The 72,089-nt window shown below is 33.8% G+C and overlaps 2 protein-coding genes across 2 annotated transcripts; one reads left to right on the top strand and one right to left on the bottom strand.

Moving 5' to 3' along the window:
* Nucleotides 1-16,275: 16,275 nt before the first annotated feature.
* LOC107961923 (protein ILITYHIA) lies at nucleotides 16,276-37,311 on the bottom strand. The gene is made up of 60 exons (XM_016898096.2): nucleotides 36,962-37,311; nucleotides 35,845-36,221; nucleotides 35,619-35,750; nucleotides 35,098-35,479; nucleotides 34,829-34,975; nucleotides 34,529-34,713; nucleotides 34,287-34,413; nucleotides 34,092-34,165; nucleotides 33,939-34,015; nucleotides 33,210-33,246; nucleotides 32,916-33,082; nucleotides 32,497-32,680; nucleotides 32,316-32,393; nucleotides 32,070-32,189; nucleotides 31,926-31,985; nucleotides 31,583-31,672; nucleotides 31,387-31,486; nucleotides 31,128-31,297; nucleotides 29,808-30,107; nucleotides 29,581-29,697; nucleotides 29,367-29,468; nucleotides 29,137-29,286; nucleotides 28,878-29,042; nucleotides 28,631-28,807; nucleotides 28,337-28,459; nucleotides 28,108-28,188; nucleotides 27,906-28,022; nucleotides 27,577-27,749; nucleotides 27,251-27,328; nucleotides 27,002-27,149; nucleotides 26,590-26,712; nucleotides 26,428-26,484; nucleotides 26,238-26,348; nucleotides 25,972-26,163; nucleotides 25,718-25,891; nucleotides 25,176-25,286; nucleotides 25,013-25,082; nucleotides 24,816-24,894; nucleotides 24,505-24,607; nucleotides 24,200-24,370; nucleotides 23,968-24,090; nucleotides 23,777-23,890; nucleotides 22,010-22,116; nucleotides 21,874-21,925; nucleotides 21,683-21,789; nucleotides 21,526-21,585; nucleotides 21,296-21,410; nucleotides 21,041-21,151; nucleotides 20,745-20,882; nucleotides 20,546-20,668; nucleotides 20,375-20,446; nucleotides 19,729-19,841; nucleotides 18,522-18,680; nucleotides 18,247-18,343; nucleotides 17,987-18,169; nucleotides 17,543-17,737; nucleotides 17,291-17,470; nucleotides 17,053-17,185; nucleotides 16,815-16,893; nucleotides 16,276-16,670 (listed from the first exon to the last, which is right to left on the bottom strand). Exons 1-60 carry the CDS (start codon nucleotides 37,080-37,082, stop codon nucleotides 16,628-16,630), a joined length of 7,854 nt encoding a protein of 2,617 aa, XP_016753585.1. The 5' UTR covers nucleotides 37,083-37,311; the 3' UTR covers nucleotides 16,276-16,627.
* A 23,579-nt stretch (nucleotides 37,312-60,890) lies between these two features.
* Nucleotides 60,891-62,491, top strand: LOC107963432 (dehydration-responsive element-binding protein 2D). Its single transcript, XM_016899952.2, has one exon. It carries the CDS (start codon nucleotides 61,628-61,630, stop codon nucleotides 62,273-62,275), a length of 648 nt encoding a protein of 215 aa, XP_016755441.1. The 5' UTR covers nucleotides 60,891-61,627; the 3' UTR covers nucleotides 62,276-62,491.
* Nucleotides 62,492-72,089: the final 9,598 nt, after the last annotated feature.

The following is a 72,089-nucleotide window of genomic DNA, read 5'->3' as shown; positions in this document are numbered from 1 at the left end:
GGAGGCGGGCACTAAATTAATCCTCACCTAAGTTTAAATAGAACTAATTAGTACATTAAATAAATTATATTACGACTAAACATAAAAATGGAGTTTTTAATTACTAAATAAATAAAATAATATAAATAGAATAACATGGAATATTTTCTATAGAAACTTAGTCAGAACTGAGCATGGGTGATTGGCTTGCTTCAGTAATCTTAATTAACTGTATCTTCGAGTTCCTTGTTCAATCAACTAGTCGATATCCCTGCAGGATCTTTCGATCTTTCACCAGAATAACAAGTCATCAAGAACTACTTATCCCTCGACCTCACAGTCTAGACCAGTTCGAGGCTAAGGTGTTCACGGATAAGTCATAACAATTTTGGGTTAATTCTCACCTGAATTAATTCCTAGGGTCTTCAAGCCTAGATTTTATGTTCTCCCTCTCCCAAACAGCTAATCCATTAAGAGAACCCTACAAAACAGTTAATTAATCATACCTCCACTTCCTAATCCCCCATAAAAGGATTAGTTTCTTATGGATCTCATAAACGTGATAAACTTGATATATAAAATAAACATCAATATCAAATCAAGAGAATAAGGTTTAAAAGAAGCCTGAATTGTACTAAAGACAATGTTGAATCCACACAGAGTTTAATTAAGTTCCATAGATCAGATCTGCCAATGAAAGCAAATAACAAAACTGGAAATAAACCTAAAGCCTAAGAAAAGATAAAACTAAAGACTAAAAACTAAAAAAATATGAAAAAAATTATATAATATAAGATTTGGCCATAATATGTGTTAAATAAGCCTAGTTATAAACTTAGAGTGGTCGTCATTGTTAACACTGGGTTAATTGTCGCTCTCGTGCTTAATGTTTATTGTTCGAACCAAAACACCCCTAGCTTGTGATTACTTCTTATACAGAGTCGATGTAGTGACACACCAGGTCTTGTGTAGTGACATCGAAGGAAGTATGCTCATTCTTCAAGGTATCTTCAGGAGTGTGTCGCGACACCGAAGGTAGTCTTGAAGTTATTCTATTCTGCTCCTTATGTTGCGACATCCAACTCTCCATTTTGTAACACAATGACCAGTAATGAGTTAGCACACCTTCTAATAGCCTCCTTCACAGCCACAAAGCATATTAGCTCACCCTTAGGCCTCATTCGGCCTCTAAGGTCAATAAAAGACTCCAATTAAACAATTATTGAATTTAAATAAAGTAATAAAAACTTCACTAAAGTCTAACTAAGTTCTTGTACTCAAGCTCCTTAAATGCGAAAAGTAATTTAATCTGCTACAGCAAATTATGGCAGATCAAACTCCTCCACAATTAAGTCATTTCTTATCGTCAAGCAAGGCAAACAAAAGTAGTAAATGAAACAACGACCCTTGAGCAAGTATGGTACAACTGTTAGCTTTGGAGCACATGAATAAGCGTTTCATATTCACACATAGTCCTGGCATTATATATTGCTGACTTACCACTTTTGATATCAAACACCTAAGTTCAATATATTACAAAGCATACAAGCATAAAGGGTTTCAGATGTAAGGACCCATCAATAAGTTATACATGTAATTTGATTATCCTAGTAGAATACAAACAGTTATAAATGTATTTTTCCCTATTCCTCCCCCTTAGTGACCCTTACCCGCTCACCGCCTTATTTCTCCTTCTCTCACCTTCCTTATTTCTCCATAGGAAATCACAGCATAATACAACTATGGCTAGCTGCGAGTTTGTGTGCACTAATGAACGAGTCTTTTTTATTTTTTGTGACTTTTTCACTTTTATTTCTTTTTCTATACATTTCTCATTCACAAATGCTTTTACTTTCACGAACTTTTTTTACTCGTTTTTTATTTTATTTTCAATTTTTTTCTTTTGCTGCACAAATTGGCTAACTTATAATTATTTTATCACACTGATCCTTCCTATTTCACTTTGTTTTTACAAAATTCTACCATAATTTATCTACTTAACCCTCAATGCGTAAGGCCAGACATCTATAGCATGCAATTCAGGACCAAAGAAAAAGGGAAAATACAAATTAACGTGTTTGGCTTGGATTTTGCATGAAGGTTCATCAAGAAGTGTTTTTTGGCTCAAATGTAGATACTAAGGATGCATAAATAGGGCTACCTTTTTGGCTCTGGGTGTATAGCAAACAATGCCTTAGGTCATCCCTAGTTATCTCAATTTTCACAAATTTAATCAACTAAATAATCACAAATTCAACAATTTATCATACATACTAGCAAGCTCATTTCTCTGTATTATAACAAAGATTTCGGTAAACTATATTTATTTAAATTTATATACGAACCAAATTCATATATTAATAGAACTGTGTTCTCATTATGTGTACAACATCTTGTACATATAATATGTTCGATATTTGATTGCCCAATTAAATTAATTCTATAATTAATTTAATTCATGTGACAACCAAACACAATACCAACTATGTTTTATTCCGTTCATTTCAACCATGAGGTGTGACCCTGTAGGTTCTTGTAACGTTAGCAGTAATACTAGAACCATTCTAATGTTACAAACAATGAGTGGCATCTAGCAATGCATCATTGCTACCTAAGTTACAAGAAGCCATGATTCGACATAACCTTTTTTGTGATTAACCTTTCATGCATTAATCGTTAAGTCCTTTTATCTCTGGAATGGACACAAGTCATGGAATAGTCACACTTGCATAGTCCATCCCATGTTCCTTGATATCTTGAGTAGACTATGAAATACAAACAAGTAAGACATCTCATATCAACTTATTTGAGCATGGCCATGCATTTCTAATCTCACTCAATCAAATGGTCTAGGATATTACTCCCATTATGTAGGAGGGACTTATCCTATATTGATCAACAATATCCCTCTACATAGATTATGGTATATCCAACATCAGCCTTTATAGAACAACCAATTACGGTGTACGTTTGACTGTATCAAAATATACAACTCACGATGTTGGAATAATGATGATCTCAAGTCTGAGGATCATATACATATTAATCACTATGAGTAATGTTGTGACAATTACATAATAATCCAAGAAACATACTCATAGCGGTTCAGTCCAATATGTTGTCCTCAAACACACATATTCATGCATTGATTTTGACACTCCATATCAATGACAACTCTTTATCATCTATCAACTACATGTTAGCCTTAATGCATTATTATTGTCCTAGCCAACAATAATACTTGACTAAGGACCTTTTAAGAATAATCATATTATTCTCAGAACATTATTATAAAACAGTTTATTTATACACACAGAAAAGAAATTGAAATAATAATGGTAACGCCTTATATTAATAAACATGATAAATCAAGTATGTTATTACAACCATCTTATGATTGATCTTTGAGCATACTCTTACAGGAAGTACGTCCCTTGATTCAGGGTAGTTAGGTTTAAGGATAGATATTTCATTACAATACTCCTTTAACTTCTTCCTATTTTTCTCACTCTATTGATGACCACATTTAAAAATTTTTGTTTCACAATTGATCTTCATGGTTAATTCATTCTTTTCTAGATCAATGGTGGACCTTGATGTAGCTAGAAAAGGTTTGCCTAACAAAATGGGTATCTGACGATCTTCCTCAAAGTCAAGGATCACAAAGTCTACCAGGAATTATGAAATTACGCACCTTAACCAATACATCTTCCAATACTCTCTTAGGTTGTACTGATGATCTATCGGCTAATTGTAATGTAATTGGAATATTTTTGAGGTCCTCTAACCCAAGTTTTCCATGCATTGACAGAGGCATTAGGGCTATGCTAGCTCCTAAATCATATAGAGCTTTGATGAAATGCATATCCTCTATCTCTATAGGTATTGTGAAACTCCCATAGTCTTTTTATTTCGGGGGAACCTTACAAGATATTAGCACACTACATGTTGCACCTATATTAATTTCCATTCCAATTTTAATTTTTCTACGCCTTGACATAATTTCTTTAAGGTACTTGGCATACCTCAGAACTTTTTCAATCAAGTCTATCAACTGCAGGTTAACATTTAATGATTTAAATAAATTTAGAAAATTCACAATATCATCTTCATCTCGTCTTTGCCTCTCCTTCAACCGTAAAGAGAATGGTACCTTTGCGATTGTAAGATCCTTTGTTAGTTCTTCCTCTAGCTGAACTGTCAATTTATCTACTTCTTCCAGCCCTGGTTTATTATCAGCTTCTAAAGGTTCTTCATGAAGATCATCAGTATTCCCCTTATTTGTCTCCTGAGTTGGGTTCTCTAAGCTACTCATCTCTTTACTCGATAGAAGCGCGACTGCTTTCACATGCTCCTTCCTCTCTCGGCAAGGATAATCTTTAGTATTACTAGGGATATCGATGCCAATTTGTCTCTTGATATCTCCCACCATACTCATTAATTTCCTCATATGATTTTTAAGCTTAGACAATGTTTTTTGCTGAATTTGTGCACTTAGATTGTACCTGTTTTACATCCATCCTCATTGATTGCATTTCCCCTCTATTCGATCCAAGCATTGACCACATACAATATGGTCATTTGGGTTATCCCTCTCCTGAGGTTTCTGCAAATAAGGAGATTGATATTTAGCATTTTTAACTTGGTTTGAACTATTACCTCCTTCTTCATTTCCTCCCCATCTCAGGTTTGGGTGATCTCTTCATTCGGGATTGTATGTATTTGAATAAGGGTTTTCACCCTTATTCCCGATGTAATTCACATCCTCGATGGGATTGTTAATATAGTGAAAGAGTGGTTTATCCCCTCCATATATAGATGGTGCATTATTCGCAGTCACTATGCGGTTAAGTCTGTCCACTAACTGTTGATATTTGTCATCCTCTTGGACAGCCTTCACCGTAGATGATCTTTAGCCATATGTATAGCGTTCAGTTGGCCACTAGTAGGAGTTCAACGCCATATTCTCTATTAGTTCATATGCATCATTGTATGTCATGTTCATTAGGGCTCATCTTACGGCTCCATCTAATCCTGATCGTGCATATGCGTCTAACCCATTATAAAACATCTGTAATTGTAGCCACTCAAGTAATCCGTAATACGGTTATTTTTAAATCATCGTTTTAAAGCGCTCTGAAGCTTCATAGAAATTCTCTCCTTCCAATTGCCTAAATGTAGCGTTATCTCTCCTTAGTTGGACCATCTTGCTTATTGGGAAAAAATTTTGTAAGAATTTTCCTGTGAGTTTGTCCCATGATGTAATGGATCCTAGTGGCTATGAATCTAACCAAGAGAAAGCATTATGTATTAAGGAGAAAGGGAACAATGGAAGATTAATAGCGTCATCGATGACCCCATTGTATTTAAATGTCTCACAAAGCTAAAGAAACCATTTTAAATGATAGTTTAGATCCTTTGTCATTGTGCCCCTAAACTGTAGATTATTTTAGACCATCTAGACCATTGCAGGTTTGATCTCAATTTTTTTTGCCATTATAGCCCTCATTATACTCGACTGAACCATAGTTAGATTTGGCAACGCATATTCTCTTAAAGTTCTTTCATTATGTGCCATAATTGTAGGTAGTGGTGGTGGTGATGGATCTTCTAAGTTATTATTGTTAACCAAGTCGAATAGTGGATTGTTTCATGGTGGTAAATTACCTACAGCAAGTGGTTGTTCTACATTTGTTGTTGCTACTATTTTTCTTGTTGTCGACGATTCTTATGAATTATTCTTCCTAGATCTGTGACTAGCTTTATAGGTTTTCCTCTACTACGAGTCATACACTAAACCTAACGAGAATAAAGAAGTTCGTAAAATAAGAAAATAAAATCATAGGTATAATTTATAAATTTCTTAATTATTTTATTAAAATGCGAAAGTTAAAATGAAATTAATGATGCTGCCTCCTAGCAATGGCCAACAACTTGACCACCTCCGGACGTACCAACGTCCAAAGTAGAAATCCTGTACAAAATATGTTAAGAAGGCGGTACACGTAAGTATACGGATCAGGTTGTAATATAGTTACAACGGAGTAGGTGAGTACTCCAAGGATCATACTCAAGGGAGGCAAGCACTAAATTAATCTTAACCTAAGCACAAATAGAACGAAATAGTACATTAAATAAATTATATTACGACTAAACATAAAAATAGAGTTTTCATCACTAAAGAAATAAAATAATATAATTACACAAACATGGAATATTTTCTATAAAAACCTAGTCAGATCTGAGCATGAGTGATTATCTCACTTTAGTAAACTTAATTAACTATATCTTCAGGTTCCTTGTTCAATCAACTAGTCGATATCCTAGCAGGATCTTTCGATCTTTCACCAGACTAACAAGTCAGAATGAACTACTTATCTCTCGACCTCACAGTCCAAACCAGTTCGGGGATAAGGTGTTCACGGATAGGCCATACCAATTTTGGGTTAATTCTCACCTGAATGAATTCCTATGGTCGTCAAGCTTAGGGTTTATGTTTTCCCTTTCCCAAATAGCTGATCCATTAGGAGAACCCTAAAAATAGTTAATTATACCTCCACTCGCTAATCCCCCATAAAAGGATTAGTTCCTCATGGATCTCATAAACATGATAAACTTGATATATAAAATAGAGATGAATAACGAATCAAGAGAATAAGGTTTAAGAGAAGCCTAAACTATATTAAAGATAATGTTGAATCCATAAAGTTTGATTGAGTTCCACCAATCAGATCCCCATTGGAAATAAATAACAAAACTAGAAATAAACTTAAAGTCTAAAAAACGAGAAAACAAAAGACTAAAAACTATGAAGAAAATTATACAATATAAAAACTGGCTATAACATGTGTTAAATGAGCCTATTTATAGACTTAGAGTGGCTATCATCGTTAACCCTAGGTCAGCTGTCGCTCTATTCCTTAATATTTGATCATGATGACCAAAACGCCCCTAGCTCGTGACTATTTCTCGTACAGAGTTAATGTCACAACACACCAGGTCCTGTGTCACGACATCAAATGCAATATATTCATTTTTTAAGGTAGCTTTAGGGGTGTGCCACGACACCGAAGGTAGTCTTGAAATTCTTCTATTTTGCTCACTATGTTCTGTCATCCAACTCTCCTTATTGTAACACAACGACCAGTATTGAGTTAGCCCACCTTCTAATGGTATCATGCACACTCAGAAAGCATATTAGCTCACCCTTAGGCCTCATTTGGCCCCTAAGATCAATAAAAGACACAAATTACACAATTTATTAAATTTAAATAAATTAGTAAAAACTTCACTAAAATCTAACTTAAGTGTTTGTATTCAAGCTCCTTAAATACGAAAACTAGTTTAATTTTCTACATCGAATTATGGCAAATCAGTCAAAATTTGATCGTTGAGTTGTGAGCTATGTTTTCACAGTTGAGTTTTACCGCAAATGGTGCTTTTTTGGCCGAACTTCAATTAAAGACGACTCTATCGCATTGTATTAAGGAGAGACAATTGACTGATCAGTCCTTTGCGGGGAAGATCCGACAAGTTGATGAACCTACTAGTGGGGATTTTGAGCTAAATCCCAATGGTATTCTAAGCTTCTGAAGGGGACTGTGCGTACCTAGTGAGGAGGAACATAGGCATGCGATTCTTACCGAGGCACATATGTAATCTTGTTTCTGAAAGTGTACATAGTTGTTCAAGTAATAAGTAAGTAAAATGAGTTATTGTCTCCACAGGAACTGTGTATGTTAATCGATTATTTCTAAAATTATAAATTCACAATTTGGTATAAAAACAAAATAATTTAGATAGTGATGATTAAACTAAGTGAGATTAATTAGATGCAAAAAATGATCTCTATGCAATTTTAATCTAAATGCAAATTACCTAAATGTATGAATGAATGGCTTTAGCAACAAAAACTATCAACATTAAATAGGTTAGGATAATTATATTAATCAATTCAATTTACTTTATCATGCTTAACAATGTTCGGAAATACTTCCATGGCAACTCGATCTTTCATGAGTTTGGGTACCAAATTATGTCCTCTCAAATCTTTTACTTAGTGAAATATGCATTTTATTGATCATACTAGACTAAGGGTTTCTCAGCATTTATGTAAGGTCACAGGGACATTTACATTTGCAACAGTTTAATTACATAAACCTAAAAACTATGCAAGGTAATAGAGCTAACTAAAGATATTACGAACCTCAACTTAGTTGGGTTTAAGGATCTAAACTTAGCATTGCACTTTTCAATTATTTGTCTACTAGCCATCGTCTGGTTTGGATCACTTAGCTAATCTGAGTGCACCCAATCACGTACAAATGAAATGCATTATGATATTAATTGAAAACATGATTGACTGAGGCCTAAACATGTTAAACATGAATAAAATAAATCTTATTGAATTAACATAACCATCCTAGCAAATAGGATTTAAAATATCATTGTTGATGTCAAAAACAATAAACTCAAAGTAAACATAATTAAAATAAATAACAAGAGGAAAGAGTAAACTCTATTTAGTTCAACAACCTTTTGGATTTATTCCGATTGATGTGCTCCTCTGTTCTATTTGATGCTTCTTTTGCTAAGGAGTTCGTAAGGTGGCTAGCCAAAAAATGCTTTTGACAAAGATTTTATTCCTAAAGGATGGGAAGGAGATGGGTGGCTATGTAAGGGAAGGAAAAGGAAAATGGAATATAGAGAAAATGCTAATGAGAGAAATGAAATGAGTTGTGAGAGATGAGGGATAAAGGGATTGATGCATGGTATTTATAAGTGAAGGTAAGGAGTGGATTTTTCTAAAAATAGAATTTGAATTCCTTATTTTTCTATCACACATGGCCGACCATATTTCGAGAAGGGGATGACTCAGTCTCCTTATTTTGAATTCAAACCAAGGCTATTAATAGCCATAGGGTGGACGGTTTCAACAGTAAGTTGTTGGGCTGTAAGAACCTTCAATTAAATATCCCAAGGCTTCCTTTTGGGTAGCCATCTGCTTGTACCAAAATTAGGCTTTAGTTCTCCCTTGTTGGACTATTTCTTAGTCCAATAATTTTGTAGACATGTTCATCTTTTAGCACATCTTCTACTGGATCAAATTATCAACCTCATGACCCAATTTGCATGGTCTAGTCGTCCACATGAATTGATTTGGGCATGTCCATCATTCACATTAATCACATATTCAATGGTCCTTCTACATAGTAAAAAATCACATATTAATAAATTAACATGAAATAATATAAAATATGTACAAAAATCATAGAAGGTTTTTAAACTTACCTTGAAGTTTTGTTAAAGATTTATAACATTTTAATGAATTTTGTGAAAATGACCTAAAAGATGTCGAAAAATGTTGATACCATGAATTGAGTAGATTTGTCAAGTTTAAAGGTTGTGGATTAGGCATAGATGGTTAATTAGGTGAACAGAAATGATTTTAAGCAAAAAAATTGAGTATAGACCGAGATATTAGAATTAAAATTTTCTTATGTTAATAGTTTAAGTTACATGGGAACTTAGGTTAAGCTTGTGTTTTAGTGGGTTTGAGTAAATCCATGGCTGAATATTTGACTGTGTTTATTGTATGAATGATGTGCGTGAAGCCCTGGATTCATTAGAGCTTACTACGAGTGAAGGGAGTGATTAGTTGAGCTTTCCACTTTTCGACAAAAGCATAAAGTGGTAAGTGTATGAAATTGCTAGTCGTAAACACGAGTCATGTTTTATTTGGGAATTTAGATATAGCCTAAACCCTTAATTTAAGTTTCGAGTGCAAGCTTTTTTGAAACTATACTTGTCTTGTGGTTATGTGGTTATATAATGTGCATGAAACATGATATTTACATATGACGATTACTGTGTAAAGTGCAATTATATACATGAATAAATGTGTAATCTATATGTTATATGACTACGCTAGTGTTTTGCAAAAGATGCTAATATACAGTGTTAGTGCACGGATCATCGGTAAGTAATTTGTTATTTTCAGATATTTTGGCCTTGGGATCTTGGAATCATTGGATATAGTTGGCATGCTATAGGATTGTGAGCACTCAGTTATATGTATAGTGGTTTTGGGCGTTGAGGCCCTAGGACATATTGGGAGGGATAAGGGAATGAGAGATAAGCTCCATTCAATGGGACATGTAAAGGGAAATAAGGAGAGTGTTAGCTGTATGCTTCACTTTTGCAACATGATTGACTCTATGAGTCTATGTGGTGTTATGGAGATCCATGTATCTGATGTGTGATGATAGTTCTCACTATATGTTTCATATCCCAAGTGTCATCTTATCATATTTAATGTAATCATGTGGAATATGTTCTATGCTTGAATGAGTATGTATGCATTTTGAGAATGAACTATTAGATTATGCATGATTTAATATTATATGGTGTTAGACTTAAGATAAGGTTCTTGTGAGTAAATGATTGGTTGTGTTGCATGATATTATGTTTGCATTGTGGAAATTCTTTGCATTACTGAGCTTGTTGAAGCTCACCCACTCATTTCAACCTATGTAGAGTAGAGACGTCATGGTGTGGGCATTGTGGTTACCAAGGGAGTGATCCAAGGAAGACTGGTTATTTATCGTAGGTGTTCTAATATTTATATTCGTACTGGGAAAATACGTAATGTGGTAGAACTATTTTGGGTTATTGACCTTTAAACATTTTGATTTGGCTTATAAGAATTTCATGTTATTTTTATGTTAGAATTTTTATACATCGATGTTGGCCTAAGGATTCTTGCATGGAAGATTGGACACTTTGGACTGATAAACTTAGCCATAGCATGATGAAATAAACAAAGTACTTGATGCATGATGCTTAAGAACTATTTGAAATGAGTTATTTACTCTCTTATGCTGCATTTTTAGCTCCAGCAGTAGAGGTATTGATAGTTGGCTTTAAAAATCAATACCTCTTTGAATTAAAATGTAACACACCAAACCCGGCCTAGACATTATGGTTGAATCTGGCGATGTCACATGGAAAGGGATTTGAAGACAAGATTGTCGAGTTTAAAAACCATTACAGTAAGTTAGCTTTTATTTAATTCAAAAAAAGAAAACTAGTTGATTTGCTTTAAAACTTGTCTCTTAGCGGAAACTTTTGTAACCTTACTTTTTAGAAAAAAAACTGTGTTTTGTAGAGTTGTAGTTTTAAAAAAAAAATCCATAAAAAATAGTATAAAGTCTCAAATTTAAAGCCAACCAGTCCATAGTCCAGAAGATACATCAAAAACCCTAAATAAGTAATAAATTCTAGGCATTAACGGAAAACAGTCTGAAATTTACGTGTGGCCACCGTCGAGTCCTCAGTTGTACCAACCCATCAAGTCTGGGGATTATCTGTACAGATTAAACAGAGAAAGGGTGAGTTTTCGCAAACTTAGTATGTAATCCCCACAAAAAACATGTATACAGATAATCAATAGAATTCAGTTAGATACAATCTGGGCCCTGGGCCCATCACAGAATCAGTTTGGGCCTTAGCCCGTTCAAATACAGTCTCAAAAATACATTAGGGCCTTGGCCCATATCAGATATAGAATGCAGATACAGTAAATCAGAATCCTACCCACCAGCCTCTACACACCATCTCCGTCCAACCCTACACACCATGTGGGGATTAAATCAACCCACCCATCCCTACAAACCATGCTGTACCGAAATGTGGCAAATAATCAGAAGATTGCAACTGAGCCGCCAGGTAATAGGCTTAATAGCCTTTCAGACACTTCCTCCAAATATCATCAACCCACCCTGATGCAATGCAACATACAAAATATGTCATGCCATTATGCAATTAATAGTACATACATTCAGATATCATAAGTCATGCTCGGTATAGAAATCAGACAGACATATCATACATATAAGGGTCTAAGTAAAGTTTACCGACCCTACAGTAGGTCCACAGTCGACTTGGGCAAGCCGTGCAACCTTACAGAACTTTTCAAAAAAATGGGCTCACACGCCCATGTGGCCCACTCAGCCCAAATTGGCCTTGGCCGCGTGATCCATTTTTAATGTAACCCGTGCTAGTTAATTATTCATATATGTTTTCATTATTTACTTATATGTTTCTTCAAAGTTGTCTACTTGAGTCACTGTTACTAAATTATTTATATCTTCAGCTACAGAATTTCTAATTAAGATCTGCTTGATGTCCTTAAAACTAGACTCCAATGCCTTTCTACCATAAAATTTTAAAAATTTTTGGTTTAGTCAATATGTACAGTAAAATTTTCAAACTTACACCTGTTCTGTTGTCTTACACCTTTGACCCTTTTTTGCTAAAAATTAATTATCTCTTAGTAAAAATTTTGGATGAAGATTCCATTTGTTTCTATTGAAAATGGACTCATTAATAATTTAAACATGTAATTTTTAACTCCTAACTATTTTTCTTCAATTTTTGATGATTTTCCAAAGTCAGAACAGCGGAACCCAAATTCATTCTGACCTTGTCTTGCAAAGTTTGTTATATCTCATGATTTACAATTTCATTACTTACATCATTTCTTCTATGAGAAAATAGACTCAATAATTTTTAATTCCATATTTTATTCATCCTCTAATTCGATTTCCACAATTTATGGCGATTTTTCAAAATTAGCCTACTACTGCTGTCCAAACAGCAAGCGATTTCGACTTTTCGCCGAATGCCTTTTTTTTGCGTTTCGGGTACACACCTAGTTTTGTTTTATGCTAAAACAGTCCCCGAGCACTCCAAATCCTATAATCAAGATACTCAACATCAATTTAACAAATTTACAAGCGAATTGATAACCAAGAACGAACAAGAACCCAACTTACCACCAACGATAACCCTCCGTGTAACTATTATTAAGACAAGAACACTGAATTCACCAGTCCGAGCCTCCCCCTACGCCCAAATCGCAGAGAAAAAACATTACCACTTCAATCGCTAAGAGATTCATGAAAGAAACGAAGATAAACACTTACGGAAACTAAGCGAGCATTAACCGCGTGCGAAAACAAAGGAAAATAAATGGATTAGGGAAAAATCAAAAAGAAGAAAAAGAAGAGAAAGATGGAAAAACTCAGAGAATTTTGGCAAGAGGAGAGAGAGAAGAATAGATGGCAGAATTTTTTTTGGAAAAGAGAGTCAAAATTCAGTTATGGGAATAAAATAAAATAAAATCCCGATAACCCCCAAAATCCCTTAATCTTCTCCCCTAATTCCCACTACACATCCACTACTCAGAATTCCCCTATTACACAACTCTATCCCGAAATATGAGCAAAAAAAATAATACCTTTGCCTGCATAGGAATTTGAACACAAGACCTCTACCATAATAACACACCATTTAACCACCAGACCAGCAGTCTCATTCTAATGTAATTTACACAACAATCAAATAACAGCCTACTAAACAAGAGTAAGGCCTAATTCATTCAAAATACCAAAATTTTCCCAAGCGAAGGCTTGAGCCTGGGACCTCCCAAGCACTCCCAAAACACATAACCACAGCTGACAGATATTTGTGTCATATTTTCACAATAACGAAATTAGAAATTTTGAGGCGTTACATATAACATACAGGAAAATAGAACAAGTATTTGGTATTGATACCTTATCTCGAGTATCGATAGTCAGGACCAAAGTATTGATAATTTATAGCAAGTATCGATAATTTTTTATAATTGGGATTTTTGGGCGAGAAACAGTAAGCTATTTTGGTATCGTTTTTTCTAAATGGTATCGATACCACATGAAGGAAATATTGATACCTTAAATGTCAGTATTGATACCTACAAACAGTTTTATGAATTTTTTCTAAATAGCCCTTATGCATGATTCTAACTGTACGTAAGACCAATTAATGATTGATTTGAATGTAATATTGTTAATTAACTAATTGGTTGACTTAAAACTTATACGTGTTAACAAAAGAATAACGGTTTGCTTGGATCTAGTTTCCTATTTGATGTACATGAGACGAGACACTGGTGTGGCATCCCGTATTTGAGCTTGGCGACCAGGCCGAGTATAGGGTGTTACACAAGCTCATCAACAAAGATCAATCCAGTTGTAGAAACATATCTTAAGGATTGGATTGAATCATATCAATCTTAGTGAATCCTTTGGATCAAGGATGTTGGATTAAAACTAATCTTAAATACTTATCTTCCAACAACCCACCTTACTTTGATTGTTATTACTATATTCTATTTAGCTATTTTAGTTGTTGTTTAGAAGGGATTATAATTTATCTTTAGTATCTTAACAAGTCTTGAAACTTCAAACTTGTATAAGTTTATATATTGAGTATTGAGAGCACTTATTAATTCATTGAGGAACATTACTGTGAAAGTGCATTTGAGATAGTAAAACATTTTTTGTGGTTTTACAACCAAATTCTTGGGAGGGGGGAATTTAGTGGTGAGAGACCCAATCTTTGAATACAAAAGTGAGTACTTGGATGTGGTAGAACTAGAATCACTAGGTGTAGTGATTTCAAAGATAGTGGATTCATCTCACTGAATTAAGCTCCATAGTTAAAAGAAAACCAAGTTGTGTAAACAATCTCGTGCTCCTATTTTCTATTGCTTAACACAATGCCATCAAAAGTGCCCACTTCCATTGTTCATACTCTATTTCTTGCACATTAACAACTGGTTCAAGTCAACAATCAGCAAGAAAGAAGTCCAAAATGTATAGTTTTGCATTTGATTTTTAATTATTAGAATAATAAAAAAATCAAATTTTTAAGAATTAATTCAAAACATCATCTTACAATATGTTAAAAAAAGCTTAATACACACTTTAGTCCCTCAAGTATATTGTTTTCCCCATTTTGGTCCTTAAAATTTTTTTGTCCACTTCAATCCCAAACGTTATTAGTGTTCCCATTTTAGTCCCTAACGTTATCATACGTTCCCTATTTAGTCCTTTGGACGTTTAAAAATGTTGTTGGAATATCTATTCAATCATAAATTGTCACATGGCATACGCTAATGTCATGATGACATCATCTATAAAAACCTAAAATATCTCTAAATTCTTAAAAACCTAAAAATATGTATAAATAAAATTATAAGTATATTTAATTGTTTAAAAATTAAAAAATGTTAGAATCTTTTAAAATTGTAAAATTTATTAAAAACTATAAAAAATTTATAAAAATCATTAGACACGGTACAAAATTATAAAAATTATTAGAAATCATAAAATATTGTAAAAATTAAAATTTTTAAAAACTTGTAAATTTTCTTGCATCTTGGAAAAAAGTATACATTCGCTAATCACATTTAAAATATTAAAATTTGATATAAAAGTTGTATATCACAAATACAATCATTTTTCATAAAAATTATATTTTAAAAATATTTTAATAAAATTTGAATAAATTTCTATATCGAATTTTTAATATTCAAAATACATTAATATTTAATACTTTTCCAGTGTTACTAATAGCATGTTTATTATCACTGCTCTCTATTTAATGTATAGAGTAAACTTTCTTCATCCATCATCATGCACATGTCCTTTTTATTTTATACCAAAGTTCTTTTGAGAGGTAAAACATTTGACAATAATTCTTGAGACATTGTTCTATAGATAAATAATTTTTCTTCAGATTGTAAAAAAACATTTGGAATAATTAAATTTATTATTTGTTTAAAATAACATTATTTTTTATTATTTAAATAATTTGAAAAAGTATCTTACACAAGTTTATCACTAAAAAATTCTATCGATTAAAAATTTTGATTAATTGGATTATAAAATGATTCACTTCAAAAAATCTATCTATTACAAATTCAGATTGATTAAATTGTAAAACGATCATTGTAAGTAGCATTCTTTCAAAAAATAATAATCTCATATTCGTAAACATAATTTATAAAATTTTAAAAATATTAAAATATCTATATGTTTTCAACTTAGTAAAAGGTTTAGTAATTTTTCTTATTATTTTGTGATTTTATAATTTTTTGCAACTTTTTCTATTTTTAACAATTTTTAAAAGTTTTTCAAATAATAGTATTATATGACACATAGTAGCATATGGCAGGTTGGATGTCACTATCATTAGTTTTTAACATAAAAAATAAACCAAGGACAACGAAGTGAGCCAAAAATAAAATAAAATACTTTTAAAAACCAAATAATTGGATGTCACTATCATTAGTTTTCATTGATATTTTCTTTATGCAAAAACAATTGAGAATTGTAATCACAACAAAGAAAACTATTAAGCCAATATGTTCTTAAGGTGCACAGACTAGAAAAAAACAAAGAAAAAAGAGCCAAAATTTGGTACATATAAAAGCCTTATTTCAATGTGACAATTTGACCTCGATTGTGAACAACAAAATTCGGTACAATAAAGTTGAAGGAAGCAACGAGGCCAGAGATTTCTGGATTCTATATCATGTTCATAGCTAAGGAGTGGCAACTACATTGATATTATAAAAACAGCCATATGGGAAAAAAAATCGGGCTCTTGTTCTTGTATAAATCTATATTTCCTATGAACAAACACCGACGTACACCTTGGAAAATTTTAGGCAGGAGCGCTTCAAATGATTAGAAGTTTCAGTCACTTCCATTCGAGTCTCGAGCCTTGATGAAACATATGATCAAGGAAAATATTTTTAGCTGCTTGCTTGTTCATCTTCACTTTCATCACTATCATCGCTGCATTTTCAAATTCAGCAGACAGTTTAAGATAACAATGAACAAAACTTCAAGATGTAGAAATAAACATGAATCACTGCTGCAACGGAAAGAATGAGAGACCAACAAGATCTAATTTTTTGCAAATTTGGGGGGGTTTAGTACCTGTGCTCGGGAAACTTTGCTATGCGCCTAGCATCCAAGCCTGTGATGTATTTTTGTGCAGCTTGAACATTTTCAGTACCTAGAAAAAAATGAACCGTTTAGTGCAACAGTGTATTATTTCTTATACCAACTCTAGTGGGAGAGAAAAGAAGAAAATTTTGCACTTCATTTATTGCAAAGCTGGTCTGTAGAGGAGAAGCAACTAGTTCAAAAACATGGAATTACACATGAAAAATACCTTTTGTCAACTGGAAGCTGTGGAGGGCACATCTTTCTGCGGCAAGTCTAACTGGGGTGCTGCTGTCCTTTAAACATTCAGCAAGGGCAGGGCCAATTAATGACAGATGAGTCATGATAACAGATGGATTTGCCTGTAACAACAGTAGAAATATTTTTAGTGCGAAATATGCTCTTATGGAAATAAAGCGATAGGCCAGTTATGCTTTCAACATGGAGTTAAAGCAAGGTGCACGTACTTTGGAAGCTCCTTTTATAGCAGATAATGCCCTTCTCCTTACTTCACTGGAGTCATCACGCAATGCCGACAGCACAGATGAAAGAACATCCAAAAGGGCAGCGGAATTAAGGGGGTCACTTTGAACTTGATAGAGTAAAAGCCTCCCCAGTGCCTTGGTTGATGTTTCACGTAGTGGGAACTATATACAAGGGTCAGAAATTGGTAAAAAAGAAAAACCAAAACAGAATTAAATCTGTTAGAATTGCAATACCTTCTCATCTTTCAAGGAGCTTTTGAGACGGAGTAAAATAGAGGGGCACTCTGGAGACATAAATATGGTGGAAGGGTTATGCCTGAGCAAGGAGGACAGTGTCAGAACTGCACCATGACGGTCAGCCCAGTTCGAAGAAGAGGACAAATCTAAAAGCTCCTGAAGGAGGTCTGACAGCTCAGATTTTTCCATGTACTGCAGTACCATTATTAGAAGAAAACCCAAAAGACAATCAAGAGAAAATCAAATGGATTGAGAATAAGCAAACTGATCTATAGCATGGAAATTATTGTGCATATCATTTAGCAGGTACCATTAATCACCAGTACAACTGATGAATTTATCACCAGATAGGCCAAAAGGATGCAAATATGCCACTGTTAGAATAAATAGCAGCAAAACCAAAAGGATAGTAATGGTTCTTAAGAAATATCTGCCAAGTACCTGCGATATGACACCCAGTATGCTTGAAGCAAACATTCGAACTTGGTCATCATCATGATGAATTAAATCCTTAAGAAGAGTGTAGATACGAGTTCTGGTAGCTGGACTCACACTCTTACCAGCATGCTTTACCACACCTTTTAAAGCAGTCAATATGGCCTCCCTTACTCCAGAATCAGATGCCTGAACATAAAAATTTAGTAACTAGTATCCAACTATAAGAAAAATGAGCCATATAGAGGCCAAATGCTAAAAATCACCTGCAAACTAGATAGGAGATCACTGACTAATGGGTCAACCCTGCTACTTAGTGCACTAAGCTTTCCCAGTGCGAGGGCAGCACTTGAGCGCACAGTCCTGCATTCAGACACTTGAGAAATCAAAAGCAACAAACAAGATAATAAATATGGCAACACGCTAACATCACATAGAAATAAAGGAAATAATTAAGTTCCAGGCAGAAACAGCTGAACACTGTAAAATTATAATAAATAACTATGACTACTGTTGAGACAGCTACAGATTTCGAAACGACCTTGTATTATCTTGCAGGCACTTGATAAATGTTGTTTGCAGCTGAGGAAGAAAAGGTTTCAGTCCAATTCCACCCTTTCGGATCATGATACTCAATGTAGATAAAATTGCACTCTTGACTTGCCAAGGAAAACGATCACCTATGATTCGAATAAGAGGCCTGAAGTTAAGAAAAAAGAAATACATCAGACTATAAAACAGTAAAACACCAAACAGCAGTCAGCAAAAGAAATAATAGGAATTTATCTCAGAGAAAAATGAGACTTTATTTAAGAACTTTACAGGTCTTTAAGATTAACCTAAAATGTGCAAAATATTAAATTACACTTGCTCAACAGAGGTCAAGATTTAGCAGTAGAAGCTATGAATTGTTTTTTTCTTTTATTTGAAATAGCAATCAACTTACTAATGTAGGCTTTCACAGAATCCATTTTTACACAACTTTTCAGACAACATAAAGGATATGATTGACAGGCAACATAAAGGATACTGAAAATTGCAAATATAAGAAAACATGGATGTGATTGACAGGCAGATAAGAAAAGCTTGACACAAAAACAGAAAGATATCTTTCAAAAAGAAACTTGAGATTGCATTTAAAGATATCAAACTATAAGCATGGATGAGTGCATATAATATCTGTAAGAGTTAATTAAGTGATCCTGAAACAAGTATTTGATCTTTTAACAAGTTCGGATCGCTAGGATTAGATTGGGCTCATCTCTGTCCAAGGATTAGGATTAAACTCATTAAAGAATGTGAAACCCTAGTACAAAAGTCTTCCAGAAAACTTATCAGCTTAGATAAATTGTGGTCACTGTCTTTCAGTTTCATATCAATTTCATTTTTTGTTCTTTCTATTGATGCTTCGACTTCCATACCGCATAAAAATGAACTTGCCACCTTATCAGATTAGACATATTGTGGCCACTGTAAAAACAAAATAAAATTTTAATTTACTTCTCTGGAAATTAGAGATATATATTAGCTACTCCAACAGAGGCATCAGCACCCTGGGGACCACCTCAGACTCAAGAGTATTAACACTTCAAAACCAGGCTTTTGTGCACCATCACGAAACCAAGCCAGGCAGAACAGCAGTTGACCAAACATTGTTTACCCACAAGTTTGCCAGGCAGTTTGTTCTAGCCTCTAATTGTGACATCATTTTTAGTTATTTCAACCTGTTAGTTTCCAACAGTACATACCCAGTTATTGGGATGACAAACTGCTTCAGTGATTGTTCACTAGTCACTTCAATAAGCTCCCCAAGACCTAGGGCTGCCTGCTCTCTGAGTTCAGCTGACCCACTAATCAGACCCTGCAGATGCAGTCAGGAATAATTTATTAATTCCATATCAATTTGTCAGGGGAATACATGGATAAAGTAACAGGCCAAAACAACAGAAAATATATTTCATTGATGCAAAAAAAAAAGTTTCAAACAGACAACTAAATTCAATAAATTGTGTTCACCATAGAAACAAATGTAAACTTACAAAGGAAAGAATAATCAAAGTAGCAATTGTCTTGCAATCCAAGGATCATCCCAACTTTTTATAATTTCAACATGCAAAGATGACATTATACATACAATGCTAAAGACAAATTGTAATCTGATTGTAGGATAGAAAGAACACATTTTCGATATCCATTAGTGACATTTATGTAGTAATTGTTATTATTTCTTTCATTTATCTATAATATAAGTGGATGAAAAAAGAAATGAACTTCTATTTTCACCAGCACTAATTTAACATAGTATGTTTCAGGAAACTCCAACGTTTTCAAATATCTATTTAAGGTGATAATGACAGACAACACACTTTGGAGAGAAATGAAAAGCAGGAACACCTGAAGAAATATCGGAAGCAATGGTTGAAGAGCTTTTGGAAGAGAGAATCCGGGAATAACAACAGGGCCTCCCTGCAAGTGGATTAAACAAAAAAAAGTTATAGTTTTCTTATCCACACAACACTCACATCTGATAACCATTGTCTGTGTGGAAAAAAAGCAAGCACTCACCTTCTTTTTTCTGCGCTCCTTATCTCTTGCACTAGATACAGCATCGCGTACCAACTTTATATATGAAGGAAGCACTTCTTTTGGAACTGAGTTGACAACCATGGATAAAGCTTCCCAAGCAACCTGTCAAACCAAACGTAAGATGCAAGATACAACCTGTAAATGAACAACAAAAGAGAAGGAATAGCTCATAACATACCGCAACAGTGGCAGAATCTGTATCACTAAGCAAAATAATTAAGGTAGATATCATGTTTGGAGCTTCATCAACTAGATAAAGTTTGCTGTTTTTGAAGAAGTATCCTATCAAATACGATGAACTTCTTCTAATTGATGCCTGAAAGCCACCAAAAGCAATTGCATGTGTGTCAGCCAATCAAATAAGATGAACTTCTAATTGATACCCAAAACCACGGTAAGTCATCAAAAGCAAGTGCATGTGTGTCAGTCAAAGATAGAGAGCCTTAGAGAACATTAACAGCATATCAGACAAACCTCACTATCAGCAACTCCTTTAAGAAGCTCTGATATTAACGGTTCAATGCCTTCTTCATCAATGACCAAGACAGCTGTTTCTGCAGCTTCCTTAGCCAGAGGTTGAACACCCTGTAAAATCCACAATAAACAGGCAGCAAGATGCCACCAAATCAGAAACTTTAATGTGCTTAAAAACAATTAATGTAATACAAACTCAGATCGCATTTGAAATTCACAATGAGAATTACAGAGGAAGGATTAGGAGATGTGTACCACGTCATTACCACCCATTGCAGAAAGTAAAGCAGGCAGGATGGTACCAAGGTGATAGTTAAGGCCAGGGCCGGCAACCTCTGCCAAAGCTCCAAGAGCATGTGCATTGAAGGCCCTGGACAGAAATGCAAATTAGTAACCGAGCAGAGTCATTGAACAGTTTTCTTCCTTTATTTTTTCAAATCTTTATTTTTGAGAAAGAAATCCAACATAAGTGAGTGAAAACTTACGAAAGGGGACGATGAACCAGCTTAGGCAATATATGAGGCAACACAGCAGTAGTTCTGACACTAAAGTTGATAAGAGAACAATTTAGAATGGGCAATTATATGAAACCATGCCAAACAAACAGCAAATCATAGTCTAAAGAGGGCATGAAAATATAACCTCAAGATTTGTTTGAGACCATCTAGAGCAGTATCAGAAGTTTCATCGTCCTCCAAAGCATGTAACAATGTTGGAACAATTTCATCAATTGCTTGCATACCAGCACTCTGCATCATGACATTTTATGATTCATTCTATCTGAAACTACCCATAAATCAAAGTTAAAGTGAAACCAGAGAACAAAAATGTACCTTATAGAGTGTACTGAATGCTAATCCTGCTGACTCACGTACCTCAGGAACACTGTTGGAAAAAATTGTATGACATAATGTCTTGTAAAATTAAAGATAGAGAACAATTCCTAACAGAAACAAAATTAGAACAAACCTATCACAAAGAGCAGTACGAATGGTAGGGATAAGCTCATCCATGAAACTCAATAACTGACTCTTACCGGCACTTGCCATCACTTCACTCAAACCAATGCATACACCCTGTCAACCATGTGAATTCCAGTCACCAAAACTACAAGTATCATATAAATCAACACCATGCACACAGAGAGGAATCAAAATCTCTGTTAGTTGGACTCATCATTTTTTGTGCTGCACCTGTTTGACATGACTCGATACTGACAAGGGCAAGGAATCTGTGTCAAATTTGTCAGACAGTTCCAAATTAATTACCACTAACTGAGCCAAGTCGATGCCCAGTACAGAAATTTTATATGATTAGCCATCTCAATTTCTTCAATTGTAGTATATATTTTCCCTTAAAATACTAAATTTCATCACATAAATTATGCAAAAACCAGGACCAGGAAGAACTGCATATCAGAACTAAGGATTCGACGAAAAAGAATAAAATTGAAAAGAGAAAGCAGTACGAAGGTGGAGGAAAATTCCAAAATCAAGGAAAAAAAACAAGGAGAAGAGAAGTTCCAATAACCAATTGGAACTAGAAATGCAACACTTGTGAAGGAGAAAAAGAAAAAGGAAAGTCCAGATTGCTTCTTTCCAGAATGAAAAAATGAGGGAAGGAGATGAATTTTTATTTTGCAATAGGCAAGTACATTTTAACATTTAAAGATGAAAGATTGAAATGGTATTTGGATTTTGATTAGTTAAGGCTTTGAAAAAGGGTTTGGCTTTATTCACAATTTTAGCTTTTTATCATATTTTTGTATTTGAACCTTATGATTCAAGGACATACTTATGAAATTTGGACATTATACTTTTAGAAAAAAAAGTAGATTACCAATAATATCATAATTCATTACTTTTAGACTTATATATGCTTATGCTTATGCTTTTACTTTAACTTTATCAATCTATAATGCTCTTTTCCTTTACTGGATATTTTTATTAATCTTTAATATCAATGTATTGCATATCTTAAGTTTTTAATATCAGGCATAAGATAGCTTCTAGAATTATTACTAACATCCTAACAAGATAAAATTGCACAAATAATCCATGCACCCGTTTCCTATTCTTCAACGTTTTGTAGCCAAATCCCCGTCTGTTAGATTTAGGGTAGTTGACATGTCTGACAATCACAAGCACGGACACCCTACCCAAGTCTAAGCAACATAGATTAAAATTTCAGATTCTTAAAGATAACATTTATCCTGTGGCAAAGAACTAAAATCACAAATACAAATGTGAAGAACCTTCATTAGACAAACCTAGCCTCCCAGTCCTACCCTACCATTCATGATATCATATCTTCTATAGAAATTTATAAGCAACTAGAACAAATCAAGCTTAACTAAACTATATTGCATGGTTCATAGGAAACTAGATGAAGACAACGAACTTTCAATGGACTTCCCGCACAAAAAAAGATGCAAAAAATGATGCTTACAAGTATATGACATAAAAAGATAAGATAGAAAAAGCTATCATAACAATGTAACCCAGCAGTATTTCTAACATCAATCATTTTAATAACAGTAAGAACTATAGCATTCTCATAGATTCAAAATAATTACAAATATCTAATAATTGTTGATGATACATAAATTAGCATAGATTTATGTAGTTAAACCAAAGGATGACCACACTCAATACCCTCCTTCCAGGTGGGCAGAAACCAATTCCTGTAAAGAAATTGCCAGGAAACTATAGTATCAAGAGAAGAGGAAAAACTTACTTGTCTTCTACTAGCATCCGGGTCCTTTAATCCCTGAGATAGAATTGGAATGATAAGAGGAAGTACTCTCTCCCCGAGTTTTCTCACAAGTTCTCCCAGTGCTCTTCCAGCAACCTAGATAATCAACAGATATTGATTAGTTGTGAACCCTAACATTATCAATGAGAACAGAGAACAGCACAAAAACAAACCTGCCGCCTTTCAGAGGATGCTGATGCAAGAGAAGTAATTAGAGTATTCATTAAAACAGGCATTATTTCCTTGAGCGTCTTCGGAGTATTTGCTACAATAGTCTTCCATACATGTAACGCAGCCTGGAAATGGAGAATAGCGTTTTGTATTAATTTGCATATACTGAAATCAAAATGGTCACAACATTAGTTCATCAATTAATTTAACATGACAAAACATGGAGAAAATTACCTGGCGCACAGTAATGCTGACATCAGTTCGAACCATATATAATGCAGCAAGAACTTCATTGCGCTTATCCCTTCCCAGAACCTCTATAATAGCACGTCCATGTGCTTCAGTACTAGCACCTTCATCATCACTGCCACCCTCAAGTAAAGCTTTCCCGGAAGTTCCAGCAACCTGGATAGAAAACCACACGGAAAACAAATTACTGAGTTTCAAGTCAACAAGAAAAGATCACTTGGGTTGGATCTCCTAAGGACCAAGGAAATCAAAATTTCTGATTTGCCAAGAAATTCCAGGAAGATGCAAACCTTAAACAGGAGATCTCCTAATAGCTCCACAGAGCTTTGTCTAATTCGCCAATTGTCATTAAAGATGCCATCTTCTACAGCTGGAAGGAGGAGTGGTAATGACCTGATGTCAAAGGAGAAATAGAAAAGATCATCATTATGTCACTACTGGAAGGCAAGGTGTTGAAGCTAGACATACAATTTATCCATCATTATCCATCAAAATTCTATCGTGCTCAAGATTAATTAGAAAAGACAGAAAAAATCCTAAAGCTTTTTTAGAAAACAAGAACAAAATTAATTTCAAAAACAAAAGCAGAAAGAATCCTAACGTTGTTGCATAATGCTCCACTAGGACATGCCCAGCCCCTAAAGCTGCATCCCGCACGGATTCATTCTCATCCGCAAGACCTAAAAGAATATAAGCAGCCATTGAAATTTACAAATAAATAACCGTGCCAAAAATCATTATAAAAGAAGGTTCACATAAGGATTTGAAGCATGCAAAACGATCGCAAAGAATATTTACCATCTAAGATAGCAGGCAACACCAACTGCAAGTAGTTCTGGAATTGAGCACCTAATGACCTTGGGAAATACTAACAAATTTTAAAAAGGAAACTGTTAAGAAAATCCCACCAAAGAGAAAAAGTTCAGGTGAAAATAAGATATTAGATGGTATATGAGATTACCTTGAAAAGTGTCAAGTATCCATCACGTACAGATGCCTTTTGATGTGAACAGTTCCGAATAATATCAGGAAGTACATTCTCGAAGTACTCAGTACCAAGAGCAGCTAAGACCTGAAAATAGAAGGGAAAATCTCATGCATACTCAACTTATGATTTTTTTTTTTTCCTTTTTCAGGTTGGTAAAAAGTAACTAGCTAAAAAGGGCAAGTTAGGCGCAAGCCTAACACGAGCAAATAGACAATCACAGAGAAAACAAGTTAATAGGTAATGGCAACTTCTTCTACAACAATGAAACATTAGAAAAATGCAATGGAGGAAAAAGGGTTTAAAGAGTCAAAACAAGAGGGTTCAAAAAAAACTCAATATCTTATCTAACTCAAGCATTTCTCTCCAATAAAATTTCTAAATCCCTTAAGCCTAATAACAGGAGACCTATGAAATTAATTTAGATATTGTTGCAACTATGAACGATAAGCATATAATTAACTCGATGCATTTTTAAGAACATACATGTCAAAATTCAATAACTGAAAAATTCTAACCTCACTCAATCCTTGAGCAGCACCAGAGCGCTCAACATTACTGTTGTCTGATTTAAGCGTATCAAACAACCACGGGACAAGATCTGGGAAGTTTTCTTCTCCCATTCCTCTTATAAGAGATCCAATGGCCCTAGCTGCAACTGATCGAACTTCTGGAATGGGATCAACAAGTACCTGTTCATATTTTGAACATCAAACAGGGTTTACACAGAAAAAATGGTACCAAGTTCTAAAATTTCAGTTGAAAAATGCACCTTTTTCACTTCAGGAAGGAGCAACCCAATGTAAGGAATCATATCCTTAGGCTCTGTGACTAGGGAACACATGTTTCCAACTATTTGGGCAGCTTTCTTTTTAGTATCTGCACTCCTCTCCCTTAACCCTCTATGTACTATTGGTACCAACAATGCAAGTGAAGGAGCATCAATTGAATTAATGAACGTTGTCTGCAAAATTCAACACAAGTTTAGAAAGACAAAGAGAACACTCACAACTGATAATTTAAGGTTCAGAATCTTACTTGGAGGAGAATATCAAGGGAATATTTTGTATAGTCATTGGGATCTGTAAGACCCATAAGAAGAGTAGGAACAAGTGATGATATTTCGGGATTCTTTATTACACTCCCAACCTAAAAGAACAGGTAAATTAGCTCAACAATGGCCATATAAGAAAATTTTAAAGCTAAATAAAAGAGGACAAACTAAAACCTGCTGAAGTGCCGTCTGCCCAGCCGATTGGACCTTAGGGTGTGTATCTGTTAACACCTGCAATTAACAAACAGAGAAACAAAAAAGCCAAATAAAATTAATATGAAACCAAGGTACAATATCAGCCAGAATCTGAAATAACAAAAATCAGTCAAATCTGACCTCTGTCAATTTAGGGACAATTTTTGGGAGGCACTGAGAGAGTTGCTGAGGAGCACAGTAAGCCATGGCACCAAGTAGTTGTACACTGCTTTGTTTTGTTCTCCAGGCCTTATCTTCAAGACCCTAGACATGCACAGTAAAGTATTTAGAACCACATTCGTTACAGCACAAGGACATGAACCCTTGCTTGTGGCTCATCACAAGTGCCTAACAGTTTAGGTCCAGAAAATGGAACTGGTATACTCAGGTCCATAAGAGCAGAACATAAAAGTGTACCAAACCATTCAGAATCATTAAGCAATGTAGACATTTAAACATATAGTTCAAAAGTTTTGCATTCACTACCACAAAACAAAGTGCATCAGAAAGTTTAAGAAAAAGGGGTGAAGAGGAAAACAAACATAAACATCACCTTTAAAAGAGATGGAAGGACAAGCTTTACTCCTTGTGCACTCAGTTGAGACATCATAGCACGAGCTGCACATTCAGCAGCCTCACGAACAGCGATTACTTGATCAGAAAAAGAAACCAATAGCAAGGGTAACATCTGAATAACATACCTGACCAAAATCACAAGTCAAGAATATAAAATGTTGTAGAAGGATTTATCTATATAAAATGGAATTAAACAATAACTAGGCCCCAATGATTGTTGACATACGGCTCAAACAATCTTCCCAGATATTCACAAAGGCACTCAAATGCTAGCAGCGCTCCTTCACGAGATTTCGCAGAATTTCTGTAGCAGAAAATGGAAAAAAAGAAAAATGAGAAAAGGAATTAAATGAGCCACTAAAAGTATAACCGATGTTCATAACAAGGATAAGCAGCTATGCCAATTTAATATGGATAAAAAGTGATTAATTTGGGGCCGGCAAGAAGGGTGGGGATAGATTAAAGCAATCAAAATAAACAGAAAAGGAGAGCAATTAAAGTTCAGAAGTAACTAAAATAATAGCCTCCGCTATATAAAAAAGGAGGTCACACCTATCAGCAAAACCTTCTCGTAGCACAGCCACAACCCCATATTTCTTCAAAGATGATAAACCAAACCCCTTGACCACTCCTGCAAGTCCAAAAGCTGCTCCACGGCGTTCACCATATTTCTCACTCTTCATCAGCTGATCCAACAGTCTAGAAACAAGTGCTGCTGCATCATCCTACATAAGCAATATTAACATTAAGAAGATCCCTCATCCTGAGAAACACCATATTTCTTGAGGAGAAATTACCATGCATATTTACAAAAAATAAAAGGCACACAAGTTCTTATTTCTGAGCCTAAAAACCCATTTTTAGCACCAGATGGCACATACTTGCTTTGACGACATTAAAGGAGATAGGCATGACGAGACTGCCCGCTGAACAGCTTCGGAAGGAGTATTCAACACATCCAACAACTTCTCTACAACCGCATGCACTTTAGGATCATCCTGTAAAGAAAAGTATGTATCTTAGAGCTAAACTAGGATGATGCCATGATCTTTATATGATAAGAAAGGAGCAGTAAATCAACACCTTTGCCAAATGTTTTGCTAGGGCTCCTGTAAAAATAACTACACCTTCACGAACCAGATCATATTTTTCTTCATCTGATGCCTACACAAAAATAATTTATGCACAAATGTGCAGAAGGTTATGCATAATTACATGAAAAGAAAATCAATGTACTCCAGTGCTTGATTATGCGAACACAGAATCAACAGAAAATATATAGAAAGAATTATAATTTAAAAGAAAGGTTAACCTTCTTATTCAAGTAATTTTCGAAAATTGGGAATAATAAAGAAACATTGTCCCTTCCGTGCCTATCAATAATCATTATACCAGCATTAATCATTCTTCCACGAACATCAGCATTAGGATCAGCCTGAAATGCAAAAATATTCACAAATTAGTTATTCTAATATTCTATTAAAAGAATAACTAAAAGTAAAAAACTTGTGCAACACAATAATATACAAGAGGAACTACTCCAAGCTTATATAGCGAAGCCAGTTTAATTTAATAAGTATTACCAAAAATAGGAAAGAAAACACACCAGTGCTCGCGATATCAGGAATGTCATAACAACAGGAAGGTCTTTTTTTCTTAGCACATCAGCTGCAGAATGCAAAGCTAATGCTATTCCTTGCCGACCAAGCCAACCAACATCAAGATTTTCCTCACCAAAACCAGAATCACGGATATATAAAGAAAACAAGGTAGAAAGAGATTCCTGAAAATATCACCCAAAAAAGTCAGATAACAACAATGCAAAAGTAATGTGAAGGCAAAAATCAACAAACCTGTATAGAATCTGGGTTTTCATCCAAAGCAGCAGCTAATGCCTCTGCCGCAGCCAAGCGCACATTGTAATTTATATGAGAAAGTGCCTTGAAAATCCCAGAGTAATCAGTCCCAAAGTCATATCCATAGCGATCCCATATATCTTCTGCAGCTTCAGCAATGGACTGAAAGCATAGAGATAATAAGAGAATGACTACTCATATGGAAGCCAAAAACAATCAACTTTTAAATTTTCATGCAAGCAGCTTTAAGCCGAACCTTTTCCGGATCATGTAGAGCGATCCAAATGTTTGTCGCAACTTCAACACTTTGAGGAAGAGCCCGACCAGAAACAGACGGAATACATTTTAAGGCATTTAAGCAAGCCATCCTTACATGAACATCTTTTGCGTACACTCCATACAAAGCCTTTAAAAATAAAATTATTAGATAGATCGCATTTGTCAATGAGTATATGGTAGAAAATAAGGAAATAGTTAAGGACATACAGATGCTACTTCATCTGGCTGCAGGCCAAGACACAACTCATTTAACGCAGGACCAACTGATGCTTGGTAAGCTGGAACAACACCTAGAACATGATAGAGAGCCTGCAAAAATATAAAATAAAATGGATGATATAGCAAGAAAGAACCGGTAAAGAAATAAAAGAAATTATAAACCATAAATCTGTTAATTAGGTTGAAAGTTTGAGTGCGTAACCGATAGCATGCGAAGCCTGGGAAGAGGCAGAAGGGGATCCATGTGCATATAAAGAATCCGGAGAACATCATCATGAAGTCCTGTTCTCTTGGATGCTAATAGAACCCGCTCCATTATCTGATGACAAACATATATAAGAGGTCCAGATTTACAAGACGCAAACAATCCATTTACCATGAAAATTTGATTGAATGTACTCAATAACATATGAAAGTAGGATATCTTACAGGAAAGACAAAAGTGAAGGAATCCACAGGTAGAGGTCCAGATTTACAAGACACGGACAATCCATTTACTATTCTCTCAAAAAGACCCAATGACGGTCTTTCTTCAGCTACTTCATCCACAGTAGGAATGAGTTCCAACTGAATACGAACTTCATCAGTCACAATTAGGCGTAAAGCAGTAGCAATGTCAAGGGCCCAATTGCATAGAGGATGCACTAAGCAATGGGCAAGCTTCACTGATGTATCATAGGCCACATCACCAACAATTGGTGATCGCAGTAAAGGATCAACAAACTTAACCTGAAAAAAATAAAAGATCAACAAACATGACCTGAAGAATGTAAAGACAAAATCCATACCAACTAATTGGTGGAGAACAAATATGAAATTAACAGCAAAGGAAAACCAAGAATTCAACGTCATTGAAGGAGAATAAAATAGAAATCAAGTTCCTCTAAAAAATGTGTTAAAAGAGTATTGGCAATGCAAATTGAGATTGAGAGCAAATAAAAGTTGAGTTGAATGAGCAAAAAGGAAAAAGGAAAGGCACTCAAGACAAGTAGACGAAACTAATGTTAGATCTAAGAGAATTTTCAATAAGCTCACAATGAGGTATCGAAGCATGACATTTAATAGCATGAATCACTAGATTCACTAAGAAAAATCCAAGTTTTGTGCAGTAGAAAACTATAAAAAGTATGATAAGTGGATAAACTGGCTATGATCCAACCTAAAACAATTTACAATATAGAGGCTCAACTTAAATATATGGCCACAAAAAAGGTTAACTGGCGTTAGACAACACTGCTTAACAATCCCCTCACAAGTAGGCCCACTGAGAAAATGGACCTACAGCATGAACAGGGGAAAAAAGGCAATGAAAGAAGCAAATGACCTAAACTGTTGACTCCATATTCAGAACAGACCTAATAGGTGAAGGCGTAAGAAATTTAAACTCAACCACTATGAAATAGTACCACTCAACATGACCATAGGTAAGGCTTCTTATCTCCTGTTCCAAAAGTTCCCCAATGAAAGTGGATCACATATTTTAAATTGCCAACTCATCATAAAGTTTGGCTTGGGGTCCACACTGAATCAGCTAGCTGTTATTGGAAAACCTGAGTAAAAGTATAAGAAACCTTACCTAAATTGAACCCTCATAGTATGTGCCATCTGGCAGTTAAGATAGGAACCACATGGTAACAATATCTCACCTCCATCAAGGAGGATACAGCTAGAATTTAAGAGACCACCATGAAACATTCTCATCAATGGATGATACCTAGAAGGAAATTTAGGGCAGAAAACGGAACATACCAGGGAACGTAATTGACTATGTGCAAAAACAGGATTAGCAACAGCCATCTCCCCCATTGCATTCAGCATCAAAGATAGGTTCTTCTGTATTCCCCGAACCTTCTCGCGTATAGATGCCTCTTCTCTAAGAAGCTGCTCTCGTGCCTCTTCTTTTGCAGTCTTTCCTTTATCTGTACGGATTAATGACAAGGACAATTTTATGTAATTAATCAAGCAATAGAAATCGTGAAGCTATGAAATGAAAGCCAAGTTGACATGCCAGCTTTCTTTGTTGACTTCCCAGTATCCTTTCTCCCACCAACACCAGCTGCTCTACTAGATAACTCCCTCTTTCCATGATGGTTAGAATTGATATGGTCCTGGGAATAGAAGATAAAATAATATGAATGACTAAAAAGGTATGTCAAAAGAGAGCAGCAAACCAAAGAGGACAAAGAGAAAAGTAGAGGTGAGACCTCAATTGGTTTAGAATTCTTAGAAGTAATAGATTCTGCAACATAAACACCTTGCTCATTGGAAAGAATTCCTTCAGGAGTCCGGAAAATCTAAAACAACATATGAAAGATAGAATTAAGCCTTAACAAAAAAATATATATATAAGAATAAGAATAAACAATAACCTAAAACTACATAGAACATAATAGGCAAAAAAAGGCTATCTTATGACATAGTATTCTTCCACCTAAATCATAAACCACAATTCTGTGAAAGCATATCGAGGGAATGACAATGAGGAAGTAAAAAGATGATCAACCAAGAAACTGGCATGAATGGAGTAGATAGCTTCAGAAGCCACACCTGAATGTCATTCTCTGAAAGCATATCATGGGAATGACGATCTGGAAGGTCTGTATGATGCTGCAAAGTGGAGGGAGCTCACGTCAATGATCAGCACCAAGAAAAAATGAAACAACTGACATTGAACAAGTACAAGCAAAATACCTTCTCAAACTGTGAGAAGGTATCTTCAGGTGCTATTGACATCAAAGTGCATAGAGAACATATTGCTGCCCGTTGTTCAAGTGGATTGGCACTCATCAACCCCATTGGTCCAATTAGACTCTAGAAAACACATCCCAAAAAGGTTAGCTACAGACGATAACAGAAACAAGTAAATGGACCACAGTAGTAATACGTTTAATGTTCCAACCATCAAACTGACATATTTCACAATAACATAGATTTTACCTCACAAATATTGCCTACATTAGTTGAGATAATCTCAATCACATCAAAGCCGAGTGTTCTCAAACATTTATGGAGCCTCTGAGGACAAGAAGAATGACAAAAAAGGCGTAACAAAAATTAATCACTGAGGCAGAATAATTTCATGAAACTAAAACAATAAAAGAAAAGAAAATCAATATACCCGCCACACAGCATCTCTTTTTGCAGTTCCAACTATGCACGGATGATGAGAGCAGAATATAATTCGTGTAGAATCACTTGGAGTTGTAGCTAGAGCTGTGGATGATATAACAGCTAAAGCTTTCACTAAGACCTCAACAGAATGAACGTTGTGAAGTTGATTGTCTGGAGAATTATCTGCATCACTACAGATATACAGATTTAAGTTTTGCTCATTAGATCAGATAAAAGGCTAAACAAAAACTTGTAGTATATAAAAGAAGCCTCAGTAAATAAGAGAAAAAATATGCGAATGATAACTCACACTGCAAAGCCACAAAATAAAATGGATGGTGACCAAAGTAATTTCTCCATAATCAAAATGTTAAAATCACCGCAAGGTATTAAAAACACCAAAAGTTAAAAACTGTCATTTTGTACCTAATCTTCAATGTACTTATTTTCTCTCCAACAAGAGAGAGGAAGTCTGTGAACTCAAGCAGAAGAACTTCTGACAACTGTGGAGCAGCAGCAACTATCTTCTTTGTAGCATCATAAGTTTTTCTACGAACATCCCAGCTTGAATGGCACATTAAGAAGAGTAATAACTGCATCAATATTCAAAATCAATTTATCAAATACCGAATTCATCATTGGAACAGAGAAAATACCAAAGTCTTCCTCTTTTCCGTAGGTAAAGGAAAAAAGTAAGAGATACAAGGCAAATTGATCTACCTGTAATAGTAATTTAGCTGAGAAAGTTTCCAACACTCTGCATAAGGAAGGCAACTCAATTAGGTATAATCAAAATAATATATATCTATACTAATAATATAACTCTTAGCTGAGTTGGTTCCATGACTTAACCGGAGCCTAACTCAGTTAGGGAAATGTCAAAAAACTGAATTAAATAATAGATACATAAATACAAATAGGATATTTCAGCAATTTAATAATTTTCATTATTCTTTAAGTAACAAAAGAAATCCCCTTGAGAAATTTACTCATCTGACTAAAAAACAACCAACTTGTCACAATTAGCCACTCATTTCTTTTTCTCAAAAATATTTATTTTACCTTTTTCTCTGTTTAATATTTTTTTAAAATATAACTAGAACTAACATGCAACTTATGAAGTGGAAATGAAAAAAAAAAGATTATGTAAAAGAGATAATTATTTGTGATTTAAAAAACTATATCATTGATAGTCTGTTTACTTATTTTTAATTTAAAAATAAATATATATTTCTTATTCTTTACCTTGGTTTTATTATCGTTTGTACATATTAAATTGATTACATTATATTTTCATCTATATATTTTACGTTATTGCTGTTATGCTTTATTACTCGTCATTTTTTACATTATTTTATTATATTATTATATCACATGCATGCGCTTGTGTCATGGTTTCTCGTATATATAAAAAGAAAAGAAAATTAGTGCATTATATATGACTTAGACCTGCGAGAATGTTCCACCAACAGCACTTCAAGAAGATCTACACATGACATGCAATCTTCAATTGATAATTTTGCGACCTACGTAATGTAGATAGTACAGGTCACAATAATCCAATTAAAAGAAACCTAAAAACAAATATTTAGCAACAGCTACCATTGAATTCGCAACAAGAGAGGGCTCATTCTGAGATATCAAGGACCAAATTTTCTCCTTTGCCAGAGTCTCCTCTGGGAAAAGACAAAGAACAAGGGAATCAACAAAGAGATAAAACCTTCAAATTAGCAAATTATTATGAATGGGAAGAAATGGAAGGCATTCCAATCAGTCAATCATTAACAAGGCAAACACCTGCTTTAATGTCAGCAGCTGCAATCTTCCCAACAATGTTTAATGCATATATGCCATCTAGACGCTGCACTGCTTTAGTGAAACCAGTTTTCACAAGTTGAACAAGAGGGACCAGTAATGATGATATCTGAAAATTTGCATTTAAAGTGCTTTAAGGCAATGGAACAAGAATACTGACTAGAAAGTTATTAATTACTGAACATCCATGAGAATAAATAAATAAATAATAAAATATTGTTAACCTGTAATAGGGCATCAGGGTTTTTGGAGATAGCTTGTAAACAACGAAGATGACCCCTTCGTAAAGCTTCCTTCTCCTTGAGGCCAGAGGCCAAAAACGACACTAAATCTGGTTGAAGTGCATCAGCAAAACGGGCTGCCCAAGATGCAATAGCCGATAATATTGCTAGTTTTACCTCTTCATTTCCTGCAAGAAAAGAGGACAGTTCAAAAAGACCATCTTTTTTCAACATCTATCAATACATAAGTAGCACTCTTTTACATGTAAACAGAAGAGATAGAGAATCATCAAAACAAATTACCTTCATCTTTATAGTAAGTTAACAGAAAGCCACATACAGCGCGAGCAAGGCTGTTGAGATATTTTCCTTCAGGAGCATTAGACAACTCCAGCAGGGCATTGATCATGCCAATTCTTTGATACGGAAATGCTAGCCTTCCTTCTGAGCCTGCTTGTGATGAAAAGCCAAGAAAAAGTTCATGAAAAGATTAGTGAGTAAAGATCTTAAAGTTAAAGTATCATGCACGGTCTAAGGAGATCTATAAACGCCTTAAGAGGGAAAGGTCAAACCTCCAAGAACAGCTTTAACTACATTGAACATTGATTCACAAGCATCTGGATTACTAGACTTTTGGCTCAAACAACGTACTATAGCCAATGCCACAACCCTTCTTCCATCTTCTGCATGTCGAGCCTGTGGTAATATGACAGAAAGAATTTCCTTCGCATATTTACTTAAATCAAGATCAACTGAACTTAATAGTATTCCAACTGAATCCAACACAATCTCGGGGTTGCGTTTCAACATCTTCACCGATGATGGGATCACAACACTTTGGAGATCTTCATGTGACATACGTGCAAATAATGGACGAAAAGATTCACTAAGCCCTTTGGTTGGCTTTTCTCTTGCATTTAAAACAGCTTTAACATAGATGTCAAGAAATATGGGCTGTACAAAGCAAACAATCAAGTTATACCTTCCATATAGCTCATCAAATATAAGTTAACATTAAACTGAAAAACCTTAAAGACTCCCAATAGTTGGAATCCCAACACAAATAAAAAGGCTGAAATCAAAAAGCTCCTACCTTGCTTTGTTCAAACTTAGATGGCACTGAAGAAGAAAATTCCAGTAACAAACATAGCAATTCAGGAGTATCTTTGTATGGAATCCGTGCATCCTTTATTTCTTCTATATAACTGTCGTAGACATCAGGTGACTGTAAAAGGAGACAGCAATAAAATCTAAGTTTGTTTATTGCAATAAACAGCTGGGCAATTTCCTCAAAACCAGAAAAGGTTAGGCGTAGAAACCTGAGAAAACAAATGAAAAAATGTTTTTCTGCATGCCCTTCGCTCACGGAAAGATCTTTGCATGACAATATGAAGCAAAGATGCTTGAGCTGCAGCTACTCTACACAATGCATTTTTCGAAACTGTGGCAAATTGACTTCTGCTTAAAAGGAGACACGACCACTTGAGTAGACTATAGCACCCTACATGGGATTGAAACTTTGATTGCTTCTCCATCGCCTGAACAAGAGCTGCTGCAAAACTTTTCATGAATGTAACCTCACCTAAAGTCCTCACAATCACATCATTAACAGCTTTTCTCGACCCTCCATCATCATATATTGGGAATGTTGTAAATATTATATCAACCAAAAGTGATGTGAACTCAGGGGACATATCTGTTCAAAAAGAGCAATAGTACCAAAAACTGATCAGAGGATGCATGCGCATAAAATGAGTTTATGCTATTCTGGTTTCTACGTAATACTTGCAGGATTGAGTGCACAAATATTTAGTTATGGAGAGACAGATGGAGAGAGAAAATCAGAGAGGGCACTACCTCATTCACTCGTAAAAAGTTTATAGTTTTTTACACAGATAGCAATCAATTCAAATCAGCCAACTGAAGATTGTGTAGATACCATTAAACCATAGAAATCATGCATCATAGTGAAGAGCCTCTAATATTAACTCTAAATCCGGTTTACAGCAAACGACTACAAAGACCATGAACTCTCTGTTCAACTATTCTCAAGCTTTAATCATTGCACTTAAGCAACCTTCCTCTAGTATTTGTTCATGAAACAAAATTTCTCATAAATAACCTGAATGAGCCGAAATGCCATAACTCGCATTGGCTACAATTCAGAACCACAAACACAACCCAATTCACCTCATTGATGATCCACATTTTAAAGGCGCAAACATAAATAAACGCCTTCTTCATACAAAGACAAAAAAAATTATTTAACATTTAGAGGAACTAATAAAATTTCCAATTCCATAAACTCAACCTTTTGACTTCTAAAACTTCAAGAAATGCATTTCATTTGAAACAATAACATAAACAAAATTTAACGACAAGAATGAAAATAGAGAGAAGAAGAAGAAGAAGAAGAAGAAGAAGAGAATCAGAGACCTGAATTGGCGATAATGGGAGGGAGTTCATTACGGAAGATCCGAACCCGTTTTTTAGTTGAGGCAGTAGAAACAGACCCGGCGATCGAGATTAGAGATTCCATCGGAGAAGAATCCGCCATTTCTTACCGGAATTGATCCGGATTCGGGTCGCCGATCCAAATTTTCGGGTTTTGGAGCTCCTTCAGTTTTTAAGATCGACGAAATGGAGAAGCTTTTATCTTTTTCCCTTTTTTTCTTTTTTTTTCTTTTTTTGTTTATTGAGTTTTTTGTTAGGGTTTTAGAGAAGTACAAAAGAGAGAGTGAAGGAGATATTAAATTGGGAAACAAAAATTGATCTAATTGGTGGAAATGAGACTGCTTTCCTGAGGTTCGGCTGCTGGACTTATGGTTCTGGATCTTTATTTATGGGTTGAGCTACGGTATGCCTGGCCCATGCTTTATAACTTTATTCGGCTTAATTCAAGCACTTCAATCTTTTTTTTTTAACATAGAACTTGAAACTTTGTTTAGTTAGGTACTTGAAACTTTTTTTTAATTATCGCCTTTTACCCTTATTTTTGTTAAAAAACCCTTCGACCAATCAAAATTTGACATGTGGCATTTTAATAATATATTTTTAACCAAAAAATAAGAAAGTTTAAGTACCTAATGGCCATGGAAAGGCGTATATGGAACTATAGCTTAAGTACCTAATTTAATAAAAAAAAGTTTAAATATTTAAATAAGTGGCATAATTTGAGGTTCGCTCATCGATTAAACCTTTTAGTTTTTGCATATAATAACAAGTATTTTTAAACTTTTTGTATATTAATTTATCCTACTATTCACACCATTGGTTTAGTGGTAAACTTGTGTGGGTTTCAAATTAATTGGTAGAAGATTCAGGGTCCAATCCTTGTATTTATAAACCCTTTCCCCTTCCCCCAAGAACTTATCATTGCGAAGAGTTTGGTTCCTAGAATTGAAGATTACCTTTGGTAATAGGATTATCGAAAATTTAGATTACATTATAAAATTATGTTGCTTAGTTGACGGAATATAATATTACTTACAAGAACATTTTATTAAATTAATCTTATTATAAAATTTGCTTCATCTGTTTTTTAGTGAGTAAGAGAATAGAAGTTGGAATAATTTAAATTATTAGCTTATTAATAATTCTAATATCTTGAAGTTATTTTAGTTTATTTTATAAGTTCATTTAGTAGATTATGTTTTTAATGAATTATATATTATTAGTGTTAAATTGGACTCATTTTTGAGTGATTTTTACCCAATGTAGATTCGACAAAGCATGGTGAGAGGATAGCTTGAGATAAGCAATTAAGAGATATTCTCTCTCTAGCAAAAGGTTTGTCTGCCCTAGCAAATGTTGACAGACAACTTTTAGCTTCAGTGAAAATATTGTCTGCTGGAGCGACATACGTACCTAAACAATTTTCAAGAGTTGTAATTTTTAGGGTTTATAAAAAGGAAAAGGAGACCTAAACTCAAGTGAGGGACAAAGAAAAAGAAGAGAAGCCGCCAAAGCTTTGACACATCAAGAATCAACGAATTTCATCGAGAAGACTAAGTTTCTTCATCAATTTTTTTCTTGTTTCCTTTTTCTATAACTAGTTGTTGTTGTTATTTTAAGATGTTTTTAAAATTTTACATGAACTAAATTCTTTTTCTCCATCAATTTTCTTCTTGTTTCCATCGATTTTAAGACCTCATTTTCGTAAATTTAAGTCGTAAATATTTTTATTAAATATTTACAGAGTCATATTATATGTGAATTGAAGTTTGGTCGGGTAATTTTGATGATTTACTATTAAACTAAGGCAAAAGGATTAATTTGTAAAAGAGGTAAAAGTTACCCATTGTAGATTTTAAAATATCAAAGGGATTAATTTGGCAATTAGACCATTGCCAAAAGTCCAACGGTGGTGGATGACAATCATTCCACTAACCTTTGGGATATTTATTCATTAAGTCTTAATTAGTTTAAGGTTAATTTGTAATCAAGTTATTTAATATAATTGAAGGACCAATTGTGTAATTCGACCTTCTTAAATGGCCTAATAATAGGAATGATGTGGAATAATCTAGATTGTGGTAAATTGCATTTAGATCCTAATTAATTAAAAAGGACTAAATCATAGAGGTTGAAAAAGATAGTTTTATTAGTTAAAAAGGGAAATTAAAGGACTAGAATGGTATTTAAGCCATTAATGGCTATAGTGGACGGCTTATGTGATTAATTACATAGATTTTTAATTAAAATCAAATGACATAATGGCAATTTTGTAAATAAGCTAAGAATTTTCAAATTAAAAGTTAAAAAGAAACATTTTCTTCTTGTTTCTTCTTAAAAAAGAAACCGAATAGCCATTTTTGAAGGGGTGAAAACTTTGGTAAGCTAGGGTTTTCCAAATAGGCAAGTAAACCCTGTCCGTTTTTAGTAATTTTTATGTTTTTGAACTCGTATTAGCTTAATCTAGCTAATTCGAGGACTAATTTGTAAAACTGTCAAATGTTTTAGATTATGTCATGGATGAGTTTGAGTTATTCACGAAGTTTTATGAAATATTATTGAGTTTTGTTTTTAGTTAGGACTATTTTGTAAAGTAGTTTTGACGATTTTAACATTTAAGGACTAAATTGTTAAAGTGGTAAAATTACTTGTACTTGGTGTGTAATAATTGTAAATAGGGGCTGTATGGAGAGCTTTGAACTTTAAATAAAAATTGTTAAATTGCATGTTTTGGGCTTATGGACTAAATTGTATAAAAGTAAAATGTTGGGGACAATTTTGTAAAAATGTCAAAAATGACTTAATTGCATAAAATGAATTAATTTTTCTGTTGGAATTAGTTAATTAAATGGAATCATTATTTTAGATCAAGAACGAGCGGAAAATCGAGGAAATGAGAAAATTACCAAATAGCTCATGTACTTTGTCATTGCTACAATTTAGTCTGGTAAGTTCGTACGGTTTAAATTTAGTAAATTTTTAAATGTATTATATGCCTTAATTGTATAATGTTTTAATTATATTGATGTGTATAATTGAAAATGAAAATAATGAATTGACACAAAGTCGATCATTGATAGAGCTACTTTGGATCGTTACTGCAAATCAATCCTATAAGTTCGTTCGATTTGCAATTTAATATCTATATGAATTGTCTGATGATATGATATGAAATAGTGGATATTAATAGTTCTATTGATGATGTAAAGTTGTTTGGGAAAATGTTATTGAATTTCGATACTTGAGCCGGATGAACGCGAGATAGAGTACAACTAAATGACAACGTGATATGTGGGGATCGGAGTGGAGATTGGTGTGGTGTGCTTTATATATTTTTTCCTGAGTATACTGAGGTTTAGCATTTTTTGCGAACTCTCGTGTTATACTATCCTGTTCTAGCGTATTATGGGGTTGAATGTATAGGCCACGGGTTAGGGACTTAGTTTTGAGGCGTGTTATCAGTTAGATTAGCTATTATGAGTGTTTGGTGTGTTTTAGTTGGATTACTTGTGTAATCGTATATGTAAGTCACTCATCAGGTTGTAAATTATTATATTATAACTTGTTAATGACTTCGAATGGCATGACATGTACTTGACATCTTGAATTGACTCCGTTGTGGATATGTATGTTTTCCCGGAGATTATTATTTAAGCTTTGAATTGAAATATGCTATTCACCGGTTTACAATTGTGGATGACAGGAAACATGTGTTGTTGAATTATTTTTTATTTTATTGTTATATTTACTTCGGTAAGATTTATTGTTTCTCTCCATCGAACTTACTAAACTTCAATAAGCTTACTTGTGTTAATTTCTATTTCTTGTAGATGCTTTTGAAGGTTGGACGGTCGGATCAACACTCAAGTTACACTATCCATCCAATTTTGGTAGTTTTTTAACGTTTATTTTGGATTATATGGCATGTAATAGGTTTGTTATGTCATTACTTTTGTTTTGGTATGTAAATATACAAAGTGTGCCTAAATGCAAGTTGAAAACATAAGCATCATTACAATGATTTTGATATTCATTTGGTAAATGTTTAGTTGATATCTTATTATGAGTTATGAATGATGGAAGATGTCTTTGGTACAAACTTTTAGCATATGTATGACTAATAGGATATATTGAATTGTTGTGAATTGAAGTGTTTATGATAAGCATATTGGTTAGAAATTTAAGTGGTGTGAATTGGTATGTTTTTGGTTGATGATTTATACTGTTGTATAAGTGTGTATACTTGTGGTACCATTGAGGGTACATTGGTTAGGCAATTAAGATAGTTGAATCAGCATGATTTGAGCATGTTTAATGGCATTTTGAATAGGTTTAATGATTGGTAAATGGATTGCTTAGTGTCCAAGAAATCTTGAAATGGTAAACTTAATGTTTAAGGTTTATTTAGGTGCACACGGTCTGGGACATGAGCTGCCACATGCCCGTATACGGTTTGCGACAAGGCTGTGTGTATTAAGTTAGTGAGTTACACGGTCTGCGACATGGCTGTGTGTATCAAGTCAGAGAGTTACACGGCCTGACATACTGTTGTGTGAACTAAGTCAGTGAGTTACACAGTTTAAGACACGGCTGTGTATCCCCTGTTTTTAAATTTTTTTATATGTTCTTAAAATTTCCTAATGTTTCAAATTAGTCCCTAAGGGTTTTAAGATTAATTTTTTAGTCCCTAAAGCTCGATTTAAGCCTCGTAAATGTAAGTTATAATTGTAATTCAATTACTTTATGGTATTTGAAAAATTATATTGTAATGATCATGATTTTACCTATTTATTTCTGTTAAATTGTTGTAGCATTCCCATAACCCTATTTCGGTGACGGATACTGGTCAGGGGTGTTACAAAAAAGTGATTGAAAAATTAAAGAAAAAAAGAAAAAATTTAAAAAATTATGTGGGTTGAATTTTGTGCCTAAACTTTTCAGATCAGATCTACATTATTTATGGAGGCTCCAATTTAATTTTTGTGATTTTTGGATATCGAGAACACCTTGAACGAAGTTTGTCAAGTTGCTTCGCAATTTTTTAGGTTTTCGGGTTTCAACAATTTTCATTGACTCTTAGTCTTAGGTTTTCATTTGTTTTTGCTTTTTATTATTCCTTTACGTGTTCTAACACTTTCTTGTTTCTTGTGTTAGTAGGTTAAAGAACGTTGCATATTCCTTCCTTTGTGCAATAGAATTCTTTGGTGTCTAGCCAATTTTGGACTTGTAGTACTATTAGGTTTGCTTTGTTAATTTGATTCTAATACACTCTGATTGATTGATATAGACACTTTTAAAAATACTTACAAGATTAATTTTTACCTCATTGTGAATTCAATTTTTATTTTTAAGTGTATAACAGTGAGGTTTTGTTAAGTTTTTTTTCTTGAGTGTTTTGTTCTTTTAGGCTTTCCTAATGATTCACAATACTATGATTGGGAAGTTGAGAAAGGATTAAGAAGTTGGAAATGCTCAAGATCAGCAATGTGACACTATTCTAGACATGATAAGCAAAAATTTAGAACGTTTAAGTACAATAATTGAGTGTCAGAATTGTTATTGGAAAGATAACATTGATCAACCTCGTCTTTATGCAAATAATGCTCGACGCGTCTCTCATGCAATTGATGAGAGTTTGGTTAATAATGACCGTAGACAACATTTTTTTACCTAAACCAAAGTTCAATATTCCACCATTTCAAGGGAAATACGATCCTAAAGCATATTGTGAGTGGGAATCAAAAATTGAACTTATGTTTCATTACTATAAATGCCGGGAAGAGGAAAAAGTCTCATTGGCGACCCTTAGATTTTCAAATTATGCGTTGAGTTGGTGGATTCAACTTTGAATTGATCGTCAAAGAAACTATGAAAGGGTAATTGAAACATGGGAGGAGTTGAAGCCAGTGATGCGAAAGTATTACGTTTCTTCTCATTGCTATAGAGAGGTCAAAACGAGACTACAACGCCTTGCTCAAGGTAATCAATCTATTGATGAGTATTTTAAAGAGATGGAAATGCTTATACAAAAAGCAAACGTTCAATAAGATGACAAGACTACAATGGTGCGGTTTGTAGATGGCTTGAACGTTTCAATAGCCAATGTTCTTACACTACACCAAAACAGGCTTTCAGCGGCGCTTTTAGCAGCGTTTTGATAGAAAATGCCGCTAAAGATCGATCATTAGCGGCGCTTGAATTAAAACGCCGTTGAAAATAAGCATTAGCGGCGTTTTCCAGAAAGCACCGCAAAAAACCTAAGCCCAACGATACTGTTTTACGAGCTTTCGGGGATTTAGCGGCGTTTTTAAGAAAGCGCCGCAAGAAAACATAAGCATTCCCTCAGCTTTTGGGGATTTAGCGGCGTTTGTAAGAAATCGCCGCTAATGCTCAGGGCTTTAGCGGCGTTTTTAAGCAAGCGCCGCAAAAAAACATAATCCCAACGATGCCATTCTCTGAGCATTTGGGGATTTAGCGGCGTTTTTTATAAAGCGCCGCTAATGCTCAGGGCTTTAGCAGCGTTTTTGAGAAAGCGCCGCAAAAAAACATATGCCCAACGATGTCGTTTTGTGAGCTTTCGGGAATTTAGCGGCGTTTTTAGTAAAGCGCCGCTAATGCTCAGTGTTTTGGCGGCGGTTTTGATAAAGCGCCGCAAAAAAACCTAAGCCCAATGATGCCGTTTTGTGAGCTTTCGGGGATTTAGCGGCGTTTCTAATAAAGCGCCGCTAATGCTCAGACCTTTTAGCGGCGTTTGCTCAAAAGCGCCACTAAAAAAACTAAACGCAACGACGCCGTTTTCTTAGTTTTCGGGTTATTTAGCGGCGTTTTAAGTAAAGCGCCGCAAAAACCTAAGCCCAACGATGCCGTTTTTTGAGCTTTCGGGGATTTAGCAGCCAAAAATCTGGGGGCTTTGGCAGCGTTTTTGGAAAAGCGCCGCTAAAAATATTTTATCTTAATTGGTTTATTCATATTAAATAAAATTCAATTTATTTCTAATTGAATATTTAAAATCTTCAGAAAAAAATAATGACACGTAGAAATAATTTGAAATAAAACACATGGAAAAATTAAAATACTATTATTTAAATTAATTGTAAAAGAGATAATAATAAATTTGTTTAGAGTTTTTAGTTTAGGGTATATGATTTATTTAAGATTTAAGGCCGGTTTAGGAGTTCATATTTTAAGGTTTAGGGAGTATGGGTTTAGGGATTGTGGATTAGGGGTTGAGATTTAAGGTTTAGGGGTTATAGGGTTAGGGCTTTAGGGGTTAGATGTGCTAGGGGTTAAAAGTTAGGGATCCAGGGGTCGAGTTAGGGTTTTGGGTTTAGATTAATTATTTTTTAATTTATATTTTAAATATTTTCTTATATAATTGTAAAAGAGATAATAATAAATTTGTTTAGGGTATATGATTAATTTAAGATTTAAGGCCGGTTTAGGAGTTTATATTTTAAGGTTTAGGGAGTATGGATTTAGGGATTATAAATTAGGGATTATGGTTTAATTAAGGATTGGTCGGGATTTAAGGTTTAGGGGTTTAGGGGTTAGATGTTAGTGGTTAAGAGTTAGGGATTTAGGGTTTAGGGTTTCAAGGGTCGAGTTAGGGTTTTGGGTTTAGATTAATTTTTTATTTATATTTTAAATATGTTCTTATGTAATTTAGGAAACTAATTTATTATAAATATTATCTAATTTAACATTAAAAATATTACTTAAAGGAAACTAATAAATAAGTTAAAAAAAATAATATATAACATTTGATAATTTAGGAGAGGACCAAATTAACAAATGGAATTAAATTAAAATAAAAAATAAAAATGAAATAAAAACACTAAAATTTATAATTTTTACTACTATATATTATAAATATTACTTAACAAAACTATGGAATACCAAAACGACACCGTTTCAATAGAAAATTTGATTTTATAGTGGCGTTTTCATTCAAAACGCCGCAATAAACGAGACATTAGCGGCGTTTGGAACAAAAACGCCACAAAAAATTCTTAATTTTATAGACGAAACGGCGTAGCTTTCCGCTACAATTTTTATGGCTTTAGCGGGGCTATGAGAAAAATGCCACTAAAGGTGCGCATTAGTGGCGTGTTGATGAAAACGCCGCAAGGTTGGGCTGTGGTTTAAGCAAAACGACACCGTTTTGTCTGGGGCATTAGTGGCGCTACTGTAAAAACGCCGCAAATTTTCAATCTGTTGTAATTAAGACGCCGTTGTTTTTGTAACCCTCGAAATTATGGACTATTTACCTTAAATACAATTAATAAATAAGTTAATTTTATTAATTAATAAATAAAATTAAAATAGAAAAATAAAAATGAAATTAAAACACTAAAAATGTTAATTTTATCTAGTTTATTATAAATATTACTTAAAGGAAACTAATAAATAAGTTAAAAAATTAATATATAACATTTGATAATTTAGGAGAGGACCAAATTAACAAATGGAATTAAATTAAAATAAAAAATAAAAACACTAAAATTTATAATTTTTACTACTATATATTATAAATACTACTTAACAAAACTATGGAATACCTAAACGGCGCCGTTTCAATAGAAAATTTGATTTCATAGTGGCGTTTTCATATAAAACGCCGCAATAAACGAGACATTAGCGGCGTTTGGAGCAAAAATGCCGCAAAATTTCTTAATTTTATAGACAAAACGGCGTAGCTTTCCACTGCCATTTTAATGGCTTTAGCGGTGCTAGCTGAAAAATGCCACTAAAGGTGCGCATTAGCGGCATGTTGATGAAAACGCCGCAAGGTTGGGCTGTTGTTTAAACAAAACGACACCGTTTTGTCTGGGCATTAGTGGCGCTACTGTATAAACGCCGCAAATTTTCAATCTGTTGTAATTAAGACGCCGTCGTTTTTGTAACCCACGAAATTATTTCTGCTTCCAATTTCCCCATACCCGAAAACTTTGGTTCTATTCCCCTCCCTATTTTCCCCAAAATTCCCCCAAATCAAGAACCCTAGCCTGCTGCCCTCGACGACCCGAACCTTCCCCAAATCTGCTGCATTGTCGTAGACCGTCCCTTCTGTCGGCGCTCGTCTATCGTCGCACTCGTGGACCGTCGCAGGCCTCTACCGTCACACTCCTCTGCCGTCGGAGAAATCGGTAAGATTCTTCGATTCTTCTATTTTTCTTATGTTTTTCCCTCTGCCCTTAGTTTCTGTTTTAGTATTAATTTTTTTTAGACTTAGTTTTTTCTTTTTTTTTTTGTGTTGCCTATGAGTTTGTAGTGTTTGAACCTTTTAATAAGTGATGTAGATGTCCAAAATAAACAATGGAAGAGGTGAACTCTTCGAAATAAATCATTTCAAAAAATTAAATCTAGAGATCTTCGAGACAAATATGGGAATAAATACCAACTATTTTGTTTATCTGCTAACCAATCCATCAATTAATTCCAAGAAAATGTTTAGATGAACATGGTTTATGGTTAAAGTTTAAGTGTGTTTTTGGATAGCTTGAGTCTTTTAAATTATAATGCAAGTGAAAGAATCAGATTTAAAGTAAAGAATGTTGAATTATGTGAACCGAATGTTAAGATTTTAGGAATGCTAACATTTAAATATTAAATGTTAAATTAAACGAGGTCAGATTTAACTTGAGTATAGTTGATATACCAAACTCCTGCTGCTGCTTCATTCTAGCAGTACAATCTGCTTTGTAATTTCTCAACCTTGGAAACTTTTTTTTACCCCCTCACATGATGCTCTGTTTGGTAGCTGAGAAAATGTTAAAGAAATGCTACCTAACCTGATGATCCCCATTCTTAATTTTTGCTATTTCTCAGTGAATTATTAAGATTTGCATTATCTTTGGGAGGATTTATTTGAACTCTTGAGTGTTTTCTATACCAAATATGTAAGGCAGTTAGCTTTTGGTATCTTAGAACATGTTTCTGTTTATAGTCTTTGAATACGGTTTAAGAAAATTGAACTTGGTTTGAAATTGTTTTCATTTCGATTAGAAAAAGAATGTTTGGCAGCAATGGTTTAAGAAAATGTTTGTTTTCAATTTATGCACCAATGGTTGATAAAGAAAGGCTGCTATATTTGGCAGCAGATACCTTTGAACTTGTGTTCAAGATAAAGACAAGTAGGACAATTATTGATCAAATATGGCTAACTATCGCATATTTTGTACAACAGTTTCTAGCTTTACATCGTCTTCCAAACAAGGCAATTCAACAATGCTATCCTTTTTATTAAATTGGAGGGAACAAAGAACAATACCTGCTTCAACACTCTCCTCGATTCATTCCAATTCCTACTTGTCTTCCTTATTTTAAAGAATATTTAATAATTTCGATACAAATAACAAACTCAATGCACTTAACTTGTTAATTTACTTTAATCTAGAAATGCCCATACATCAATCCCGAATTTATGAAACCTTCAGCCGAACCTCACTTGGCTAAATCTAATCGAATCCAGCACATTGTTTCCCTCCCCCTTTCTCACTAAAATAAAGGTTTATAAAATGTTTTTAAGGACTGTCTTAATCATATATGAGAAGAGATAGTTTCCACCAAAAACAATATATATATATATATATATATACACACACACATCTAATATGAGAAGCTAGTTGCTATTAGTTTACATACATTAGACAATCCAAATAAACTGATATACTTACATAATACATAAATTACATAACAAAAATTTGTAATATATTACTTACATTACTTATTAATATTTTTATAATTTTTAATATATATATATTTAAAATTTATATATTTTTTCAAAACTTATAAATCATATCATAACTTACATAACTCAAATTTGTCAATCATAACTTATACATACACTTACATAATACATAACTTAAATAAAATTTTTATTTATTCTTACATAATACATAACTTAAATAATAACCTACATAACTTACATAGAAAGTTATATAGAAACTTGCATAACTTACATAATAACATAAAAACTTAGATAATACATAGCCTACATAACTTACATAACTTACATAATACACCACTTACATAAATAACTTGCATAATACATAGCCTACATAAATAACTTCCAGTGATAGTTCTGTTCATATTGATGACATTGATAATCAGATTATCACTGAAGTTTTGGGTCCTGAAAGGTATGGTCGGGTTCAATTTCAAGGATCTTTTGTTAACCCATCCCAATATTTTGGATCCAGCTCGCAATAATACATGCCTTCGGGGAGTCAGGCTCAAGTTGAAGTTCAGATGTTAAGAGACCAGATGGCTCAGATGCAAGCGACAATAGTTGAGCAAATTACACAACTTAAAGCGGAGGCAGCATCGAGAGAAGCTGAGGTTCAACGAAAGTATGAAGAACTCCAGCTGTAGCTTAAAGCAGATGCGACAGCGAGAGAAGCAGAGGCTGCAGCGAGGGAAGCAGAGCAGCGTAGAAAGTACGATGAACTCCAGCAGCAGCTTCAGAGTATGATAAAGATGTTTCAGCAATCGCAACAGCCGCCGTCTTAGACTATCGTGTAAATATACTTCAATTTTGACTTTTAATTATCATTTTAACTTTTAACATTTTTGTAAGAATAATACGAATTTTATTTTATTTATTAATATTTATTATATATTATTCGTTTAATCTTAAATATTATATAGATTTATTGCTTTCAGTTGGTTTAGATTTGGTTTTTTCTGATTTGTTTTTACAGGAGGGCTGAAAATTTTAATTTTTTTTTACAAATCTGCCAAAATTAGTGGCATTTTTAAAAAAGCGCCACTAAAGGTCATGATCTTTAGCGGCGTTTGTGGAAAAAGCGCCGCTACAGATCATGTTCTTTAGCGGCATTTGTAGGAAAAGTGCCGCTAAAGACCCTAACCTTTAGCGACATTTTTTTCATAGCGCTGCTAAAGAACATGACCTTTAGCGGCGTTTATAAAAATAAACGCCGCAAATGTTAGCGGCATCGTCACTAGCGTCATTTTTTGCGGCGCATGTGAAAGCGCCACAATAACTTTTAGTGGCGCTAAAAAACGCCGCTAAAGGCCTAAAAAACGCCGCTAAAAACCTGTTCTGGTGTAGTGTTAATCTTTAAACCTACATTGATTTTGAGGATGTGGTACACAAGGCCATTGAGATTGAGCAGTAGTTTCAACAACATCAGTCTCGTCTATTTAGTGCTTCATAATATTATAGAGGTACGAGTTATAATTCTATTTTAAAAAATTCGAAACCCCTTTATGCTACTAATAAGTGGTTGCCAAAATTGATGAGACTAAACCTTTTGAGTGGAAAAGTGGGGTTCCTATAAAACATTCTTCTACATCTTCTAAGCAACCTACTTCTACTAAAATTTCACCAAAACAACAAAGAACTTGTGATATTTAATGTTTTACGTGCAAAGGGCTTGGGCACTATAGTCGTGATTATACTAACACGAGATTTTCATTGATAGAAAAAGATCATAAGGGTTTCCAATATCCAATTAAATATCCAACTAGAGAAGAAAGTAAGTATGACTTTGTACCTTCTATTAACTCTTACTCTGGTGGAAAAGAGATTTGTGATGACGAATTTTGTAAACCAAAAAAAGATGAAAGTGAGAATTTCTTCCTCGAATCTATGTAGTTAGTTAAGATAGAAATGTCATGTTCTCCTATTGAGATAGATTGTACTGTATTGAATATTCATAATACTTGTGAGGGGGATATGGGAAGTGAGGAAAAATCATTTGAAAAGACAGAAAAAGACACATTGAGTGATAAAAGTCTACTTAATGGTCCAAATTTGGTAAGTGAAAATCCATATGCGGTAAAATTGGAGAGCTCTCAAATAGAAAAAGAAAATGAAAAGCAAGAAAATACACATACAAAAGTGAGGATGATTATGTTTTAACTAACTCTAACTCAAATTTGTTTAGTGGTGTTTCTTTGTTACAAGATTTCAATGATCTATTGACGAATTCTCAATTATATTATTCTACCATCGATAGACGATTTTACTTGTGAGAGAGAGATAGGTTGAATATTGATAATTCTCCACAAGTTCTAGAATGTAAGAAAAGTAATGATACATCGAAAATTGAAATATGTAAGCATACCTTGAATGTTTTTGATAAGTATGCTACTGATTTTGTTTGTCTAATATTTCCTTACATGTTTTCTTGTTGGTCAAATTTCATTAAGCCTTGGTCTGAAAGTTCAGTTGATTTTATAGGTTTATCTACCTTTGTAAAGGTTAAAAATAGTAATTTTTTGCATCAAATAGGTTTTTTAAAGCATTTTATATATTTCCTCTTGCAACAAAATTTTCCATCTTGACCTTTAACGATGAATTTTTATATAATAATATTAATTTTTTTTATTTTTATAATTAAGTGAAATTCTTGACATATTATTGAAAATTCTTATGGATGACCATGCATATTCAAAAAAAGTTACAGGTTATTTTTTTACTTGAACACTCATGTCCATAATATTTCTTTGTTTAGTATTGATGGTTTGTTTTGGAAGGAGAGATACTTGATCCATGCTCATTTGGGAGATCAAAATCATATTTTTGACCCTGGAAATAGTTTTGGTGCACAAGAAGGCTTAGGTAAGTATTTGTTTCATTTTATTGTTATTTATTCTAATCCATTTTCTTTTTGTGTAGCTAAAGACTCGGGAATGAATCTTTTTGGGGAAGGGGGAATGATGCGAGTCTTAAAGCCCAATTTCACACCCATGAATGTGATGGGCTCACACTACCTCAAGGCCCAACAATAATGTCAAAGGCTAAGCAAATCAAATCAGGGTTCAATCAAATACAAGATTCGAGGACAAATCTTTTCAAGGAAAGGGGGAATGATACATGCACGGATTGGGTAAAATGTATTAAATTCCATTCACCAAAGTTGGCAATTATCAAGCTTGAGAAATTAGCAGACTTGTGATGGCTTTTTGGCTGGGATCCTGGCATTTCTAGGTTGAGATTCTTTAAGGAATTTGAAGATCTATCTCTCAGCTTCAAAATGTGCTTTAAATCACTTGATTTTGAGTTCGGAAGCTCAAGTTATGACTGTTTTAGTGAAGACTATGCAAACAGAATTTCTGAACGAGATTATGACGGGAATTACGAGTTTCATGCTTTTAATTTGAGTTTAAATCATATTATTATTTATGAGTTCAATATTATATTTATCAACTTTTATTATTTTATTATTCTGAATTTTTAACAATTATTAAAAAGTTTAAGTTATTTAGGAGTTTTATGTCAATAAGAAAGTTTAGTTTAAAACTATTTCTTGTTTAGATTAATTAGAGTTCTAGTATACTTAAGAGTTTTATTTAGATTTATTTAGCTAGCCTATATATAGGCGTTTGTATTGTACACAAATTATTCAATTCATTATTATTCAACTTCTCTTTTGAGTTTATAAATTCTCTTTGAGTTTTCTTTTTTTTAAAGAATTTCTCTTAAGTTTCTTTTAGAAGAGTTTTAACAATCTTTTCAGATTGTGGAGATCATCTTCAAACTTTTTCTTGCCAAGTTTTCTTTCTTGGAAGGAAAATTAGCGCCACTTGAAGGCGGTTGTGGATTCTTCATGTTTCCAAGGCTTATTAGGACTTCTATATACCACGTTCTATCTTTCCACCATCTTTTTTTTATTTTCTTTCTTATTATTCTAATCGTATATTTATTATTCTATTTTAATTATCTTAGTTATTTATTTTAATTGTTTTATCTAACTTGGATTTGATTGCGTTTCAGGTTGTGTTAAAAATCCAAGTTTCTTTCTGAACATTTAGATCCCTAAGTCAAATCTGCGACTTTGACAAACTTTACTATCCGCTTCCGCATTCATTTGTCTCATTCTTTATCAATGTGGAATTCCGTTTGGGCTTAAAGATATCTTTCTATCTGTTGACTTTGTCGTTTGTTCTAGGACTTAGTTTTCTTTAATGTTCTTTTTTTTTTCTTTATGTTCTTAAATACTTTTTCTAGATTGACAAAACTATATAAATATGAACCTGAATTCTAAGTATATAAGTATAGTCCAAGCTTGGTTTGATGTTTTCCTAATTTACAAGTTTATGCTTAAGTATTTAATTCCTAACAGAGTGTTCTCTATAAGGAAAAGCATGAAATAATCAAAACTTACTAACTTATATAGAGTTCACCAAAGTGCTGCAAAGCGGCAGGGTTATCAAACTATGCAAAGTGCGAACCCTAACAATTGGCGAACTGCTATCTACGAACCTCTAATAATTTTTGATACGTGGAATAGGAGGGACCCTGCGAAACGTGTTTGTGGAATCTAATGCGTCGTTTGCATGACTTACCTTGTTTAATGAGACTTACTCTGCGAAGACTAGAATGCCTGACCTATGCAAGGGAATGGGAAGTTAAGTTTTTGCAAACGATGTAGGGTCGCATATTACTACTGTTGCGTACCATGAAGCAAGCAGTGTGAGTTTGCGAGCTTGTGCTTCCTCAAATATGAATATGTTTTGTGCTGTATGTTGGAAGTTCAGTTGGTGTTCGAACAGAAAGTCACTTAGGTGACTAATGTGATGTTCCATAGCTCGGATCCAACGATCAGACCGAGTACAGTGTGTTACATCTAAGATTACTTAATGAATAAATGGTATTGAATTTGTCATTTATATTCTGTTTTAACATTGTTTGAAATCTAAAATTACCAGCAGTTGAATATAATATTTAGATCTAAATGTGAAAATTGTATGTTGGGATCTTAAATTATATTTGATAATCTTAAATTACTTGAATCAAGTGTTTCCTTAATTTATATCAAAATAAATTTTTAAATTTGATTTTTACCTAAAATAATTTTAAGATAAGTCAATTTTTATACAAAACAAGAGTTTATTTTACTAAAAAAGTAAAAAATATTTATTACTTAATAATATTTTTTTTTATCTATCCACCTAATAGATATACATTAATAATATTTTTTTTTATCTATCCACCTAATAGATATACAAAGACTACCATGGGGAGAAAAATAACAAATAAAGATAGTGAAAATATGCTCTAGTAATTATGATTGTTTATTTCATGTGGAGATTGGCAATTAACATAATTTTATACTTTATACTTGTATAGGCATCCTTAAACTTGGTTATATCTTATCTTTTGTTGGATATGACAGTTGGTTTAATCATTAAATCATTCTCTACAAAATTTGCCATCTCTATATTACAACTCAATATGTGTTTAGCATGATTTTTAGCAGTACAAAAGTGCTAAAGAATAGGTTATTTACATTTAAAGCATTTTCTAAAAGTAAAGGCAAATTAAAAAAAAATTAGTAGGGTTGGTTGAATTATAAATTTTTAAGAGATCAAAATATAATTTTATTATTTATTAATTGATGATTTCATTATTTCTAAAAAGATTGAAGATATAATTCTTTTTCATTTTTGAGGGATCGAAGTACAATTTTACCATATACTAACTTAAAATTTCATTATTTAAAATTGAACTAATTGAATATATTGGCAACCATCCATATTTAAAAAAGTCAAAGATATGGGTATCAAAATTTTGGCACTAGAAATAAGAGATTTAAGGCACTGAAAGTGGGATTGAAATTTGGTATGAGGTATTTGTAATTTTTGGTCCTTAATTGTATAGTGACTTTGCAAGTTGATCCCTGAATCTCAACTATAAATAGGCCTAACCATCTCTCATTTTCATTCATCCCCACATTTGCCATTCTCTCCTTAAGGCATTGTTCTCTCTCTTTATTGTTTATTTTGCATATTTTGTGAGTGTGATTGTAGTGATTTATTGTGCGGTTAAATTACGATAGAGGGATATTCTGGCTAGGAAAGACTTGGTACTTAAGTGATCCACGTGATCCACCTCTCTTTCCTGGGAATTGAACTTAGTGTGATTTTTTAGTACAATAATTTTACTCTTTTACATGCTTCCGCACAACAATTGGTATCAGCGCCAGGTTTGTACTAGGGGAATATGACAGTTTACAATACTATTTGTGTATACGGTATTGCTCATCCATGTTACTATTCACGTTGATGGTACTATTTACATATACAGTAATTGGGATTGAGGAGAAAAATGGCAGAGGCATCGTCATTAGGAAAGACTACTGTGACCAATGCAAAATTTGAAGTAGAGAAATTAGATGGTACCAATAATTTTGGTATCTGACAATGTGAGATCCTGGATCTCTTATGTCAGCAAGAGCTGGATATAGCCTTTGAAGAAAGACCTGACAATATGGATGACAAGGAGTAGGCTAAGATCAATAGACAAGCGTGTGGTACAATCCGCCTATGTTTGGCCAAAGAGCAGAAGTACTCTATCATAAGGGAGACATCAACGAAAAAGTTGTGGGATACACTGGAAGGAAAGTTTCTAACGAAAAGTCTTGAAAATAGGCTTTATATGAAAAAGAAACTTTATCGATTCACGTATACACCTGGTATGTTGATGAATGACCATGTGAACTCATTCAATAAAATTTTAGCAGACTTGCTAAATTTGGATGAGAAATTTGAAGATGAAAACAAGGCATTATTGTTGTTGAATTCTCTTCCTAATGAATATGATAATCTTACCACCACATTGCTTCATGGGAAGGATACAATCACATTTGATGCAGTCTGTAGTGCATTGTATAGATCTGAGACTCGAAAGAAAGATAAAAGAGATCACAGAGATACAACTACAGAAGTCTTAACAGTAAAAGGTCGTTCGCACAGCAACAAACCTGGTAGAAGGATTAAGTCTAAAGGGAGACCTGCCAAAGATGAATGTGATTTTTGTCGTGAGAAAGGGCATTGGAAAAAGAATTGTCCTAAGTTAAAAAAGGGCAAGGTTATTTCTGATGCATGTGTAGCGGAGCATGATGAGGAGTCAGACTTTAACTTGGTTGGCATGGCAATGGCATGTCATGCAGATGAGTGGATTTTGGATTCGGGATATAGTTACCATATGTGTCCTAATAAGGACTGGTTTTCTAGTCTTAAAGAACTAGAAGGTGGAGTTGTTTTTATGGGCAATGACAGTGCTTGTAAGACAATGGGAGTAGGTACAATCCAATTGAAGAATCACGACGGCTCAATCCAGTCTTGACAAATGCTTGCTACGTACCTAGCTTGAAGAAAAATCTCATCTCATTAGGGGTCTTAGAATCTAAAAAGCTTACAATCACTTTGAGAGATGGATTACTAAAGGTAGTAGTTGGGGTATTGACGGTGATGAAAGGAGCAAGAAGAAATAACATGTACTATTTAAATAGAAGTACAGTTATTGGATCAACATCAACAGCTTCTCTGAAAGATGCAGATTCAAAGGCTACCAGGTTATGGCATATGCAATTGGGACATGTTAGTGAAAAAGCTTTGCAAAATTTGGCGAAGTAAGGCTTGTTGAAAGGTACAAATTCTTGCAAATTGGAATTCTGTGAACATTGTGTTCTGGGCAAGCAGACGAGGGTAAAATTTGGTTTAGCAATTTACAATACGAAAGGAATTCTGGACTACGTTCATAGTGATGTGTGAGGACCTACCAAAGTGGCTTCATTGGGAGGTATATATTATTTTGTTACTTTTGTCGATGGTTATTCAAGAAAAGTATGAGAGTATTTAATGAAAAGAAAAAGTAAAGTTTTGGATGCATTTTTCAAATGGAAGAAGATGGTTGAGACTCAGACTGGTCGAAAGGTCAAACAACTTCAATCAGACAATGGTACTGAGTACAAAAATGATCCATTTCTACAAGTATGTCAAAATGAGGGCATTGTGTGACACTTCACTGTTCGGGATACACCATAGTAGAATGGGGTGGCAAAACGTATGAATCGGACTATACTGGAGAAAGTTCAATGTATGTTGTCCAATGCTGGATTGAGTAAGGAATTTTGGGCTGAGGCAGTTATGTGCCATCTAATTAACCGGTTGTCATCAGCTGCAATAAATGAAAAAACTCCTATGGAGATGTGGATTGGTGAATCTGCTACTGATTATGATTCTTTACATGTTTTTGGTCCCACTGTATATTATCATGTAAAAGAATCTAAGTTAGACCCAAGAGCTAAGAAAGTATTATTCGTAGGTATAACTAGTAGAGTAAAAGGATACTATCTCTAGTGTCCTGATACAAGGAAGATTGTTTTCAGTAGAGATGTGACTTTTGATGAATCAACCATGATGAAGAACAATGATTCACAAAAGGATGACAAAACCAGTAGTACTTTGCAGCAGGTGGAGCTTGAAAAGGTTAATGATGACCCAGCTAATATTGAAGGAACAAATGATGAAGAAGTTTCGACCCAAGAACTTCTACAGTAGCAAGATTCAATTGCACATAGGAGGCCAAGAAGAGAGATTCGTATGCCTACTCGCTTTGATGATATAGTGGCCTATGCACTTTTAATTGCAGATGATGATGTTCCTTCTACTTACACAGAAGCAAGATGTAACCCTAATGGTGTAAAGTGGAAGCAAGCTATGAATGAAGAAATGCAGTTTTTTCATAAAAATAGGACTTGGAAGTTGGTGACACTGCCCAAAGGAAATAAGGCAAATGGATGCAAATGGGTATATGCAAAGAAGGAAGGATTTCCTAGTAAAAATGAAATTCGATACAAGGCTAGATTGGTAGCAAAGGGTTATGCTCAGAAAGAAGGAATAGATTACAATGAAGTGTTTTCTCCAGTTGTGAAGCATTCATCTATTCGGATTTTGCTAACCTTGGTTGCTCAATATGATCTTGAACTAGTTCAGTTCGATGTGAAGATCGCGTTTTACACGGTGATTTGGAAGAGGAAATCTATATGACTTAGCCAGATAGACTCAAGGTTGTTGATAAAGAAAATTGGGTTTGTAAACTGACAAAGTCGCTTTATGGATTGAAACAATCTTCAAGGCAGTGGTACAAGCGATTTGATCAGTTCATGAAAGGGCAAAGGTACACAAGAAGTAAATTTGATCATTGCGTGTATTTTTAAAAGCTACAGGAAGAAATTTTATATATTTGCTCTTATATGTTGATGATATGTTGATAGCACCTAAGAGCAAAGTTTAAATTGAAAGATTGAAGACTCAACTCAACCTTGAGTTTGAGATGAAAGATCTAGGTGAAGCTAAAAATATTCTTGGCATGGAAATATGTTAGAGATAGAGCTCATGGTAGAGTTAGCTTGTCTCAGAAGCAATATTTGAAGAAAGTACTGCAACAATTTGGCATGAACGAGCAGACAAAACCTGTAAGTACCCCGTTAGCTTCTCATTTCAAGCTTTCTGCACAACTATCTCCTTCGACGGATACGGAACAAAAATACATGTTACAAGTTACGTATTCTAATGCAGTAGGTAGCTTGATGTATGCAATGGTGTGTACAAGACCCGACATTTCACAAGCAGTATAGTGAGTAGGTATATGCATAATCCTGGAAAAGGACATTGACAAGCTGTGAAATGGATTCTACGGTATATTCAGAAAACCATGTATGTTGGATTACTGTTCAAGAAGGATACTACACTTGGTAAAGGTGTTATTGGGTACGTTGATTCTGACTATGCCGGTGATTTGGACAAATGATGATCAACCACCGGTTATGTATTTACACTTGCTGGAGGACCAATAAGTTGGAAGTATGCACTGCAGTCTACAGTTGCGTTGTCAACCACAAAAGCCGAATACATGGCTGTAACAGAGGCTGTAAAGGAAGCTATTTGGTTACAAGGTATGGTTAAAACCTTGGGATTGGTTCAAGAGCATATTAATGTGTATTGTGATAGTCAAAGTGTTATTCATTTAGCAAAGAATCAAGTCTATCATGCACGTACAAAGCATATCGACGTACGATTCCATTTTGTGCGGGAAATTATTAATGAGGGGAAAATTCATCTTCAGAAGATTAAGACTGCAGATAATCCCGCAGATATGATGACCAAAGTGGGAACAACAACCAAGTTCGAACATTGTTTGAACTTGGCCAATATCCTGCAAGTTTAACAGTTGAAGAAGGCACTATCAAGTATTGTTGTCAAAGGCAGAAAGAATTGTGTGAAGATAAGATTATCCTAATCAAATCTTCAAGGTGGAGATTATTGACAACCATCCATATTTAGAAAAGTGAAAGATATGGGTATCAAAATGTTGGCACTGGAAATAAGATATTTAAGGCACTGAAAGTGGGATTGAAATTTGACAGGAGATATTTGCAATTTTTGGTCCCTAATTGTATAGTGACTTTGCAAGTTGATCCCTAAATCTCAACTATAAATAGGCTTAACAATTTCTCATTTTCAATCATCCCCACATTTGCCATTCTCTCCTTAAGGCATTGTTCTCTCTCTTTATTTGTAAATTTTCACTTGTATTTTGGAGTGAAATATATTTGTTAGTGCCCGAGGACGTAGGCAAAATTTGCTGAACCTCGTTAAAATTCGTGTGTTCTTTATTCTTTATTTTGCATATTTTGTGAGTGTGATTGTAGTGATTTATTATGTGGTTAAATTACGATAGAGGGATATTCTGGCTAGGAAAGACCTGGTACTTAAGTGATCCACGTGATCCACCTCTCTTTCTTGGGAATTGAACTTAGTGTAATTTTTCAGTACAATAATTTTACTCTTTTACACGCTTCCGCAGTACAATAATTTTACTCTTTTACACGCTTCCGCACAACAGAATATTTTAAATTTTTTAGGGTCCAGGACTGTTGCAAACCGTTTAAATTCACCTATGTTTTAGAGGAAAATGATGATCATTATTTACAATAAACATATAGAGGTTTTGAAAAACAAAAGAAGATCTATTTTTCACCTTCTTTTCTTCTTATTCAACGTGTGGTAATCTTCTTTGAGGTAGCTTTTTTATTTTTTATTTTGGTATTATCTTGTGATAAATTATGATTATTCTAGTGTTTGTTATTTTTTTTTGGTTAGTGTGATTGTTATCATCCATTGAAATCTATGAAGCAAAATGTGCATATCACATTTGTATTTCGCAATTTTGGTCGAATTTTGTTTCCATGATTATAGTTAGCATTTGATTGTAACTAAATTATTTTTTAATCATTAATAAAAAGATACAATATAATTATCTCATCTTAGTGAACTTAACGAAACGTTAGTGTCTTGATTTGGTTTGCAATTGTTTTCACTCAATACCATCTCTACACAATTATTGTGTAAAAATCATATATTCACTAATAGGTTAATGCACCTTCATATTCACTAAGTTATTAAGATTTTTGGTTGAATTTTTCCAAATGAGCCTTTTGGACATAATGTTAAAATTTTCTATTGATAAGAAAACGTATTATATGTCCTTTTTTTTATTTTCTATTCTAACATTCATTTTGTTTCAATATGTTAATATTTATTTGTAATAGGCAAGTACAACATTCAAAAGTGAAAAGACAAAAGCAATATGGGATAGGAGTGGCCACTCAAAATTATACATCATGATTCGCCATTGGACACATAGTTGATTTTTAACTTTACTGTGGAGTTAAAAAGCTCTACTGCCTATAATTTCTTAAGCCTTAATAATTTTTTTGCCAGCGTTAACATTAAGTTTGATATACATTGCATTCATATTATTTTTAGGTTAAATTATGTCATAATTATTTGTACTATTCATAAATTTGAAGTTTAGTCTTTAAACTTTTGTTTCTAGGAACTTAGCCCCTCTATTTTTCATATTTTAAAATTCAAGTCCAATTGTTAATACTATTAAAATTATTTTGTTAAATTTAAATTCACTACAACATCATTTTTAGTTATATTGCTAACAAGTATATATTTTTTTATTTCAAAATGTCAAACCAACAAAGTTAAAAAACATAGTGTTAACAATTGAACCTGGATTTTGAAATTTGAAAAGTAAAAAAAAACTAAATTTTCAAAAATAAAATCACAAGGAATAATTCCAAATCTGTGAAGAGTATAGGGGCAATGGCATATTTTAATATATATTTATGTGGTTTTGTTTTTTAATTAATTTTCATATAATTTTGTGTTATGTATTAATTCATTTACATTTTACATAATTGATGATTATTCTATATTAACTTAAATCAATCTACTTAAAAATGGAATCATTATATTTACCCTACATTTAATTTAACAAACTTCTAATGTTACATGCGTTGCATATGATTTTACACGTTTAATATTTAATCAAATTTTAAATATTATATTTTAATTGTAGTATAATATTATTATTTAAATTATTAAATATAATTAAATATATTAACTTATCAATTCAAATATTATAATAAAATTTTTTTAAATCAATATAGTTTTACTTTAGATAATTAATGCAAAGTAATTGTAATTTAAGTTATAATTATCACAAATTTTTTTTTATATTTTATGCTTATAGTTCTAAGTAATAACTCTATTTTAAAATTAGCACAATATTTTTTAACTAATAACTGTAAATTAAATTATAACATTTTTAAATGTGTAATAATTATCACAATTTCTATTAAATATTAATTCTTTTTAAATGTATAATTACCACAACTTCTATTCATTTTAAAATGAGAATTTAGTAATATAATGGAAAATAAAGGTTATTCTCATTAATCATTTATACATTTAATATTTAATTAATTTTTAAAATATTATATTTTAATTACAGTAATTAACATCAAATAATATTTCTTATTTGAATTTTTGAATATAATTAAAATATATTCATTTATTAATTTCAAAGTTTCTTTTTGTACATTGTAAGTCTTGAACTTTGTATTCAGATCTTCCTTTTATCTTTAAAAATTAATCTAAACTCGTAATTTTATATATTATAGAATTATAGAATATAGGGATTTAGTAAACTAGTATTTCAAAACTCAAACTTTAATGACTTTTGTGTTTCACACAATCAAATCACACAACCTCCTCAGATAATTTTACAGCCTCACCAACTTCAAGAAAAAAAAAAGGAACTAAACACTTGCATAATTTATGAGAACAAGGAAGAAACAAAAGAGTTCTCTTCCTTTATTGTATAGGGACATGGGAGTGGGCTAAAGATAAAGGCATGAACAGATATATTGTTCACCCCCACGGTTCATTGAAGAGGTCAGCAATTGTCTTCAAGCTTCAACCACATCCATGGATACGTGTTAATTATATTAATATAAAAGATATGAAGTTGAAAATCATGCTTGTTTCGAAGGCAAAGCCCACAATTTAATGCTCCCCGAAACCAGGACCTAATATATTTGATATTTCCCATTCTTCATTGAAGAAACAAAAATCCCAGTAATAATATAAAGCTAACAGGTGGCTTTTCCTTCATCATCTGTCACTGACATGTGCCCTAATCATCTTCAATGTTTGGAGAACATATCATATACATTCATAGAAGTTTGTTTTTTCCTTTCTCTGAAAAAAAAAAAAAGAAAACTAATTAATTTAATCAGCTCCTTAAGGATGAAGGACTTCACTAGATTGAAGACAAGTGTTTTTGTCAGCTTGGCACTGGTCTTATCTGGATAATTAGATCTCATGCAAAGCCAACAGCCAAGCAATTCCTTTACATGTGTCAAAACCCAGTTCCTTTGACTAAAATGAAACTGCCACCATCGGGTTACTTGGTTCCCTTTAAAACTCCAGTAAATTAGTGTAGCCTTTTGCTCTTTGGTAGTGCAAAATTTTACAATGGAAGCTCAAGGCAAAACAAATGGGGAGAGGCCTTCCATGGGGAAATCAAGGAAAGGTTGCATGAGAGGGAAAGGGGGTCCTGAAAATGCTATGTGTAGATATAGGGGAGTGAGGCAAAGGACTTGGGGCAAATGGGTGGCTGAGATCCGTGAACCAAATCGAGGCAGTAGGCTTTGGCTTGGAACTTTCAATACATCTTTTGAAGCTGCACTGGCTTATGATGCAGCAGCTAGGAAATTGTATGGTTCATCAGCTAAACTCAACCTTCCCCAACCTCATGATGATCATCAAACCCCTTGTTTTACCTCTTTGCCTGGAAATTTTGTTGCTTCATGCAAAGAAACTGGAATAACAATGAGACAGCCTCTGGGGAATGGTCTTTGTGTTGTGGAGTCACCACCAGGTTCTAGTGTGAGTTCTTCTCAAAGTAGTGAAGAGAGGCTGGTAAGAAGAGAAATAAATACCAATGAGTTTAAGGGGTCAAGTCTAGGTGATGATGGGGAGGAAGTATTTAATTGGCCTGAGTTTTCATTAGAGAATGATTTCTTGGAAATGAGCGATATTGATGTTTTGATGGGTCAAGAGTTTAGGGATAATTGGAATGGAAATGAAATTGCTGGAATCCAGAACCAATGGTTCTTTTAAGCTTTTACAGGTGTAAAACTTTTCACGCTTCCTTGCACATTTTGAGGTCTTGAGAGATCCATAGGATGATGAAGTAATGCATAATTTCAAGGGTCTGTTTCTTTTTCTTTTCTTAGTTCCTCGCTGCCATTGAAGCAGCTTCTCTGTATTTTTTTCTCTGCTTCAACAATGGCACTTAAAACTTGCAGCTAACTGCAGTTTTTTTTTCTTTCCAAATGGGAAGTTCGTTTAGATTTTATGTAGTTTCAAAGAACCTTGTACTGGCATAGGCGTTAGGCCTATTCATGTTCTCAAGCCTTTTCAAAACATGAAGTAGCAATGTACCCTAAATCATTCAAACATCAGTGAAGAATTAATGGTTCTGGCATGGTGGTAGCAATTATCGTGGTTGTATCGTCTGCTTTGAGACTGAGGAGGGATGTCCTGCCTTGCTGGTGCTTCTAGTCCTTTGGTTTTTTTAGGAGGTTCAGACCTGTGTTATGATGCTGTTCTGGTTTGTGCTATGCTGTCTCGATAGCAAACCTGGCTATTTGGGTGTTTGAGGTCTTATCCTCTTTTTTTATTAATAATAAAATTATTTCCCTGAGCAAAGCAAAAGAAGAAAAGAACAAGAGCATTGATATCACTATGTTTATATGTTGTAACGGTATGATATCAAGGATCTGGAATGTTGAGACATATTTTATGGGGGTAAAGAGGAAGGTAAAAAGTTTGCCAACAGCTAAAAAGATTACAACGTAGTAGCCATCAACTTGTTTGACACTCGTTAGTTGCTGTAAAAATAAATAACAAAACGACATAATGATGCACAGAACAAGTGAATAAGTATAACCAACAACTTTTGCAGGGCAAAAGCTTCCTTTGTTTCTGCTATTTTAGGAGCCAATGATTAAACCATACCCATCATGACGTGACTCAACTAGCCAAAGTTCAAATTACATAAAACAATACCTTACAACCTAGTTCTGCAGGGGCAGCCATGTTTACATGTAGCTATTGGTACCAACTTTTATTTCTATGAATCTGTAACGATATTACATATTACAAAAGAAATTATCATTGTTTCTGTAGGATATATAACCTTCTAAATATGATATTACAACGCATATTATCAGCAGGTCTCTTTGGGTGAATCTGTAATGGATCAAAGAACTGAGGTCCAAGAACAGTGGAGATTGAGATTGGGCTTTTCCCCATTAAAAATGATGATGGTCTCCAAATCTCATACGGGCCAAGGCCCAAAATTTTATCCAATTAAATACAACTAGATTATAACATATTCAAAAATAAATTTTATTAAATTTTTGGATTTTTATTTTTTATTCTGGGTTTTGTTTATAAGTTTTGAACATTATTCAGTAAAATTTCATGGGTTTTGTTTATAGATTTTGCATATTTTTCAGTAAAACTTCATAGTTTTCTAATTAAATTTTCAGGAAAAAAAAAGTAACTCCAATATTGGATTTATGAATAATATTTTTAAGTTATTTTGATTTTTTAAATATAAAATATTTATTTTTAAATCATAAAAAATTAAATTAATTATAAATTAAATAAAAATTAACTCGATTCAATTGCAAAATTTTAATTTATAAATCAAAACCCACCCAAATACTTTGTTGAAGTAAGGTTTTTGATCTTGTTATAAAATAAAGAGAGATGGAGAGAATAAAGAACAAAGAAAATATGAAAGTAATAGAGAATGTACTTTATTGATAAAAATGGATGATTACAATGCTTCATTAGAGTCTCTATTTATAGGCATAAGAAGTATAAAAGAAGTAGAGATCTAATTCTAATAACTATTAGAATTTAAAGTACATCAAAACTTTATCTTGATCATGATGGACATCCACTTAATAAGATATTCATAACACTCTCCCTTGGATGTCCATTGGTAGATAATGTGCCTTGTTAAAACCTTATTAAGAAAAACCCTATGGGATAAAAACTTAATGAAGGAAAAATAATACATAATCTTCTATTACAAGCTGCCTCATTAAAAAAACATTTACCAGGAAAACCCAATGAGACAAAACCTTGGTTAAAGAAAAATAGTACAACTTGTTTTTAGAGTCCCCCTGATGGCAACATTACATTATATCTTTAAGTTGACGCATTCCAAGCTTGTGAAGTAGTCTTTCAAATGTTGTAGTTGACAATGCCTTAGTAAAAAGATTTGCTAAATTCTAACTAGCACGAATTTGTTGAACATTTATATCACCTATTTTCTCAAGATCATGGGTGAAGAATAACTTTGGTGAAATATGTTTCGTTCTATCACTTTTGATATAACCACCCTTCAATTGAGCTATACATGCTGCATTATTGGAACGACGAAAATGTGCAAGTGTACACAATCGCAACAAGTAATAAAGTGACAAGTAAATGTCGAGTTATCGAACCCACAGAGACTGTAAAAAGGAATATTTATGAAATTAATGTTAAAACACTTTGGTGATGGAAAATATTTTGGTTTAAAGATGATTAAAAACTAAAGGTTAAAAACTAAGTAAAAAAAAATTTAAAAATAAAAAGATTCTAATACACGATTTCAAATAAGTTATTAATCAAGATGATATAATTGTGTTGGATTAATTACATTCCTTTAACTTAGAATTATTAAACTTATGTTTATACTGCTACGGACAAATTCACGGCAACTCGGTAATTTGCTAACTACTGCTCATACATACTTATTAAATTAATCAATCTCTTGAACATTTTCAATGTCAATCCAAGCGATTAATCAATCTTCACAAGCATATAAAAGATCAAGTGAGGTAACATAGTATATCTACCTTAAAACAGTTTAATCACAATAATCTTACAAGTTATACAAGGCATATGTATCGCCAAATACAATGCTAAATTAACTTCAGCTACCTTAGAAGAATAAGCATGCACTGATTAAGTATTCTGTCGATTAATTATAATTTAAATAATTCAAGCAGGCAAAACATAATCAACCCAACACGGATTAAATTCAAGCTAGATTGATTAAAATAACAATTTCAATAGCATAAATATTCATAAACATGTTTGTCAAAACAACAATGAAATTTAAAGAGATAGGGAATAAGAAGCAAATCCGATGTTTCTCCGTGGCTTGACTGATTTCTCCGTTCTTCGTTCTCAGTTGTCCTCGGCTATCAAGGTGGCTTATGAACACTTTAATTGCTATTCAAAAATGGCTGATGAGGACCTCTTTCCCAAGAGAAGAAATCGGCACTTGAATAAAATGGAAAATGGGAAGGAAAAGTTGAGAGAAAGTGAGAGAGGAGAAGAGAGAAATGAAAGTGTGAGGGATGATTTGAATGATCAGCAAGGGGTGGCTTTTATAGCTGATTGTGGCTGCTAAAAATAGAAAATTCCATCAGCCAAAGAGACCCCCTTGGCTGGCCACACACATGGCAAAGCTGAGAGATTCAACTTTGCTAAAAATAGCCTGGGGCAAATCCATAACGCCACATTTTTTGGAGGGGTTTGAATGTAAGGTTGAAAGTTCTTCAAGGGCTTCTTTGCAAGCTTATTTAATTAGCTAAAATGCTGATTTGGGTCAGCATATGGACGGTTCTGGGCAGCCCAATTGGTGGCTGGTTCGGTTCATTAGATTCGGTTCAACCAATGCGGTTCAACTGGACCCTTTTTTTCCATAATTAATTAATAATAATGTATTAAGCCCAAATTTAATTGGGGATAAATTAAAATTAATTATATTATGAATTAACACACATTTTTGGACCATCTTAGGCTAGAAATAAAATTTTCTTGATGCTTCAAATTGCTTCTCGATTTTATTTTTCGAGCATTGTCTGCCGAGCCAATTTTCGCCCTTTGTGTGAATCTGTCAAAAATAGTCAAAATTAATCAAAGTTAACTATAAAATTAATTAAAATTCATTATGTTCTTATTTTAACATAATTTAATTATTTTTCGATAAGAATTTAACCGAAATAGCATGATTTTAAGTTAAAGACGGCATGTAAAAACACATAAATTTTCGTGTTTCCTCACCCCCAAACTTATTTCATTGCTTGTCCCGAGTAATGCACAAATTTGAAATTTTTTTCTCAAAAAAACTTTTTGAAAAACTTCTTCAGAACAACATTCTTCCCAACATCATGAAATCAATATACTTATGCTCAAAAACAAGAAATTTGATAATTATGCTACTGAAGTATATATATCGTTCAAATTAATCTCAACAATTACTACAATAGCAAAATGAGACTAAATATTTCTTAATAAAGACATGTTAATCCCTACCAATTTAATTTTAATCCCTTATTCAAAATTAAACTGCAATCATTAAGCTTAATTGATGTCTTCATATGTTGAACAGAGCAATTTCTCTCCACTAATGTAGGTAACATTGGAACTTTGAATCAATAGGTCTTTAACAAGGTTGTAACGTGGCTGGGCTTAGGGGTAGGTAAAAGATAGATAATTTTAGGTTAAAAAAAACCCTAGACTCAGCTTGTATCGGACCTTTCAAAATAATTACCTTCAATACATCAACTTTTCTTTCCTTTTCACATGCTCTTTAATGCAATTTACTTCAAGTACATATGTTTTTTTTCGAGTATTTTATTGCATGTACTGTAATTTTTAGAGATTTCATACTTCTTTGCAACTCCCTTAAATTTATTTTCAAAGAATACTCTGAATAGTACTGAGTCTAGTGTTTGGGACATTTTTAAGATAATTAAGAAAAATGATGGCTAACTTTGTAAGGGTTCAAATCAAATTAGGCCATAAAGTCTCAAAGTTGTGTTTCAAAGGATAAAAATTTTATCATGGTTGGCTTGAAAGGCTCAAATGGTCCAAACAACAGTTGCCTAAATCATTTTCAATGTTCCATGCTTCCTAGGATTTCGCCTCAAGAAACTACTAAGTCAATTCTAAAGACTTAAACTTTCATGCATTCCTAACTTTCCTAAAGAACTAAAATTTTATGGTATGATTTGCATGCTTTATTAGAAATACATTTCATGTCATTATTAAGCTAACATAACAATTTATTGAAATAATCAAACTTTATTCATACTTAAATTTAGCATACTTAACAAAATTCAAGTTTATTGAACAAAAATATATCATATTCATAATTAAAACAAAAATTTTATTTTGAGTGGAAATAATTTCAATTTTCGGTCCCCCAACTTAAAATGAACAATGTCCTCATTGTTTAAAGTGAATAGATACTATACATCAGGTAGGATTCCCGAAAAGAGGAGGTGAGTCAATTTGACTGCTTAAGTACCAAGCTCTTCCTAGATCCAATCCTAGACATGTATATATCTATTGCCACACTTTAGACTTTACTACTTGTCCATATTTACTTTTGATTCCCATATCTTACTTTATTGTGCAGAAATAAAAATTCCTAATTAATCCTAATTCTAAGCTAAGTTGATAAAAATTAATATGACCCTTTTATTTGAAACTAAAAATTTACTTTTCCATTTAGGGGATAATTTCTTGGAAAATTATGTTAAAACAAATTTCTAGGAAAGATTGGAGGGGTCACAAACGGTCCTGCTTAAGTTCCAATCTCCTAGACAGAATTTATTTAAACATATTTTACCCGAAAATATACCCTAAATCATTTATTCAAAAAGAAAAAAATGAAAAATTAAGTATCCTATAAAATGAACGAGATTTTATTCCATTTAATTTTATCTCCCTAATAATGTTTCAGGCGCTGAGCATTAACTCGAAAATTACCTCCCTTACCTTTGAGTTCAACAACTCTCTATGGATAGACTTGGTGAATCGATAAATGGACCGGACCAACATGATTTTAGCTTACTTGGAAAGAACTTCAATCTGGAATTGAATAACAAGACTTGCTGACTTGCTTCAAATTCTTGAACTCGAATGTGGTTGTCATGCTATTTCTTGAGTCCTTCTTTAAGTAATTTGGCATTTTCATATGAGAACATTCAGAACTCTTCTAACTCATTGAGTTGGAACATTCGTTTCTCTTTTGCGAGCTTAGGATCCAAATTAAGCTGTTGAATAGCCTAGTAAGCTTTGTGCTCTAACTCCAATGGTAGATGGCAGGCTTTCCCAAAGACCAACCTATAGGGTGACATCCCTAACAGTGTCTTGTATGCTATTCTGTAAGCCATAAAGCATCATCTAATCTTGTGGACCAATCTCGTCGGTTCGGGCAGGCTACCTTCTCAAGTATGCCTTTGATCTCCTTATTTTTCAGTTCAGCTTGCCCATTTGTCCACAGATGGTAAGCTGTTGCAACCTTGTGTTTCACTCCGTGCTTGTCTAATAACCATTTTAACCACTTGTTCACAAAGTGGGATCCTTCATCACTGATGATAGCTCTTGGGGTTCAAAACCTTGTGAACACATGCTTCTGCAGAAACTTCATCACAACCTTAGCATCGTTTGTCGGAAATGCCTCAGTCTCGACCCACTTAGACACATAGTCGACTGCTACTAGTATGTACTTGTGATCGCAAGACGGAGGAAAAGGACCAAGAAAGTCAATACCCTATACATCGAACAACTCAACCTCAATGATGTTTGTTCGAGGCATCTCATTTCTGTTGGTGACATTTTCAACCCTTTGACATCGATCACAGCTCTTCTCATAAGCATATGTATCCTTGAATAATATTGGCTAAAAGAATCTGGCTTGCAATACTTTGGCTGCTGTACGTGTACCTCCGAAGTGTCCCCCACTTAGAGCTGAGTGACAATAGTATAAAATCTTTGGTATTTCATCTTCTACCACACATCTCCTGATCATATGATTTGCACACTTTTTAAACACATATGGCTCTTCCAAGAAATAGTACTTCATATCGTGAAAAAACTTTTTCCTTTGTTGATACGTCTTATCAATTGGCATCAAACTACAAGCTAAATAGTTAGTAATATCAGCAAACCAAGGGGTATTATGACATGATTTACCTTTAGGATATGTTCGTCTGGAAACATCTCCTGAATTGATATAAGAGGAGAATTCCTTTCTTGTGGCTCTAATCTAGACAAGTGATCTGCTACTTGATTTTTGACTCCCTTTCGATCTTGAATTTCTAGATCAAACTCTTGAAGTTGAAGTGCCCATCGGATCAGCCTCGGCTTAGCATTTTTCTTTGCAAGTAAATACTTAATTGTCGAGTGGTCCGTATAGACAGTCACTTTGGTACCTACCAGATAAGATCGAAACTTGTCGAAAGCAAACATAATAGCAAGTAACTCTTTTTCTGTTACCGTATAATTCAGTTGAGCTCCTGTTAGGGTTCGACTTGTGTAGTAGATGGGATGAAAAACTTTGTTCCTTCGCTGGCCTAAGACAGCTCTAATTGCGAAGTCACTTGCGTCACACATCAGTTCGAATGGCAAATCCCAGTCTGGTGTGACGACTATGGGTGCCGTGACTAATTGACTCTTCAAATCGTGGAAGGCTTTTAAGCATTCCTCATCAAACTTGAATATAGAGTCATTCTCTATTAATTTGCATAAGGGTTTAGCAATTTTGGAGAAGTCCTTGATAAATCTTCGATAAAAACCAGCGTGGCCCAAAAATCACCTAACACCTTTTATAGATGTTAGAGGTGGGAGTTTCTCAATAACGTCTACCTTTGCTTTGTCTACCTCAATCCCATGTCTCGTTATTCGATGTCCTAGAACAACTCCTTCTCGTACCATAAAATGACACTTTTCCCAGTTGAGTACGAGATTCGTTTCTTCGCATTGCCTTAGTATCGTAGTTAGATTGGCTAAGCAATCATCGTAAGTATCTCTGAATACTGAAAAATCATCCATAAAAACTTCCAAATATTTCTCAACAATGTCAGTAAAAATAGACATCATAGATCTTTGAAATGTAGCAGGTGCATTACATAAACCAAATGGCGTGCGTCTAAATGCAAATGTACCATACGGGCAGGTGAATGTCATTTTGTGTTGATCTTTCGATGCTACAGTAATCTGATTATACCCTGAGTATCCATCGAGAAAATAATAGTAATCTCGCCCTGTGAGTCTATCCAGCATCTGGTCCAAGAACGGCAAAGAAAAGTGATCTTTCCTAGTCACCTTGTTCAGCTTCTAGTAATCGATGCAGATTCTCCATCCCGTAACAGTTCTAGTTGGTATCAAATTGTTGTTCTCGTTCTCTACGACGGTGATACCTTTTTTTTGGCATACACTGGACCGAGCTTACCCATGAACTGTCTGAGATGAGATAGATGATACCCGCATCTAACCACTTAATGATCTCTTTTTTTACCACGTCTTTCATGATGGGGTTCAGTCTCTGTTGTCCATCGATCGTCCCTTTTTTGCCATCTTCCAGGATAATCTTGTGCATATATACAGATGGACTAATGTCGCGAATATCGACTATGGTCCATCCGATGGCCTTCTTAAATTGTTTCAGAACTAAAATAAGTTTCTCTTTTTGCTTAGTGGTCAATTCTGCTGAAACAATCACAGGCAGAGTAGAAGCGTTACCTAAATAAACGTATTTTAAATGAGAAGATAATACCTTGAGATCTAATTTAGGTGGCTCCTCGATCGACGCTTTTGGTTGATAATAGCCCCTCTTTTCTAACTCCAAAGATTCAAAACAGGATTAAAGATTAAATCCCCTTTGATTAGCTTCTAGCAAAGCTAAGTATTCATCCCCCTCTTCATCATTTGGAGGATCCGATGTCAAAATTCTTTCCAGTAGGTCCTCAACACAGTTGAGTTCCTTTTCCACTATTAAATCCTCTAAATTAGACACTGTAGAGCAATCATCCATTGTGTCAGGAAATCACATAGACTTAAAGACGTTAAATGTTACCTAATCATTCTGAACATGCATAGTGAGCTCGCCCTTCTACACATCAATAAGGGTCCCTCCAATTGCTAGGAACAACCTTCCTAGGATGATTGGTACTTCTTTTTCTACTTCAAAATCTAGAATTAAAAAGTTAGCAGGAAAGATAAACTTATCTACACGTACCAATACGTCCTCGATTTTTTCTTCTAGATGTGCTAAGGATCGATCTGCTAGTTGAAACGTAACTGTACTTGGTCTATCTTCTCCTATCCCCAACTTCTTAAATATTGACATAGGCATCAAGTTGATACTTGCACCTAAGTCACATAATGCATTACCACAATATGTTACTCCAATGTTGCACGGTATGGTAAAACATCCAGGATCCTTTAATTTTGGAGGTATTTTGTCTTGAAGATATGCACTCATTCCTTCATCAGAGTTACCGTATTAAATTCTCCAAGTCTTCATTTCTTAGAAAAAATATCTTTCATGAACTTGATGTAGTTCGGCATTTGCTCAAGTGCTTCAACCAACGGGATGTTGATGTGAAGTTGCTTGAGTACGTAAAGAAATTTCTTGAATTGAATCTCCTACTTCTGTTTTTAAAGTCTTTGAGGGTAGGGTGGTGGTGGTTTCATTACTGGGATTGATTCAGGTTGATTCGTCTTTGGCGGTAATTTTGCATCTAAAGACGTTGTTAGTTGATCAGAATTAGCTGGTCCTGAGGTTACTTTGTTGGGTTTTGCAGATTCTGGTTCTGGTGAAACTAGAATTTCAAAACTTGGTTGAACTTCTTCTGAATCTTGAGCTTCAGCTGGCTCCTTTTCAATGTCGACAGTGTTAGGCTCTACTGTCTTTCTGCTCCTCAATGTCAACACTTTACAATGTTCCTTCCCCAGATTTCTTGGATTCTTTGTGTCACTAGGTAGAGCACCTTGTGGTCGGTTCCTGAGTTTAGTAGCAAGCTGACCCACTTGATTCTTTAAATTCCTTAGAGTGGCGTCGTTTTTC

This window comes from Gossypium hirsutum, chromosome D11 (assembly GCF_007990345.1).
Source record: "Gossypium hirsutum isolate 1008001.06 chromosome D11, Gossypium_hirsutum_v2.1, whole genome shotgun sequence".
NCBI classification, from domain to species: domain Eukaryota; kingdom Viridiplantae; phylum Streptophyta; class Magnoliopsida; order Malvales; family Malvaceae; genus Gossypium; species Gossypium hirsutum.
This window is presented reverse-complemented; position numbering and strand designations above follow the sequence as displayed.

Bases quoted from the DNA above. Each gene is read 5' to 3' on its own strand.
- LOC107963432 (XM_016899952.2), top strand. From the start codon at position 61,628: ATGGAAGCTCAAGGCAAAACAAATGGGGAGAGGCCTTCCATGGGGAAA.
- LOC107961923 (XM_016898096.2), bottom strand. From the start codon at position 37,082: ATGGCGGATTCTTCTCCGATGGAATCTCTAATCTCGATCGCCGGGTCT. The intron at 21,790-21,873 runs GTACATTTTTGT...GTCATGATGCAG, and splicing joins CATTCAGTACACTCTATAAG to AGTGCTGGTATGCAAGCAAT. The intron at 17,738-17,986 runs GTACTTGGCAGA...ATGGTACTGCAG, and splicing joins TACTGGGTGTCATATCGCAG to TACATGGAAAAATCTGAGCT.